Raw genomic sequence first — 72089 nt, 5'->3', positions numbered from 1 at the left:
CGCATCCAATCAGGATTCCTGTGCCTTCAGCCAATCAGGTGATGGGTATTAGATCCACGCTGAGAGGCCGTTCAGTGTTAGAAAAGCAAATATTAATTTGCTTTGCTAACCCACCTGGGTGAACTGCGAGCGCAATGCCAGGAAAAGAATAGGGCCCACCTGGCTTGACAAGGTCTTAATCGTTTGGCTGTTCTGAGGTACTCAAGATTCTTGTGATTGGTAAAGATAAAAATAGGGTGAGCTGGTCCTTCCAGTAAGTAACACCATTCTTATAGGGCTGTCTTTATGGCCAGTAACTCCCGGTCTCCCACATCGTAATTTCTTTCTGCGGGGTCAAAGTGGTCAAGGGATTAAAGGGACCAGAACCCAATTATTGCTGACATGTAGCAGCCATCTAGGACCTATCCTTGGTGTCCTGTACAATAAACTGATATAATTGGCCTGGCTTACCGGCACCAGTTGGTGTACCTGTCAGTTGCTCGGTCGGGGTCTCGGAGGATGTCTCCCGTCAAGAGCCTCAATGGCAAGTGGTGTGTCATGCAGCTGCAGTGGAATCGAGTGCTTTGATACAAAGGCGGCATCAATGAACAGGCCTGCAGCCCCAGAGTCGATTAGAGCCTGTATCTCGATGGACAACTCAGCCCAAGAAAGGGTGACCGAAACCAGGGGCTTTGCCTTCTGGATAACTGGGGACGAAACAATGCCACCTAAGGTCTGTCCGTGACAGGACCTCAAGGTTCGGGCATTCCCTGAATGGGTAGGGCAAGACTTCAAAAAGTGACCTGCCTGGCCACAATAAAGGCACAATCTGTCCCTCCTCCTAAAGGTTCTCTCATCCGCAGAGAAACGCGTGAAGCCCAAGTGCATGGGTCCATCTTCACTGGCATGGGAGGTGAGGCAGGCACGGGTGGGACTGCAAATCTCAGAGGCAAACGTACAGGAGGCTTCCGCAAACGCTCCTTAAAAGAGAGTCTTTCTCTGAGTCTGGAGTCAATGAGGATGGCTTGGGTATATCTCGAGCTGCTATCTCATCCTTGATAGAATCCGAGAGACCATGAGAAAAAGCAGCCACGAGGGCCTCATTGTTCCAAGCAACCTCTGCTGCCAGAGTACGGAATTCAACGGTGTAGTCGGCAACAGTTCTCATTCTCTGTTTGATGGACATGAGGCACTCGGCAGCAGAAGCGGAGCATGTGAGAACGTCAAATACCCTTTTAAAGGAGGCCTCAAACTCAAGGTAACTCAAGACAACAGGTTTTTGCATCTCTCATAGAGGGTTTGCCCAGGCCAAGGCTCTTTCAGAAAGCAAAGATATCACGAAACCTACTTTGCTTCTGTCTGTGGGAAACGCCTGGGGCAGCATCTCAAAGTATATCTCAACCTGGTTGAGAAACCCTCTGCATTGAACTGGATCGCCCCCAAATCACTGGAGAAGTGGAGCGGAACCAGACATACCTCTTATAGAGGTTATACTCGAGGCGGGTGCCTGCACAGAGACTGGAGCAGCAGCAGGGATGGCCTGCAACACAGGTTGTACCAGAGCGGCCACAGTGGGAGATTCCAGGTGAGCCGTGAGACTCAGGAACGTTTGTAACATTGTGGCAAACTGATCCATGTGGTGATCTTGCTCATCCAATCTGTAAAAAATATTACCAACAAGTGGATTGACTGTATCTTCTGAATTCATGGCCTTTGCCTACTGTCAGAATCCATAAAATCAGACTGAGACAGAAGTACAGTTAAATCACATTTGTTTAATAATAAAAGTAAAAAGAACAAACGTAGTCAAAACATAGCCAAAGTTCAGTAACCGGAACGGATAGTCAGCCAAACCAGAAGTCAGGGATCAAAGTAGTGGAACAGCGAGCAGGATCTGGAGCCAGAAGGGATGTCAGCAAAGCCAGTCTTTAAACAGGAACGCAGGAGATAGTTTCTTGTGATGCGACCAATGCGAAGGCAGAGCTCCTCTGGACTGGACGGCTTAAGTAGGCAGGACTGACGAGCAGGATCAGCAACAGCTGAGTAACTGTGGAGAGAGATAGGAGCTGGCAATTAGCCGACAGCTGAGTGGCCAGCTCAGAGAAGGAAGGGCTGAGCCCAGCCTGACACTTTCACACTGGGGCAGTGCGCTTGCCATACGTTAGAAAAAGTCCTGCAAGCAGCATCTTTTGGGCGGTGCGAACCACCCCTGCCATTGAAATAAATGGGCACCGCTGCCGAAGCGCCTGCAAACCCTTTTTTCGGCCTCTAGTGGGGGTTAAAAGTGCCCCGCTAGCGGCCGAAAAGCGCAGCTATTACAGCGGTAGAGCGCCACTAAAATTAGTGGTGCTTTACCGCTAACGCCCCCCTGCCCCAGTGAATAAGGAAAGGAGAAAACCCCTTGGTGGTACAGATGTTTTTACCTTTCGAGAATGGAGAGGAGTAGGTTGAGTGAAATATCTGGAGTGTGTAGAGATTATATTCAAAGCGCATTCAGATCTAATTGTTATTATTAAAGTGGTTCTAAAAGCTGAAGGTTTCTTACCTTCATTCTATGCATGGAGGTAAAAACCTTCTGTGTGCAGCTCCACCCCCAGCCCCCTATTCCCAATCCAGCAATGTGCACGGGAACAACGGCTCTCCTGACTCTCTCTCTCCTCATTGGCTCAGAGACAGCAGCAGCTATTAGCTCCCACTGCTGTCAATTACAGCCAGTGAGGAGGGGGCAGGGCTGAGCCACGCTCTGTGTGTCTATGGACACATAGAGCCAGCTTAGGAGAGAAGCTCCTCAGCTCAGGAGCTCCTCTGGAAGCTGATCCTCACAGTTTCTGCCCTCCCCCTGTAATCTGACAACGGTTCATCACGGCTGCTGAGCCCTGACACCGCGGACAGTTTACGTGCCTCTGTCATCTGCAGCCCTGCTTTGTCCTCTCCCCCCTCCCTCCCTGTCAGCTCCGTGTGTCTGTGTGAGCCGTCTCGGCCTCCCCTCCTGCTGCTATTCGTAGTACATAAAATGTCACTGCTGGCTCCTCTCCTTTATCCAGCGATAATGCACAGTGCAAGTGCTGAAAACGAAGTATCCAAATACGTTTTTAAATTATCTTCATGCCGGTGCCGGCGTGACTCCTGGCCGCTCTGCTATTCCGATCCAGGGCTACAGCAGGAGGGGCTGAGCAGCCAACACAGTGTTCATGTGACCTCCCAGCTGACGTCTGAGGGAGAGCTTGGCCCCTCCCACTGTAGTCTGGGGATCGGAGTAGCAGAGGGCCAGGGAGTCACGGCTGATGTCAGAGGGAGATCTCGGCCACTCCTGCAGAAGCCATGTATTGGAGCTGTAAAGCGGCAGTGAGTCACATGACCGGCCTGAAGATCGCTCTAAATAGGTATTTACAAGCCTCGTTTTTAGAAAAGACATATACAGTGTGGTATGCCTGAGGGGCTGGCAGTGATTTCTACTTTTGCCTTAACAAACACTTTATCAAAATGGGTAATGGGTAATTACTAATGGGTAATAAGCACCAAACAAGTTTTATTTTTCCTGGAAAGAATTCAGCATTGACTATATGCAGAATCACCTTTGTGTTGACTTTATTTGGATATGTAAATTAACTTGAAGGGTGGCAGTTTCTACACTTTAATAATTATTTATATTAAGGGGTCCATATTGATGCACTTTATGAAAGGGGTGTTACATATTATTGATTGTTGATTCATTTCATATTAACAGCTTTTGACACTTTTGTCACCATTTTTGTTTGCACATTATTAAGGAATGTATATGTATTAAGTATAAACATTGTTTGTCCTTTAGATTTGTCCTTTAGATCAAAGGAATACACTTTAGTGTGAAAATTAGGGAAGTTTAACCACCTTTTTCTGACATTTGTTGGTTTCAACAGAGAATAAAATGGTGGTTGTTGCAATATTTTATGTTACACTGTATTTGCGCAGCAGTCGTTCAAATGCTATTTTTTGAGAAAAAAAAATAACCAGTAAAGTTAGCCCAATGTTTTCTGTATAATGTGAAAGATTTTACGCTGCAAAAAATCGTGAGAGAATCGTAATCTGTTTATGCCAAGCAAAAAAAATTGTGATTCTCATTTTGGCCAGAATCGTGCAGCTATAGGCAGCAGTGGTGGCCCATGCATTGTGAGCACACTGGGGACTCTGCCGTAAGGTGTTACTCTGGGAGCTCTGCCATAGGGTGGCACACTGGGGGCTCTGCCGTAGGGTGGCACATGGGGGGCTCTGCAGTAGGATGGCACACTGGGGGCTCTGCGGTAGGGTGGCACACTGGGGGCTCTGCGGTAGGGTGGCACACTGGGGACTCTGCCGTAGAGTGGCACACTGGGGGGCTCTGCACCCTGCCTTTGGCCAATCATGGCTCTCACAGCAGAGTGCGCTGTGATTGGCCAAAGCATGCCGGTCAGGTGCATGCTTTGGCCAATCAGCAGCCGTCAATGCACCGCAATTCGAATTTGCCACGAACGCCCCATATGTTTGGTTTGTTTGCGAGCAAACGGACACCCGATGTTCGAGTCAAACTTATTTTATTCTCGAACATCGGGACCATCCCTAGCAATGAACCATCTTCCAGATATGAGGAGGTAGAGTAGGAGTAGGAGTAGCAGTGCAGTAGGGTAAAGAGGAGTAGTAGAGGAGGAGAGAGGTAGAAGAGGAGTATGGGAGGAGAGCAGTAGAGGTAGAAGAGGAGTAGAAGTAGAAGGGGAGTAGAGAAGGAGAGAGGTAGAAGTAGAAGAGGAATAAGAGAGGAGTAGACGTAAAAGAGGAGCAGGTAGTGGCGGCTGGTGCTCAATGGGTTGGGGGTGTGGCAAACAAAACTGAGACATCTACCTCTACCCCTGTTGCTTCAGCCTGCCACCCCACACCAACCCCCCTAGTCGCCGGCTTGCTCGCTGATCGGCACTTACCCCATCCAGCAGTGGCAGCTGCTCCTTCCCCTTCTGTTTCCCTCATCCAGGTCATGGCTGTGGCTTCTCCCCTCTGACTCCTCCATTCAGGTTGCAGCTCCGGCTTCCCTCCTCCATCCAGGTCACGGCTGCAGCTTCCCCCTTTGTCTCCTCCATTCAGGTCACAGCTGCGGCTTCCCCCTTCCGTCTCCTCCATCCAAGTCATGGCTGGGGCTTCACCCTTCATCTCTCTCCTCCATCCAGGTTGTGCCCGCCTCTGTCTCTCTCCTCCATCCAGGTCACGGCTTCCCCCCTCCATCTCCTCCATCCAGGTTGTGGCATCCAGGACCATCCCTAGCAATAAACCATCTGCCGGATATGAGTATGTGGAGTAGGAGTGCAGTATGGTAGAGAAGAGTAGTAGAGGAGGAGAGAGGTAGAGTATGGAAGGAGAGGAGTACAAGTAGAAGAGGAGTAGGAGAGGAGTAGAAGTAGAAGGGAAGTAGGGGAGAAGAGAGGTAGAAATAGAAGAGGAATAGGAGAGGAGTAGAAGTAAAAGAGGAGCAGGCAGTGGCGACTGGTGTTTCATCGGATGGGGGTGGCAAACAAACCTGAGACCTCTACCCCCCTCGTTGCTCCAGCCCACCACCCCACATCAACCTCCTCAGTCGCCGGCTTGCTTGCCGATCGATTGGAACTTACCCCATCCAGTTTGCGGCTGCGGCTTCCCCCCTCTGTTTCCTCTATCCAGGTCACGGCAGTGGCTTCCCCACTCTGTCTCCTCCATCCAGGTCGCAGCTGCGGCTTCCCCCCTCCATCTCTTTCCTCCATTTATGTTGCCGCGCCCCCCCCTTTGTCTCCTCCAACCAAGTCGCGGCTGCGGCTTCCCGTCTCTGCCTCTCTACTCCATCCAGTTCACGGCTGTTGCTTCCCCCCTCCATCTCTCTCCTCCATCCAGGTCGCGGCTGCGGCTTCCCCCCTGCCTCTAGACTGTGGCTGCGGCTTCCCCCCTCAGTCTCCTCCATCCATGTCGCGGCTTCGGATTCCCCCCTCTGTCTCCTCCATCCACGTCACGGCTTCCCCCCTCCGTCTCTCTCCTCCATCCAGGTAGTGGCTGCGGCTTCCCCCTCTTTCTATCTCCTCTATCCAAGTCGTGGCTGCGGCTTCCCCCCTCCATCTCTCTCCTCCATCCAGGTCGCGGCTGCGGCTTCCCCCCTGCCTCTAGACTGTGGCTGCGGCTTCCCCCCTCAGTCTCCTCCATGTCGCGGCTTCGGATTCCCCCCTCCGTCTCCTCTATCCAGGTCACGGCTTCCCCTCTCCGTCTCTCTCCTCCATCCAGGTAGTGGCTGCAGCTTCCCCCTCTTTCTCTCTCCTCCATCCAGGTCGCGGCTGTGACTTCCCCCCTCCGCCTCTCTCAACCATCCAGATTACATAGTTAGTAAGGTTGAATAAAGACACCAGTCCATCCAGTTCAACCTGAGTGAGTGTGGGTGCATGTCTACAATTATTCCTATTCATTTAAGGTACCCATATAGCGCTGTCAATTTACGCAGCGCTCCACACAATTACATCGCACACTCACATTAGTCCCTACCCTCAAGGAGCCCACAATCCAAGGTCCCCAACTCACATTCATATACTAGGGCCAATTTTGGACAGACGCCAAATAACCTATCAGCATGTCTTTGGCGTGTGGGAGGAAACCGGTGTACCCGGAGGAAACCCATGCAGGCACAGTGAGAACAGGGCTAGGCAAGAGTGCTATCCACTACACCACTGTGCCGCCCACTGTGCGGCTGCGGCTGCCCCCTCCATCTCCTCCATCCAGGTCGCAGCTGTGGCTTCCCCCTCCGTCTTTCTCCTCTATCCAGGTCGTGGCTGTGGTTCCCCCCTCCGCCTCTCTCCTCCTTCCAAGTCGCGGCTGCGGCTGCCCCCTCAGTTTCCTCCATCCATGTCACTGCTGTGGCTTCCCCCCATTGTCTCCTCCATCCAGGTTGCGGCTGCGACTTCCCCCCTCTGTCTCTCTCATCCATCCAGGTGATGGCTGCGGCTTTCCCCCTCCGCCTCTCTCCTCCATCCAGGTTGTGGCTGCAGCTTCCCCCCTCCGTCTCCTCCATCCAGGTCGCAGCTGTGGCTTGCCCTCACCGTCTCCTCCATCCAGGTCGTGACTGTGTCTTCCCCCCTCCATCTCCTACATCCAGATTGCGGCTGCGACTTCCCCCCTCTGTCTCTCTCATCCATCTAGGTCACGGCTGCGGCTTCCCCCCTCTGCCTCTCTCCTCCATCCAGGTTGTGGCTGCGGCTTCCCCCCTCCATCTCCTCCATCCAGGTCACGGCTGTGGCTTCCCCCTCCATCTTCTCCGTCCAGGTTGAGGCTTCCTCCCTCCGTCTCCTCCATCCAGGTCGCGGCTGCGGCTTCCACCCTCCATCTCCACCATCCAGGTCGCGGCTGTGGCTTACGCCCTCCATCTCCTCTATCCAGGTCACGGCTGTGGCTGCGGCCTCCCCCCTCTGTCTCCTCCATCCAGGTCATGGCTGTGGCTTCCCCCCTCCATCTCCTCCATCCAGTTCGCGGCTGCGGCTTCCCCCCTCTGTCTCCTCCATCCAGGTCGCGGCTGCGGCTTCCCCCCTCTGTCTCCTCCATCCAGGTCACGGCTGTGGCTTCTCCCTCTGTCTCCTCCATCCAGGTCGTGTCTGCAGCTTCCCCCAACCGTCTCCTCCATCCAGGTCACGGCTGCGGCTTTTCCCCTCCGTCTCCTCCATCCAGGTCGCGGCTGCGGCTTCTCCCCTCCATCTCCTCCATCCAGGTCACAGCTTCCTCCCTCCGTCTCCTCCATCCACGTTGTGGCTGTGGTTTTCACCCTCCATCTCTTCCATCCAGGTCACGGCTGCGGCTTACGCCCTCCATCTCCTCCACCAGGGTCACGGCTGTGGCTGCGGCCTCCCCTCTCCGTCTCCTCCATCCAGGTCATGGCTGCGGCTTCCCCCCCTCCATCTCCTCCATCCAGGTCGCGGCTGTGGCTTCCCCCTCCATCTCCTCCATCCAGGTCGTGTCTGCAGCTTCCCCCATCTGTCTCCTCCATCCAGGTCACAGCTGCAGCTTCCCCCCTCCATCCCCTCCATCCAGGTTGCGGCTTCCTCCCTCTGTCTCTTCCATCCAGGTTTACCTATCTTAAATCAGTTTATTTCAAAAGCTTTAAAACTCAATAAAATGATTTAAAAAATGCACATTAGTTGATTTGTTATCTTTTTTTAAATTTGTTTTACTGCCCAGCCCTCATATGATGTCCTCCCGAAAAAGGGCCACGCTCCGGCGCGATCTGTCACCAGCTGACAGATCCAGTGGACACAGCAGATGACTGATCACTACACTAGCCTCCAGTGTCATGTGATCGCTGTAACTGATCAAAGCAGATCACATGACAGTTGTAAACAATGAATGGCTCTTATTGATCACAGTGATCACATGGTACAGACCGGGCCAGTCACAGCCTATTTGAACCATGTGATTAGCTGTGAACAATCACAGCTTATTACAACAATAAATAGTGTCTACACACTGTCATTCAGTTAAAATATTTGCTTATAGTAGTGAAATCCACTACTATAAATATAGTAGGTAAAAAATCTGCTGCATGTCACCTTGTGGACTTATTGCTTTTATTTACAACTTACAGTTTTACTGAGTGCCAGGAATACAGCTATCATTATACTCCAGGCGTTCTGATAGCAGTGATGATGCTTTCTCACACAGCCACCACTCTGCCCACCCCTCCCCTCCGCTGTCCAGTCACAGAAGGCATTGTATTTTCTGAATGGTTTAACATAGTACATAGCACTCTGTGACTGGGCAAGCAGAGAAGAGGGGCGGGCAGAGCAGTTGCAGTTGCAGGAGCTGAGACCTGAAGATCCAGCATTGGAAAAACAGAATTATAGCAATAGCTGTACTTGTGGAGCTCAGTATAAATGTAAATTAAAGAGAAAGGTCTGCAAGGTGGCATGCATCTCGATCGACTTTAAACTAGTGATGCACCTAAATTTCACCCGCTGGAGAGTATCGCACAAAAATTAGGGTTATCAGCATTTTGCTTATAAAAAAAAAGATACAGATAAGGACGGTAAGAGTGCCGCACGTGATTTTGTGTGTCTATGGTGTGTTTTTCATGTGACTCAAAAACACAACACGGGTGCATTTTTGATGTGTTCTTGCTGCGTTTTCAATGCATTTAAAAAATGCAGCCAGCAGGATTTTTAACACCGCATTGGAAGTGTTAAGGCAAAGATTTTAAAGGGATTTAAATGTATTTTTCTTGAGCTTTTCTTTTGATAAAGGTGCCAAAAATGGCCGTCAATAAATTCATATTAATTTAAATTCATGATATTAATGAAAAAGCTGAATATAATACAATTACATATAAATATATATATGTTTTTTTTTTTTTTTTTAAAAACAGGACACGGCGTGTCCAAGATCTCGGTAAAGAGCCGATGAAACGGCTCCTTACCCTTATGATCTGCTGTGTCCAATCACAGCTGATCACATGTAAACAAGTAAATGCCGGTTATCATCTTTCCTCTCCTCACACTGACAGCCAATCAGTGGCATTTCCTCACAGGGAAGACCTGCACAGATAATCAGGGCACTGATTATCAGTGCAGCCCCAACAGTGCCCATCAGTGATGCCAATCAGTGACAATCAGTGATGCCAATAAGTGCTGCCTTTCAGTGCCACCCATCAGTACCCATCAGTGCTGCCTATCGATGCTCATCGGTGCTGCATATCCTGAATTGTGAAAACTTTTTTTCATTCTCCATTCTTTATCTGTTTTTGCACTGATGTAAGTGTTATCATTGTGTATAAAGGGCAACTACACTTTTGGCAAAAACTTAAATAAATAATAAACATAACAAATACAATTGTTACATTATCTAAAAACCCATAAGCAAAAGCCAGTGGGTGAAGGAAGAGGAGGTGGGACTTTAAATGAAGCCAATGGTTTGCAAGCCGACACATAACGGTGGGTCAATAAAATTCTTTTATTGCATGTTCATACAAACAATGGTATCAGACAATATCAATTTAACACTTGGTAAAATGTTAACAATGATAACCAGGGATCATACACTACAGGTACACTACAATGCGGTGGTGGTTCCTTCTCCACACCACCCTGTCACACAGGTAATGCCACTTTACTTATTGGTCGATCACATGTTATCTTCCAGCCTCACTCATTCCTCTCTCCCTCACTCCTTTCCTCACTTCATCCACTCACTTACAGACTTCCACACCATGCTCACTCCCCCCCTCCACTACTTCCCCTCTCTCCCTCTTTTCCCCCCCTCCCCCCCCTCCCACTCTCCCCCCTTACTCTTATCCTCCTCACCCCCCCTTTGCACCCATACCCCATGCATCATCACTCATCTATCATTTCTACTCTAGGGTGCCTCGTGGCTCTGCATCGCCTTTGGGGGGGTGCCTGTTTTGGTCGCCGCGGCGGGGGGACCCGCCTCAGCTCCCGGCCCGGCATCAGTCCCGGACGGCTGCCGTATCTGGCCATTCACCATCTACCCATGCCTGCTGTGAGTACTTCTGTTTTTGGGGGATTACTTGGCCCCTTGTACCCACTGTAACTCTGACCCATGATACTATTATTATTATTTTTAATTTTCAGAAACTTGACATGTCTGCTCCTGATGAGTGGTCCTGAACCACGAAACGCGTCGAGCTACCGGTTGCCCTTTATTGTTCCAATCCATGCTACACAGAGTTTTACCCTTTAACAGGAATTTGAGGCCAGTTATCAGGCAGGCATTACCTTGTTTTAACTATCTACGCTTTCTGACACCTGGTGATCCCTTGTCCATCTTCAGTAATATTGCTCATACCCATGTTATTACTCATGTTACCCCTTTTATCTTTGATAACTATACTAATGGTCCTTATGCTAATCCCTGGTTATCATTGTTAACATTTTACCAAGTGTTAAATTGATATTGTCTGATACCATTGTTTGTATGAACATGCAATAAAAGAATTTTATTGACCCACCGTTATGTGTCGGCTTGCAAACCATTGGCTTCATTTAAAGTCCCACCTCCTCTTCCTTCACCCACTGGCTTTTGCTTATATGTTTTTAGATATTGTGTCATAGGGATGGAAACTCGCGTCTTTTACCCGGCGCAGTTTCATATAAAGTCCCAATTTCCCTTCCCCTTTGTTGTTCATATTAATAGGGATGGAAGCCTTTGGTTTGCTCTACTGCTCTACCTTGATGTTATCAACAATTGTTATTAATCTGCCCTTATTGATTTCTTGGTAGCCTCACCTGTGTTTACCTTTGTGTCACTTTACTAGTTCTAAATTGTACATGCCATGTTTCTTATCCTGTGATTAGGTTACAATATTCAACAATCATGGTTAACTTTTAACCTTTCCCAATCATTAGTTTAACCCAATCCTGGGCAGATGGCTCGTGGCTGGCCGGTGGGCCGTCCGGCCCTTGCCTGCCCGGGAGCTGCGATGGGCACTGTCGGCAACACGTTTCCCCCCCCTCCTCCCCTGCCCGCCAGTTCTGGTGGGCGTGTGTGTGGGGGGGCGGGGCTTGCCTCCACTGCCCATCGACGTCACGCCACCCGCGGCGGACGTGTGCTGCGCCTTCCGGCGCCGCCGCGCCCTCTGCGCTGTTGTTGCTATGCTCGCGGGCTTGGTGGGTTGGTCCCAGCGGCCGCCGATCATTGGTCGGCCTCCCGCTGTGGCTCCTCCCACCCTTGGCCGTGCGTGCGTGACGTTGGCGGACCTCCCCGCGGCGGCGCCTATATATGGGCGCTCTTGTTTACCTGGGACGGTGCGGCGCTCGAGGTACACTACAGGTACACTACAATGCGGTGGTGGTTCCTTCTCCACACCACCCTGTCACACAGGTAATGCCACTTTACTTATTGGTCGATCACATGTTATCTTCCAGCCTCACTCATTCCTCTCTCCCTCACTCCTTTCCTCACTTCATCCACTCACTTACAGACTTCCACACCATGCTCACTCCCCCCCCCACTACTTCCCCTCTCTCCCTCTTTTCCCCCCCTCCCACTCTCCCCCCTTACTCTTATCCTCCTCACCCCCCCTTTGCACCCATACCCCATGCATCATCACTCATCTATCACTTTCTACTCTAGGGTGCCTCGTGGCTCTGCATCACCTTTGGGGGGGTGCCTGTTTTGGTCGCCGCGGCGGGGGGACCCGCCTCAGCTCCCGGCCCGGCATCAGTCCCGGACGGCTGCCGTATCTGGCCATTCACCATCTACCCATGCCTGCTGTGAGTACTTCTGTTTTTGGGGGATTACTTGGCCCCTTGTACCCACTGTAACTCTGACCCATGATACTATTATTATTATTTTTAATTTTCAGAAACGCGTCGAGCTACCGGTTGCCCTTTATTGTTCCAATCCATGCTACACAGAGTTTTACCCTTTAACAGGAATTTGAGGCCAGTTATCAGGCAGGCATTACCTTGTTTTAACTATCTACGCTTTCTGACACCTGGTGATCCCTTGTCCATCTTCAGTAATATTGCTCATACCCATGTTATTACTCATGTTACCCCTTTTATCTTTGATAACTATACTAATGGTCCTTATGCTGATCCCTGGTTATCATTGTTAACATTTTACCAAGTGTTAAATTGATATTGTCTGATACCATTGTTTGTATGAACATGCAATAAAAGAATTTTATTGACCCACCGTTATGTGTCGGCTTGCAAACCATTGGCTTCATTTAAAGTCCCACCTCCTCTTCCTTCACCCACTGGCTTTTGCTTATGGGTTTTTAGATATTGTGTCATAGGGATGGAAACTCGCGTCTTTTACCCGGCGCAGTTTCATATAAAGTCCCAATTTCCCTTCCCCTTTGTTGTACAATTGTTACATGTTGGTTTATAATCAAATAAAACAAAATGTCAATTTCAATTTGCAGCTAGCTATGTTTAACTAAATTGGCAAAGTTTTAACTATGGATTCCTTGCAACCATGGGTAGTGTTCTTAACACTGTATATAGAATGCAGCCCTAAATGTTATTTCCTCCAACTCATATAGTTGGCTGACTGCTTATTCAAGCAGTCACAGGCTTAATAAAGCTTTGGGAATGATAATGTGATTGTAGCAGTGTAGCGCTACCCCTGTAAGAGCCGTTGAATAGGATGGATCCTCTGTTCTTGGCCTCAACTTTCTCAAGAACATCAGCCCCTCTGACTCACCAGGTTGAGTGTACAGATATACAATATTACTGGAAATCACTGAAAGTAATACGTAGTGCCCAATAATAGTGCTATGTCAAAGAAAACAGGCACCAAACCAGGTAGTAATGGCAAACTTAATATATTGTCACTCAATATGGTTGATAACTAGGCAAGCAAAAAATTGATTAACAATAGTAATATCACAATTTAGCATACAAAGGGATTAACAGTAAGGACTAGTCATAAAATGACATTTGGTGTCCAGATCAGCATAAACAGTAGCAAGGCCACCTCGAATGCAGCAGTAGTAAAGTTGAATCTACTGAGTGCTGGAACTATACTGCCAGAGCGCATTTATGGCAGTGATGCTAGTCCTAGACCAACTGGGTATGCACTGTACAAAAGAAAATGAGGATTGTAGCAGAGGGGTCAGGGGAACAAAGGAGGGGGGGGGGGTTGCAGAATAATTATAGTCTCAGTACAGGTGCAAGGTAGATGGTTCAGATGTGGTAAAGCTTCGGTATAATGCGGTATAGGATTGGTATAGGTGCAGTCTAGGCTAGCTTCAAAGTACAGTATAGAGTGCAGTATGGATTAGGAACACTTGATGTCTCGCTCTCAGTAGCTCAGTCCCTGCTAGCAGTATCAAAAATAGGGGCAAAGCCCTCTCATTAGTCCCCGAGATGCTGCGGTGACCGCTCATTGTAGAAGAGGGACCCCATCAGTGTCTCCCCAAAAGGCTCTGGTAATCAGTGGTGGAAAGCAGAGGGAGAGTGGATGCTCCAGTCTCCTTGCTGCAGCAATGTAGGTGCTACAATGTGGGCAGTTCTGTGCTGCCCCGGTTATCCTCAGTCTCAATCTCAGGATCATATTCAGATAGCTGTTCTCACTCCCTCAGTGCTAAGAGGAAGAACTTTCCTTGGCAGTTTAGTAAAAATCCTCTCTCCACTCCTCCTACTGCACAGTGCATATTGGGATCTGTAGTGTAACCATTATAGTGTAGCAATTATATGGCTACCATCTCAAATTACAACTTCCAGCATTCTCAGTGTTCTGCATAGAAGTCTATGGGATTTTTTGGCTTTAGCTCTCCCCCTCCTGGCTGGAGGAGGATGTTGCAACATAATATTAATATCACAGTAGTGGGAGAGAGGCAAATGTCTCCTTTTCCATGTTGTTGTAGCCAATCACCTGGCTACAGCAGACAGACCCTCCCACTGAGCATTCCAAAAGCAGAAGATGACTGCAGCAAGTAGTAATTAAGTGGAACCCAAGCGTCATTTTCTTTTAGCAAAAAGAGCAGAAGGTAGAAGACTGTAACATTTTCTAAAATACTTGCACTATATAGCAACCCAGGAAGAATATTGTTCTAAAAAAATGTGGAGTTCCACTTTAACAGCCTAAAGACACTCACCTGCTCAGCAGCTTTGAATATAGTATAAGAAAATATTGGGGCCTAAAGTTTTAGGTGTGCCCATAGGGCATGTTGGGTATCAGAGCCCAAAAGTTATATGTCCTTGGCTACTTTTGATTGTGTCTGCTGTAAGAATGGCACAGTGATAATAAAAAAGAAAACAGAGACATTAAAAGTTTGAAAGTGTCACTAACATACTTTGGCTCCTTAAGTGTGATGACTTCAGAGATTCACAGAGCTGAGTATAAATAGACCAACAATTTGACCTAAGTCATTAAGCTGGCCCTGTATGTCATAAAATGCTTTATGTCTATCTGTAAAAAAAAGATTTTGATTTGTTACCTATGGATGGTTATCCCCAAAGGCAAATATCACTGAACAATATATCTGCACATAAAAATAGCCATCATGGTCGACCTCATCACCAAGTCCGCTAACCATAGGTAAAGTAATCACAGAAAAGGTTCCCCTGTGCTTTTAAATGGCATGGATCATTATGCAGTGGAGAAAATTGCACTGTGCGGTGGCTGTGAGCTGGATAAACAATGCACTTCATTTTCCAATGGCTCATTTCTCAGGCGATAGGTTGGTTACTGGGAATCAGTTCCTCTATGAGTCACAACGTCAGAGAGAAGCATTGTGGACACATTGATGAATCTGCTTAATTTCCACTCTGCAGGCAAGAACTTTAAAAAGACATTTCAGCTGGAACCTTGCCAGTCAACTAATGCAATAACCTCAGTAAATCTTTAGCAGGTCTTTTATAACAAGTAGGGGAAACCAAGACCGCCTGTTGTAGAGAACAAAATAAAATGTTAAAACAGTGTAGGAGGATATTGAATCATCTGTCCACCAGTGATGATATAACACCGGCTTTCTTAACACGCTGATTCCTATTAAACAAAACAGGAATTAGTTTGAATGGAATGGAAATTAGATCCTAGAACACATAGATATACATATATGAATACAATACTTTAAATAGCTTGCTAACCATTTCTATCATATCATGTTTTATCTTGATATCAGATTGAAAGGACTATTATAATGCTTCCATAACTATAAAAATCATAATCTTGGGGCATATAGATTTTAAGCAAATTGGAGTTTGTTGCTTAATTGGCAAAAATGTGTGCCATTTAGAAGCCTGAAATTGTTCTTATAAATGCCAACGACTAAAAGGTTATTTTAGAAGGAGTTAAATCAGACACTTATCCAAGATTCATCATAGAGTCTCAATATGTTTACCGATTAATCATACAGCTAATTTATACTATAACATTTGAATTCATTATGCTACAAAACAATCCTGTCCCAAGAAGAGCTGTCTTCCTGTAATTTCTTTTAATGGCTTTGCTGCTTATAACATTTGCCATATTTGTATTATATACACTGTAGTAACAAACGTTATACAACTGATCAACAGTAAGGACTAGGGATAAGATGACATTTGGCACCCAGGTCACAGTATTAAAGGGGTTGTAAACCCTTGTTTTAAAAAAATAAATAAATAAATAACAAACATATAATACTTACCTCCACTGTGCAGTTCCTTTTGCACAGAGTGGCCCCCGATTGTCGTCTTCTGGGGTCCCTCGGTGGCTCTCGTGGCTCCTCCCCGCATCGGGAAAACCCCTAGGAGAAGTGCTCTCCTTGGGGGGTAACCATGTGGGCGCCCTCCTGAGTCCAGCATTTGTGTCCATAGACACAGAATGCCGGACTCAGCCCCACCCCCAGGCGCCCGCTTCATTGGATTTAATTGACAGCAGCGGGAGCCAGTGGCTGCGCTGCTATCAATCTATCCAATCAAGAGCTGAGACAATGGGCAGAGAGGTAGAGTGCGTCTCCGACGTGGGAATGAACGGTCTCAGGTGAGTAAAACAGGGGGCTGGGGGGGCGAGGGGCCGGTCAGTGTCAGAAGTTTTTTCACCTTATTGCATAGGATGCATTAGGGGAAAAAACATGAGAGTTCACAACCCCTTTAAGACCACCTCAAGTGCAGCAGTAGTAAAGTTTAAAGCGGAGTTCCGCTTAAAAAAAAGCAGATGCTGACTTTTAATAATCAGACACTTACCTGTCCCAGGGTCCAGAGATGCGGGGGATCGAAGCCCCACTCGTCTCCCCCTCCGCTCGGTGGCGCCGGCATTGTAACTGTGGGCGACTGGCTGTGGTCTCACAGCTGGGCACCCACTGCGCGCTGTGACTGGAATCATCTGGGACCTGTGATGTGTCCCAGATGATTGCCTAGAGGGAGGGGGAGAGAGGTGATCTTCCTTCCGGTGCCGAGGGTGCGCCAGAAGGAAGTGGGAGCTGGAACCCTCTGAAAAGAGGGTATCCGCTTCCCTCCAAAAAAATGACATGCCAAATGTGGCATGTCAGGGGGTCACCTTCTCTTAAAGCGGAAGTTCCATTTTTGGGTGGAACTCCGCTTTAATATACCGAGTGCTGGAACTATACAGCGAAAGTGCATTTACGTGTATGGCAGTTTTGCTAGTTCTAATGTGCCTCTCTGAACTGATGTGATCCTGCTCAGGGGGGACGCATCCTGGGCAGGTTTCACTTGCACCAGTCAGCAGTGTTATTCAATTAGGGAAAACAAGCTGTGCAGAGGATCTGCTGAGGACTCTAGCAAAAAGTAGTATTGGTTCTCAGTGTATACTCTGTACTTAGTGACATCACATGACCAGGCACAGGGGAGGATCTTTGAAGACAACCTCTCTACTTAGAGCTCTCTTCCTTAGAAGTGCTACTACTGCAGGACAGTAAAAGGGCAAAGAGAGGGGGAAAAAGCAGATAGACACTGTCAGCCCACAGCTACGCCTTTTAGCACCTGGCTGCAGATATAAAAAGAAAATGTACATTGAAGCGCCACGCCACTGGTAAAAGGTCAAGACACAACTTTACAGCATGTCAGGGGGACAATCCAGAGTATCCTATGTGTTTCATGGGTCCAAAAATGCCCCTTCATCAGGGCTTGCAATTGAAAACAATGTAAATGGTTTAGAAGTAAACTGAACCTTTAAGATAATTTTTCCAGTGTGATTGCAAACACAGGTCATCTCAGCAGCAGGTTTGGCAGACCAGCGAATCAGCCACACATATCATCAGCTATAAATACCATATTTCAAAGCTAGCAGTCACAGAAATAGATTTTCAGTGAGATTCTTGCTCAACATTGTACTAATAACCTCAATTTTTCTGTTATGCCCCGTACACACGGTCAGATTTTACGACGGAAAATGTGTGATAGGACCTTGTGTACACAAATCTGACGGACAAAGTGCCATGCATGCTCAGAATAAATAAAGAGATGAAAGCTATTGGCCACTGCCCCGTTTATAGTCCCGACGTACGTGTTTTACGTCACCGCGTTTAGAACGATCGGATTTTCCGACAACGTTGTGTGACCTTGTGTATGCAAGACAAGTTTGAGCCAACATCCGTCGGAAAAAATCCTAGGATTTTGTTGTCGGAATGTCCGAACAAAGTCCGACCGTGTGTACGGGGCATTACAGCAAGGGCATCTAAATAATACTGCTCATAGGGACCATAGTTTGACCATGCTGACCAGTCCACTCTAAAAATAAACATACCTGTTCTGACCCTCCACCTCTCTTTCTGCACAATATAAAAGTGCATAATGACACATGTAATGAGAGGTGTTTCTATTACTCTAGAGCTGTGGTCTCCAAACTGGGGCCCGGGACTGGATTCGGCACTTTGCTTAACTTTCTCTGGCCCTTGAGGCATTAATGCTGCCACTGACACCAACAATGGGGCCTAATTCCTGCCACTGACACCAACAATGGGGCCTAATTCCTGCCACTGACACCAACAATGGGGCACTATTCTTTCCACTGACACCAACGATGGGGCACTAATACAGTAAACTGGCCCTTTGTTTAAAAAGTTTAGAGACCTCTGCTCTGTTCTAGAGCACTACAGTGGGAGGGAGTTGAAGTATAACTAAATGCAAAACGTTTTTTTTGTATAGGGTGGAGAGGGATTAGAATGCTTGGCAGTTTTTATTGCTGTCTGTGCCTCCAATAAGGAGATTCACCTTTTCCATTTGTCCTTTTTACCATTATCATTGAAAGTGAAAGTAAAAGAAAATCCTACATTTTGGGTTTTTCCCAGAAAAGTAATAGAGGGGAAATCTTCCAATGGGGACACTACTTCTGGTGACCTGAAGGTCCCTAAGGAATTTCCTTTAATTTGAAGGAATTTCCTTTGACTTCCTGTTTGGCTATGGGACAGAAAGTTAAGGGAAATCTCCGCAATGGGACACAGATGACGAAAAAAAATCTGACGGGTTGTAACCCTCCCTTGCTCTATCCAAAATGATAAAAAAGTTTTGCCTATAGTTCTATCAAAGATACGATACAAAGTGCACTGTAACCCCAAAACCAGAAATGTAATATATTGCAGCTTACCAATAATTAGATGTGGTGGCTGCATCAGTTTAATTAGTTTTCCCCTCTTTTCCGCTTTTTTCACCTGGTGATCTGGCCAGTAACACATTTTCTGTGTAATGCTGGATACACACTATAAGAAAATTGGAAGAAAAATTCTATACGAGTGTAGCAGGTGTGTTGTAATGCAATTTCTCCTTTTGGCCACAAAATGGAGACAGAGAGATGCTGACTTGTCCTTCCAGAAAACTCACAAAGCACACTGGGAAAAAGGGGAGTTTCAGGAACTGCTGAGGTGAGAGAGAGACAGGTTTTCACACAGCACTACTGAGAGAGTGTTGACAGAAGACCGAAGAGAGGGAAGTGCTGAGATGATTGAAAGAGAGAGAGACAGGTTTTCCACACAGCACTACAGAGAGAGTGCTGACAGAAGATCTGAGGAGGGCTGTCTGAGGAGAGTGAGGAGAGCGGTCTGAGGTACCAGCATCTGATTAAGGGGAAAGTCATACATTGACACCAGGGACTGTGTGACCCAACACAGGGAGAGAAAGCCACGTTTCTCTTGACATTACCGGGGAGAGTTACTGTGAGGAGAGGGGATAGAGGACAGGAATGATGAGGTGAAGGGACTGTGCGGTGGAACTCCACCTAAGCGAGGGTCACACTGTCTACCAACATCTGAGAGAGAGAGAGACACACACTTTTCCCGAGACTGCTGCCAAGGGACTGAGGATAAAGGAGCCAGGAACAGTGTCACCCACACGGTCCTCCACCAGCCCAGGGACCCTGCTTAGCAACTCAGAGCCATCTAGCCCAGCCGAGACAACCCACACACCACTTCAGGGATCACAAGACCCATCCAGGTGTCCTGTTGGTCGTTGTCCTATCACCCTGCCAGTTCAGCTACCAGACATCGTGATCGTCCGACAGGAGGTGATCCAGTGCCTTACAACATTGCCAGGAGCCTGAACCACCATTTGGGACTTCCGTTGTGTCATCACCCAGAGGATTGGTGAGCGGGTGTAAACCCAACATCTTTCTTAGCACAGTACAGACACTGCGTGCAGACACCTATTTCCCTTACTGTCAGAGGATGCTTGTTTGGAGCTGCCACTTTTAGCCATTCTGTTTTTACAAACCACTACCTAATGAGATTTCTTAGAGGATTACTGTCTCACTTTTGATTAATTAAACCTACTCTCTTTACAAAGGGCCCCAACGTTTGCTAGCAGAAAACACTAGTACCCTTCAACTCAGGACCTGTAACGTTACAGAAATGTGCTTACTGTACCTGTTAACCCATTTCTTCTTTTTGTATTGTTACTTTCAGTGGTGTTTGTGGCCCAGAAGGAGCTGAGAAGTTGATAGATCTTCTCTCCTCCCTCTCAGCGTCTGTGTTATGGGCATATGGATTACTGCCCTTTTCTAAATTTACAGTTGCTAAGTATTGTAGATTGTCTTTTCTGATGTATTAATTTTTTGCAGAAAGGTTTAATAGTGTTGCAAGCTTCCAAATGCTTTAATCTGTGATAATACATTCAATTCGTTTATCACTACCAGGTGTGTGTCTGTTTTTGGTGATAATCCACAGCCAGGATAACAGTATTTTCCACATGTGTCTTTAAATGTGTTTGCAGTAATTTAATTTAACCAGATGTGCCAGAGGGGCTGAGGTCATTCTTGGGGTTGAGGTGGAGATCAGAGAACCCAAATTTACCAAGCGGCTCCTTTGGGGGGTGGCGCTACATGAGGAACAATCGGTCTAATATCTGATTGTTAGTATGGTACTTCCGATTCCAGCTGTTAGGATGAAAAAAAAAACCGAAGGTGCAAGCTAGAACTTTTTTATCATACGTGAACAAGTTTAATTTTCGCTCAATGTGTAAAGTATTGTATTGTACGAAAATATTGAGAAAGATTAAGGCTTCATTCCCATGAGGTGGATCCGCTGCCATGGAGTCCGCCTCTGTCCGCCAGCTCAGCGGGAGATCTCTCCGTTGATCTCCGCTGAGCCGGCAGATGACAGATCCCTCTCTGCTCACTGAGCGGGGAGGGGCTTGTCGAGCGCTGCTAGTTGCTATGGAGAGATCGGATGAAAACGGACAGCATGTCCATTTTCATCAGACCTCACCCGATCCGCCAGGGATGGATGCGAACATAGGGCCATCCATCTGAATTTAGCAGATCTGACCAGGTTGGATGTCAGCTGACATCCGTCGCTCCATAGACTAGCATGGAGCGCCGTTCAGGTTCGCCGACAAAACTGACAGGCGGACCTGAACGGTCCGACAGTGTGAAAGGGGCCTAAGGGTTTAACGTGTATCCTCACAGGGTGACACTGTGGATACACAAAAAATAGCAACGTGGCAACAATGGATATATAAAGACTAGAAGCTAGAAAATTGGACTTTAAAGGCACACGGGTAGACCATATAAAAAATAATTAGGGTTTTATTTATTTGTAGAAAACTATTAAAAAATAATTTTTACACATAGATATATGTTGTATATTTGCAGTTTGCTGGTAAGCAAGGGGTTATGTAAATATATCCAGGGATAGATGGCCAACACACAACTAGAGAAACACGCTTAAGGCTCAAAGTGGGCAGGTACCAGCCCTCTTTGAGCCTTAAGCATGTTTCCCTACAATGTCTGAACAAGCTCTGTAACCTTAATACATAGGCTGTATTACACCATCAGCACTTATGTCTCCCTAGCTGTGTGTTGGCCATCTATCCCTGGTTATATTTATATATCCCCTTGCTTACCAGAAAACTGCAAATACAATATCTCTGTGGCTGATGACTATATGACCCTACATCCTGGATTGGTTGGCTTTTTATTTACCTTCCTAACAGTCCGGCGTCAATTTTGTTTTGTATCCCTACGTACAACATATAGAGCGAATCTCTTATATTTGGATCCACACTCTTACTCAAACTATTCCATGTCTACATCCCCACTTGATTACTGCTATTGGAACTTCAATCATTATACTATTGGGTGTATTATTGTAACTGTTTATTTTGGAAGTGACGTCAGAAGTTTTGTGTGGTTCATATAATACCAGTTTTATGAATTTTATATATATCTATGTGCAAAAATTATTTTTTAATAGTTTTTTACAAATAAATAGAATCCTAATTATTTTTTATATGGTCTACCCGTGTGCCTTTAAAGTCCAGTTTTCTAGCTTCTAGTCTTTATATATCCAGTGTACGAAAATAATCAAATAGAGAAAAACGCACATGATCAGAAACAAAGAACGACCCGGAAGAAGATGGCAACAAACATAAAAATCGTACATAAGAAAGAATTTTTGCTTTTATTCACACACCTCCAAGATGACCACTGCCTTGCTAAAGAAGCTGAGGGTAAAGGTGATGGACTGGCCAAGCATGTCTCCAGACCTAAACCCTATTCTGTGGGGGCATCCTCAAAAGGTGGAGGAGCGCAAGGTCTCTATCATCCACCAGCTCCGTGATGTCATCATGGAGGAGTGGAAGAGGACTCCAGTGGCAAACCATGAAGCTCTGGTGAACTCCATACCCAAGAGGGTTAAGGCAGTGCTGGAAAATAATGGTGACCACACAAAATATTGACACTTTGGGCCCAATTTGGACATTTCACTTAAGCCCAGTGTACACGGTCGGACTTGCCAACGGAATAACCTCCATCAGCATTTCCGACAGAAATATTTAGAACATGTTCTCTATCTAAGTCCTTGGGAAATGCCAACAGAAAATGTCCGATGGGGCATACACACGGTCAGAATATCAGACCAAAAGCTCCCATCTGACTTTTTTTGTCAGAAATTCCGAACGTGTGTATGCGGCATTAGGGATGTACTCACTTTTGTTGCCAGCGGTTTAGACATTAATGGTTGTACGTTGAGTTATTTTGAGGGGACAGCAAATTTACACTGTTATACAAGCTGTACACTCACTACTTCACATTGTAGCAAAGTGTAATTTCTTCAGTGTTTTCACATTAAAAGATATAATAAAATATTTTCAAAGATGTGAGGGGTGTACTCACTTTTGTGAGATACTGTATCCTAACATTTCAGATGCTATAATTTTCATACAAACCAATCAATATATACTCATTGGGATTATTGCTGCTTGTCCGGAGCAAGTGGTACCAGAACCTCGTCTTCCTCCCAAGGAAATTCAAGTGTCTGTCTCAACTGCCTCCCTGGGTGTCGCCATTACAGAGGATTGTAGCCCTCTGATTCTCACTTGTCTGGCTCAGTACGTCCATTCATCTCATAAAAAAAAGTGTGGCCGATCTAGTGTTCAGCCCCGGAGGTGCCCAATACTGGTACGTCAAGAGCGAGTAGAAGATGCGTGGGGTGAGTAGAGTGACTGTTTCATAAGGCTGTTGGGATGTACAGGATAGCAAAATGTCTAAATTGTACCGTAAACCCCCCCCAATGCTAAGATAAGAAAAGTACTGTTGCTGCTGGCAGAGTTGTCAAATGCACTGTCGCCTAAAGTGTTCTTGAAAGGATTATTATTGTTACGTATGGCCCAGTGACCAGGGTCTAAGAACCTGTTACCTGTTCATGAATATGACTGTCAAATTAACTCAGATAATGTTAACCTGGGAGGACATTCAACATTTCATTTCTACGGTAAGTGCCAAAAGAGAGTCCTTGAAGTTACCGAATCCGATGTATTACTGGTAAATGATATCGGACTGTGTTTTCCTGACACTATGTGGATTACAAATGTGTACTTTGTGAAGTTAGGATGCTATGCTGAGAAGCCACTCCACCTTTTGTACAAAAATTGTTGCTAGTGGGGAGCACTCCTGTTGGCTGAATTGCTAGGACTGTGCTGGACTGAATGCTGCCATCAGATACAGGGAGTGCCCACTTGAGTCACGCTGGCTAGTGCTGTGAAGTTGCCGGTGTGCCTCCCTCTGAAAAGTAACCTGTTGATGTGACTTTCAACCTGTTTGTTCTTCAACCAATGAGAAAATCTTTTCTTAGTTCCCGGCTGTTATGCAGACAGACTGAGATTACCATTGCAAGGGGACCTGTGTTCAGAAGTGCGGTACCTTGCCCCATGGCCTGGCTGCTTGTTGTCTGATTTCAGCCATGCCTCCTGTCCCCGGAGTTATCCCTGAGAAGAAGGGAAACTGCTGGGAAATATTGTTCTACCCCGAGTGGAAAAATTGATGGACTGTGAAGCTTTAAGGACACTGGGGGTGATTAGTTAGTTAGGTAGGATATGCTGTGGCAAAAAGGAGCAAATTCTTACCTTACATTTTGAATGATGGACTGTTCAATGTACCAGGATTGTTTCCTATACTGATCACCAGGTGGCGTGAGTATAGTGCCAACCTGAGTGTGCCCTTATTCACAAGAAAATTAGCAGACTCCGAGACTTCTATAGGTAGACAGCTATGCAGGTGAAGGCCTCCAGCCACACACCACTTCTATATAGGTAGGACCTCTGTCTCCTATGGCAACAATCTTGTAGCTGTTACTAGCGGTATTCAACTATCTGCAACACGAACAGTTCTCTTTACCCCACACCTACTCACTGTGGGTCTTTACTCAACAAGCTCCCAGTTTCTCTCACTAGACTTCAGATCCACTAGCCACTGGATCCCCCGAGCTCTTTCACTGTAGCACTCAGTATCTTCCTCAAGCGTCACCCCTATGGCAACAATCTTGTAGCTGTTACTAGCGGTATTCAACTATCTGCAACACGAACAGTTCTCTTTACCCCACACCTACTCACTGTGGGTCTTTACTCAACAAGCTCCCAGTTTCTCTCACTAGACTTCAGATCCACTAGCCACTGGATCCCCCGAGCTCTTTCACTGTAGCACTCAGTATCTTCCTCAAGCGTCACCCCTGCATCCTTGCTGGGTCCCTGGCTTGGCACTCACAGATACTCTTCACGCTTCACCCCTGCTGACATGTTAGGTCCCTGGCTTGGCACTCCACAAGTGTCACCTCTGCTCTCCCGCTGGGTCCCTGACTTGGCACTTGCTGAATTTTTCCCATTTCTTCACCGTCCCTGGTGAAGTCTGCTGTGGTACTGGCCTCAGCTTACTCACAGTGATCTCCGGTAGCAAGGTGGATGGTCCCTTAGTGGCGGCAGCTTCCCCTCTACCTCTTACCACAACTGGTTCTCCGGAATCGTTACTTCTGGTTGGACTACAAGCTGGCAGTTCCAACCCTACCCTGCTTTCCAGCTTCTGGATAGGTCCTCTGACAGCCTAGCAGCCAGATGTCCCCAGGATAGGCCCTAGGTTTCTGACTTAGCAGCCTGGGGCAATACAACACACCTCCACCCAGACAGCTGTCCAGGTGGCACAGAACTCCAATCACCTGACTACAACCAAATAAATAGGTTCTCCCAGCAGGCCAAGAGACCCAAGAAAATCCCTGCCCATTGGCTGAGACACCCCATTCATTCCTATTCTGTCCTTGCAAAGCCCTTGTCTTATCTAATGTCACCAGATACCCGGCCATCTAGTGACAGAAGAGAGAAATGCAGCAATTCCAGAATTAGGGCGAAATCAATTGACCTAACAATTGGCTAAGGCAACTGTCGCTTGGCAAATACATTTAATAACAACCCTGCCTAAACATCAGGGTGTTACAATTGTAATTCCATATAGAGGCTCAGTCTGTGTTAGCTCTTAGAATCACTGCAAAAGAATAGCAAAAAGAGAGAGTGTGGGGGCCTTACTTTGTCATAAATCTGTCAGTACAACACAAGCCCAAGAATGTTTTCAGAAAGGCACTTAGGGATGAGATTTAACAATAGGGTCCATTCTTATTTTGACAGAGGGGGAACTTGCAGCATTATTGTGTATCAGACGATAGGAGGTAGGTAATTCATCTATGCAAAAAATGACTTGCTGCTAGTTTGTTCATGCTGTTTTTCCAAATGATGGATGCTTTGTGATTTCTCAATCCTTTCCTTGAAAGTTAACATTTTTCATGAAAAACACTGGCCATATAGACAGTAAAGAATATACCAAATGGTCTCTGAAGTAAAAGTCAAATTTTTTTTATGAGAATGGTGACCCCAGTTGCCATATGCTTCCTTTTTTTGTTTTTAAATCCAGACATTGGGCAAGTCCCTAAAGAGAACGAGGAGAGTACACTGTTCCTGGAGGGACTTATAAGAGGCCACATGTTGTAAGTTTTTAGATTTTGTGAAAAAAAAACGCACCTATGCCTAAGAAAAAGAAAAACCTCAGATGTTTCTTTTTTATTCTGACTACAGAACTGAGCAATGAAGATGACTATGAAGTTCAATCAGCCATATCGCTACAAGACATTTTGGTTGTTTCAGACACATATAGGATCCCTTAATAAATTGTTTTGAAGTATGCATATTTGAATATCTAGTCATTTGCGGTAGAGATTTACTACTGGTGAGGTCAGCACAACTTTGGGAAACATTGGAGTCATGAGCTGAGTGAATCAGTCACATTTAAGCAAATATGCCAAGTTATAAAAAAAGATTTTATTGAGTTTTACATTTTTTTTTTGGGTGACTGCAGGCTAACGCTGTATGGTGAACAGAAGAACACTTGTATAGAAAACTGGTCTAAGGGCTTGGAACACCCCTACATTTAGCTTTGAAGCAGTCAAAAACCATACAAATTATATTATGGTGATTAAGAAGCCGACAGCTGGGAGGGGTGTGGCGTCCGAGCCCGAAGATGGCCGCTTAGCCTAAGAGCTCCGCCACACAGCCGGGGGAATACGTATACATCAGAGCCCTGACACAGCCTGCCCGCACACACCTGACCCAGCAGAGCTCAGTCCACCGCCTAGGATGCCGAGAAGGAGAAAAGAGCGTCCGCCGCAGCTCTGCAAGCTGCCGGGATACTTCATTGACTCGGTGCGGCTTCAACAAAATGGCGCCCGGATGGAGCTTACGAACGGGAAGGCCGCAGCCGCGGCTTCTCCCCCGGCACATAGCGGGATCAGCCCGGGGGAATCCATCCAGCGGGTCCTCATTAGCAGCATCCACCCCCACCACTAGAAGCCCTGCCAAATCCAGGCAGAGGACGGCTTCTCCTCATGTAAACCTGCCTAATCAGGAAATGGAGGTGAGTGGACAGGGATCCTCACAGTCTCACACACCAGAGACATCAGACCCTATAGCTGGATTTCCCACCTCAGGGCAGCCTGTGTCTGACACGGTACTAAAAGATATGCTGATGTCCCCGCGATCATCATTACATCACGACATGCTTCACACAGTGAACAAGTGTCAAACAGAGGTTCACATAATGGGAGAGAGGGTGAATCAGATAGAACACGCTATGGGAGAACACGGAGCCTCCTTCAACAAGATGGTGGATGCATACACTGCTCATAGTGATGACATCTCCTGGATCAAAGATAAAATAGCAGACCTCGAAGATAGATCCAGGAGGAATAATCTAAAAATAAGAGGCATCCCTGAATCAGTATCTGCAAAACAGCTACCTCAATATGTCCACGATCTATTCTCCACAATATTGCCTGCCATGTCGGCATTAGCTCACAGTGGACAGAGTGCATAGATTACCGAAACCATCCTTCTTAGCAGATGATGTACCCAGGGATGTTTTGCTGAGGTTACACTTCTACAGAGCAAAAGAAAACATACTAGCTGCCTTTCGCAAATCTGACCAGCGCCCAGCTCAATACACCTCCATACAACTACTACCTGACCTCTCTAGACACACTCTCCAACGTCGTCGCAACCTAGCCACCATCACCAAAGCCCTACGCAACCATCACATCTTACACAAGTGGAAATACCCTGCCATGCTATCCGTCACGTACAATGGTAATAACACCAATATTTCCACTCTTGAAGAGGGACTGACAGTCCTCCAACAATGGGGAATTTTGTTAGAAATGCCTCCAGTCCCCATACAAATAGATGGATCCTCGCACATACAGGCTGATTGACAGGTGGTGTCCCGGAAAAAAGAAAAGAAAACTGGACATCCGAAGGAACGCTCCTAAACTACTGAATCAGTTCTCATGTCATATACCCCCCAGCAATGGCATACATGGAAGTACTTCCTATTCCCCTCCCCTGTATTGAACAGTGCATATGGATCAAGAATCCCCCTGCGGATTCTCCTTTTACCCTGTTACCATTCTTTTATCACATATCAGTTTGTTTTGTTTTTACCTTCCCATTTGAATTTATGGATCAACAACCAATACCAGAGGCATCTCTAAGTTCACTTCCCATGATAAGAACCTCAGAACTCTTCAAGCCATTCGTCAACATTAACGTACACTCTTGGGACATCGTCGCCTTGAAACAAAGGAAACTCCTTCTCGATGGAACTGTCACTCTCCAACATAATTGTGAGTACTATCGACACTTCACATCTACCGCACTCCCCAACATGATACATGCCAGTTAAAATTCTTTCCATTAATGCTCATGGCCTGAACCATCCGGCCAAGAGAGCATCCCTCTGGAGGGAAGCAGATTCTTCCCAATGCGATATTATATGCGTCCAAGAGACACACTTTCACCACGCAGCTCCCCTGAGATGCTCTCATAAAAGCTTCCAACACTATTTTTTCTCCAATATGAAGGCGAAAAAAAGAGGAGTTATGGTGGCTATTAAAGAATCTGTATCCTTCCAACTTTATTCAGAAACATCAGATCCGGATGGCCGCTACCTCATTATTGTGTGTGACATGAATGCTACACGTTACACTCTAGTGAATGTTTACGTTCCCAACTTCCACCAAGTTTTCTGAACAAGTTGCTGAAAAAGCTGAATGGTATTCAACAAGGTTTCCTGGTAATATGTGGAGACTTTACCATTACACCCGATCCACGCATAGATTCTACATCAGTAACTTCCAGCAGATCACCCTCTTTGGCTTTCTTCTTACGATCCCATGACCTGTATGACGCATGGTGCTGCACACATGCCAATGAAAGAGACTTTTCGTTTTACTCTCATAGACACTGTACTTATACGAGGATTGATCTGTTTCTAATGGACAAGTGGCTGCTTCAGAAAGTAATACAAATCAAAATCAATAACATAACATGGTCGGACTACGCTTCCGTCCTCCTCACTCTAGGGGATAACTACCCTACCGATAGGGCCTATGTATGGCACTCTAATCCTCAAGTAATACAGAATCCATCAACTAAGACCATACTAGAAGGTCACTTGTCCGATTATTTTCAGATCAATTCCTCTTCTACAAATGACCCATTTGTACTCTGGAACGCTCATAAGGCGTGTATTAGAGGTATGTTTAGCCAACTAGCCACAAGGCTCAAAAGGCAAAGGCAGCAGCGGCTTAATACCTTTCTCTCAGAAATTAGTATCCTAGAAGCCCAAAATAAAACAAATCCAACACATCTCATTAGCGCAAAACTCACAACCCTGAGACATGACCTTAGACTGGAACTACTCCAATCTTACGAACAAAAGGAGAGGAGGCTAAAAATGTCCTTCTATTCGTCCAGCAATAATGCTGGAAAAGCACTAGCCCTTAAACTGCAGGGCCAAAGTTTTAAAACCAAAATACCCTACATCATTGACCCTAAGTCTAAACAAAAAGTATTTGATCCCCAAAATATCACAGATGCCTTTAGTGAATATTATGGGTCCCTTTATAACCTGAATCATGATAATGGCACTGCACAACCATCTCACTCAGCTATAGTCAATTTCTTAAAAGACATTAACCTACCTCAACTCTCCACTTCGCAACTGCGGGAGCTAAATACCCCATTCTCACAGTCTGAAATACAGAAAGTCATAGATACCCTTCCCAATAACAAATCCCCAGAACCGGATGGACTGACAGGGGAATACTACAAAAATTTTAAACAAATTCTGAGTCCACACCTTCTTAGGGTGTTCGAGACCGCTGCTGCCTCGGCTTCTTTTCCATCTGAGATCTTAGAAGCTTTTATAGTTACACTGCCCAAAACAGGCAAGTCACCGGACGTTCCCCAAAATTTTAGGCCAATATCCCTATTGAACAACGACCTAAAGATTTATGCTAAACTGATAGCATTGAGACTAGTGGACATCCTACCCACCCTAATTGACCCAGATCAGTCTGGATTCACTAAAGGTAGACAAACATCTGATGCCACCAGACGGCTAATTGACATAATACATTTGGCTACAAAACACGGGATGCCTTCTCTGCTTCTAGCTTTGGATGCAGAGAAGGCGTTCGATAGAGAACACTGGTTGTACCTAACTACAACACTGGAGAAATTTGGCTTTACAGGCCATCTTCTTTCTGCAATATTAGCTTTATATACTTCTCTGTCAGCTCGGGTGTATACCTTGGGCACGCTATGTAAACCCTTTAAAATGACAAATGGCACTCGACAGGGATGTCCACTATCTCCCCTTATTTTCAATTTATTAATGGAGCCATTAGCAGCCAGCATTAGACAAACATCTAACATACGTGGTTTCATGATCAATAATCACAAACATGTTATAAGCTTATTAGCAGATGATGTAATCTTAATGCTCACTGATCCGGTGTCTTCCCTAGAACTAGTGTCTCAACTATTACATAGATATGTTATGGTGTCATACTACAAAGTGAATGAAGTCAAATCTTATATATTGGATCTAGGTGTAAATCCATGTGATAGAGCAGATCTGTAAACTAGATTCCCATATATGTGGAACTCCCATGAAATTACCTACCTAGGAATTAAACTTACCTCCCAATCTAAACAATTATTCCGTGCTAACTATCTCCCACTAGAACGTAAACTACAAGAAGGACTCCACTCCTTAAACAAACATACATTGTCATGGTCAGGAAGGCTAGCAGCCTTCACAATGCAACTCCTACCACAATTACTTTATATATACCGCACAGTACCCATCCTAGTCCCCCAAAAATTCTTTCAAACCCTTCAAACAATACATTCTAGATACCTCTGGGAAGGCAAGCAAGCCAGAAGTGCCTTTTCAAAACTTTGTAAGACAAGGAAAGCTGGTGGGGTAGGATTACCAGTCCTAGCGGACTACCATTTGGCCGCAATACTGGCGCAACTTAGAGGGTGGTTTCCTAACCAACCTACTCCACTATGGGGGAGCATTGAACAAGCTCTGATCCCAGGAAGTAGTCTATATGAATACGTCCTAGCTTATCCCCACCTTAAATCCAAATCTACTGATCTTCCTCTACCAATTCTAGCAACCCTGAATTCATGGAAAACCTTAGTGACTTCCAAATCTCAGGCATCTCCTACCATCCCTCTATCAATATCCATATCTACCCTAGCTTTGATAATCCCGGAATTAACCCTGCACAAATGGAAAATCAGAGGCTTGAACTGGGTATCGGATATATACTCGGACACTAATGCCCTGTACACAGGGTCGGACATTGATGGGACATTCCGACAACAAAATCCATGGATTTTTTCTGAAGGATGTTGGCTCGAACTTGTCTTGCATACACACGGTCGCACAAAGTTGTCGGAAAATCCGATCTTTCTTAACGTGGGGACGTAAAAAACACATACATCGGGACTATAAATGGGGCAGTAGCCAATAGCTTTAGTTTCTTAATTTATTCTGAGCATGCGTGGCACTTTGTGTGTCGGATTTGTGTACACACGATCGGAATTTCCGACAACGGATTTTGTTGTTGGAAAATTTTATAGCAAGCTCTCAAACTATGTGTGTCGGAAATTCCAATGGAAAATGTGTGATGGAGCCTACACACGGTAGGAATTTCCAACAACCAGGTCCTATCACACATTTTCCATTGGAAAATCCTATCGCGTGTACAGCGCATAATATAAAATCATTCCCTGATTTACAATCGGAATATGGTCTACCTGCCTCAGAACAATTTAATCACTTCCGAATTACATCTTATCTGAAAAGTAAAGGCACCATTAAATACAACCTATTCTGGCAGATTCACACCCACCTCACTGCTGAAACACATCGTAGAGGAGGTATCTCACTGTTCTACAAATCTCTTCATGACAAAACCATACTCACCAAAATGAACTCCATGCTAGCATGGGAAAGAGATCTTAACAATTCCTTTTCTGAAGAGCAATGGCACAAAGCCCTTCAAATTACCCTCTCAGCAACCAAATGCACCAACCTCTGGCAACTCTCCCACAAAATTATACAGAGATGGTACTTAACACCATACCGGATAGCTAAATTTGACCCCTCCACACCTCCTGTTGGAGACATTGTGGGCAGACAGGCACCATCTTTCATGTTTTATGGTGCTGCAAGGGCCTAGCCAGATTTTGGTCCAACATCTTCTCAATCCTATGTCAGGCTACAGGTCTACAGCTTCAAACCTCTCCCTCATTAGCTCTCTTAAATATAGGCATAGAAGATATACCACCACTCCATAGGAAATTTACCACCCACTTATTTCTAGCAGCCAAGTTAGTGATACTACGACGATGGAGATCTCCAGACACCTCAGCAGTAAAAGAGGCTATACGTACTCTTTCCATACACTACACTTACAAAAGGATGCTAGCATCCATTGAGGGGAAACAAGAAAAATTTCTTCTACATTGGCAACAATGGATAAATTGGTACAATGTGAACAACAAATAAGGAAACTCTCCATAGGCGATTAACTTGTAAACTATCTACTGATTAACTATACTCTACTCACGGTTCGAATCCATCTTTTTTTTTACCCTAATGTCTCTAAATCGATCCCAGTTTGTTTGTTTATTTTCTAGTTAGTTATGAGCTATACGCTGTTGGTGAACGAATGCTAACAGTTACAGCCCTGTTGTAGTTATACAAGACGTGTGGGCTAGCAGGGACTGTACCCCCACCGAGCCACAGTGAGCTCCCAAGGGGGTGGCTGGTGGAGGGAAACAGCACCTCCCGCCCTATGCATTTTCCTCAGAAACCATACAAATGTAATTTAATTGTAATACAAATGTACAATGTTGTTAGCTATTATTATCTATATCACAGTCTACGATACCTATTGATATACGACAAATGTTGTTCACCTTTCTGTAATTTGTCAAAATTGAATAAACACTATTGATGAAGAACCTGACAGCTATACTTTCGGACACCCATAAAAAGTTTCTGGTCTGGTAACCTTGGATTGCACATACCCAACCCTCCAGATTTGACAACACGCTTCTCTCGATTTAGTGCTCCTCTGACACACACCCATGGAACTCTTCTTTTCTTTTCCTTTCCTTGTTTTACTTCAAGTTCTTTCTCTCTCTCTTTCCTCACTCTTCTGCCATTTCTGTTTTATTCTACTCATTTAATCTATATGCCTATATGGCCACCAGGTATTGGCCTAGTTGGGATGGTTACGATGAAAGCACCTTTCCTCTTTTTATACTGCATTCTTACCTACATGTATATCTAAAGACAATAAGTTCTTATGTCTAGCTGTATTCAGCTGTATATTTGGATGCCTTTGCTTTAATTCATTATATACTGTAGCAAGAATCTCCAAGTTTCCTCAACTAGTGACTTTAGGATCTTTATTGTTGTGAGGAGCCGAGCATTGAACATGCATATCCTCCTGACTTGTTCTTGAGCAACATACAATGTAAAACATCTAACCGTTGTTATACTGAATATTAATAAAATCCTTTGCAAAAGAAAACTGATCTGTTCGGGCCACTGGTACAATCTATAGTTTCAATAACCCACGGGGTCATTGGTTATCCAGGGAAAAATAACTAAGATGATCCTATTTAGCTACTATAATGAACTGACCCCTTTGCAGCACTGTCACCTAAAAGAAGAGAGTGAGGCACATTCTTCTCCATTCTGATATCAGTGGGGGACTAAAGTAATATGATGCCGGTTAGGGGGGCATGAAAATCTGTTGCTTTGCCCAGTGTGCGCAAAGCAGGTTTACTTAAATGTTACAAAGTGTACAATGAAGCAGTGCATCAGCTAGTGTTGCATCATTCAGCTCTACACACTCTTGTTGTCAAAGAGCATTTTGTCAATGTTACAAGCATGATCTAAGCTCACCATTTTAGTACCCATATGTATGAATCCAAAGGGGGCATGGTTAACGCAATGTACGCTTAGTTTAGCAGCTAATAGATTCCATTTTAAATGGAGAATATATTTCTTAAGAACGTATTTGAATTATGTTACCACATTGGATTGCATTGTGAGGATATATTCCACAGAAGGAGTACATGAATGAATTCTGACTATACCAGCTTTTCATTGCCAAAATGTAATTCTCTCTTGAATGCATTAAAATGGCTTTAGCATCATTATTTTCTATTGATGTCACTCAATATTCCATTCATTATATAATGTAATTGAAATATTTATTCAAAAGGCACACTGTCATGGATCTATTAAAGTTATACATTATGCATTCAGATGTAGATTGCTCTGAAGCTACAAACATCAATATTCTTGCTGTTATGGCTTTAAAAACTGAGATTTTTGTGCATGCATATAATAAATGAAAGATCGCAAATATTTATTGCATGTCTGCATATAATCTCTAACCAATGTTTTTTAAGCTAATGCCAGTCGGAGGTGGGGGATTGCTTTTGACTTAATTAGTAGTTCGGTATTTGAAGTTAGCCTTTCACAGACCTCAGAAATTCAAAGTATATGATGAAAAATACAAATCACAGGTTACCGCCAATGAAAAACAATGTAAAAAAAGCAAAGATATAGCAGAGATATATTCATCTGACATTAAATACAAACATTGGACTTTTCCTGTAAACTTGGGCTTAGCCCTTCCTTATTATCTATCTTCTCTTATCCTTGGCCTGGGGCACAGCCCCATAGAAGCCTAAGCATGAAAAATAAAATAATTCAAATATATTCTACAATAGCCACAAAGGATATAAATACATTTTGTGCACACAAAATGCATTTTCAAACCCAGACATTACCATAAAAAGTAAGGGTGACTTAACCGCTGGCTGATATTATCATGTTCAAAGAGCAGAGCTTGTGGGAGGGATCCAGGAGATCCACCCACTACAGACAGCCTGCAGAAAACTACAGGGGGCGGCTATAAGAACAGTCACCCTATACAAGGAGAGAGAGCAGTAGCGTAGAAAGCTCCGGCATGCCTTTTGTATTCAGGTATTATTTACTTATCCCAAAGTTTGACTTTAAGAACATGGCATGCATAATTTTCACCTATTTGCTCTTCTGCTTTGACATTTCAGCTTCAAACAATATGACAAGACATTGGAGGTTTTCTTAAAATCTCATGCACAATTTTAACCTAGAAGGTACTGTAGTGCTTACTCCCGAAAGAGTCAGTAATGTATGGGTTTCCTGATTCTCCTGATGACACCAACCCCTTTGGCAATGCCACCACCCCTGTACACCCAACAAGGCAAAAGCAAAAAAAAAAAAAATGGCAATAGCAATAAACGGTAACAAAATACAACAAAATTGTACAATACAAAAAATAATGCGAGTAATGTTGGACCCACTCCTCTCCAGGTACCCGAATCCTAAATCTAGGGGGGTTCTAACTAAAGACAATACTTGCCTAGAGGCTGAAAGGTCCTAGAGTCTCTCCAAAATCCCTCTTACTGACCAGTGTACAGTGCCTTGAAAAGTATTCATACCCCTTGAAATTTTCCATATTTTATCATGTTACAACCAAAAACGTTAATGTATTTTATAGGGATTTAATGTGATAGAACAACACAAAGTGGCACATAATTGTGAAGTGGAAGGAAAAGGATAAATGGTTTTCAATTTTTTTTACAAATAAATATCTGAAAAGTTTGGCGTGCATTTGTATTCAACCCCCCTGAGTCAACACTTTGTAGAACCACCTTTCGTTGTAATTACAGCTGCAAGTCTTTTTGGGGATGTCTCTACCAGCTTTGCACATTTAGAGAGAGTCATTTTTTCTCATTCTTCTTTGAAAAATAGCTCAAGCTCTGTCAGATTGGTTTTGGAGCATCTGTGAAAAGCAATTTTCAATTCTTGCCACAGATTCTCAATTGGATTTAGGTCTGGACTTTGATTGGGCCATTCTAACAGATGAATATGCTTTGATCTAAACCATTCCATTGTAGCTCTGGCTGTATGTTTAGGGTCATTGTCCTGCTGGAAGGTGAACCTCCGCCCAGTCTCTAGTCTTTTGCAGACTCTTACAGATTTTCTTCTAAGATTGCCCTGTATTTGGCTCCATCTATCTTCCCATCAACTCTGACCAGCTTCCCTGTCCCTGCTGAAGAGAAGCATCCTCACAACATGATGCTGTCACCACCATGCTTTACGGTGGGGATAGTGTGTTCAGGGTAATAGTGTTAGTTTTCTGCCACACATAGCGTTTTGCTTTTAGGCCTAAAAGTTCAATTTTGGTCTCATCTGACCAGGGCACCTTCTTCCACATATTTGCGGTGTCCCCACATGACTTCTCACAAACTGCAAACTGGACTTCTTATGGCCTTCTTTTAACAATGGCTTTCTTCTTGCCACTCTTCCATAAAGGCCAGATTTGTGGAGTACACGACTAATAGTTGTCCTGTGGACAGATTCTCCCACCTGAGTTACCATGGGCCTCTTGGCTGCTTCTCTGATTAATGCTCTCCTTGCCCGGCCTGTCAGTTTAGGTGGACGGTTATGTCTTGGCAGGTTTGCAGTTGTGCCATACTCTTTCCATTTTTGGATGATGGATTGAACGGTGCTTCGTGAGATGTTCAAAATTTTGGATACTTTTTTATAACCTAGACAAAACAAGGATTCCCCAGGGGGGTTTTTTAGGCAGCAATACATTGAATGTTATTGTAATAATAAAGTAGATAAAGTTCATAAAGTATTTAGAATATGTAACAAATTTATTAAAAAATACAGACTCTGGTTCACATGTAACAAAAATCGACATATAACATCACCCATGGTTAAAAAGCGTATCATCAATAATATCCATATGAATACCCCGATGCATTTCGACCCATTGGTCTTCTTCAGGGGGGTTTTTATTCTAGGGAAATATGTCACAGTTAGAGTTTGAACTTGTAACTTTAGTCAATATGTAAGGCATTTACACAGCATTTAGCGTTAATAAATAATTGTATTACATTGTATCTATGGAGGTATATTTACCATTGAGTGGATGATAAAGTGGAGATACACCACACGAACCAGATTGTTTAAAAACATGAAGGCCCAGAGATCCCAGAGACCACACATATCCCTCCGCGCCCCACAGGCACATCCGCAATCCATTGGACTTACAAGGGGTCACACACTTGGACGGGGGAAAAGACGGGGGCGAGGCACCTGCGATTTGTATATATAAGGACTTGGTTAGGAATCTTAGTAATATTGTTCTAAAAGTATCTAGTGCCGTAGGGCAATAGCTAATTAGCCCTCACTGAGGTGATTGCTTGTATATATGTATATTAATGTTAGTCAAACCTATTACTTGGGAGTATGTATTTGATAGATAATGTAATAATTATGGGATACAATTCAATAAGAAAGTATGTCTAAATGAGACATAATGGGTGATGAAAATATATTAGGAATATTAAATCCAATTTGAGCATGGATGAAAAAAGTGAATGTGCTGGTGGTGCTATGGTGATGGTAATGGATGTGAGGTGATCGTGTGGGAATGCGCAGTGAAGGATAGATTGAAAACAGAAGTGTTAAAAGAAGAAAACTAAACCAAACCAAACTGTGATGAAAACTAAAGTGGTGTATGAGTGCCAGTGAAAAAAGCCAATTGTTGAGAGTGTATGGGGTGAATGTAAAAGTTGGAATGGTGAGATGTGTGTGAGTGGTGATGGCTAAAGGTGAAAAAACAATTGTACTAAGTGAGTATATCCAAAAGATATTAGGTTAGTGATGGTATTATTGATGATGTTAGAATCGATGTCAACTATAGTAAGTATACTAAACATAGCACTTACCTAGTGCTAGATGCTTCTCAGTATAGTGGCAGCTTTACAAGGATGCAACTACTAATCATCCAAGAACTGCCAATTATATAATCACAGGGGGCTAACCTACGACTTGCAGGTGATGAACTCCTCCCCAACACGCCAACCCCCACATGTCCATGGCGCCGATTGGCGGCGTCTGTGTGGCCCCCTCGGCGTTCTGGAAGGCAAAAGCCCCGGCACCCGCCGTCACCTCCGACGCAATTGCGTGATGTCACGACGCCACGCGCGTGTGCAAAGGACCCCGCACGCACGTGACGTCACTGACAGTCCGGCGGTGATCACGGGACGCCGCCGGCACGGAAGAAGCTCCCCACGACTGCCCTTAGACAAGAGTCTTGTCGTGGAGATCACAAGGGGGAGGACCGCAAAAACATAATGCGTCTTCCCCCCCCCTCCCCGTGCCGGGAAGTCAAATGGAGATGGGAATGCTACCCCGGGATATACAGCGGATACAGCAGTCCATGGGCAGTGAGCCCTACATGCCAAAACAAAGTGTTGTGGCCACATGTAATGTAATAGTTCATAAATTTAAAGGTAGTAATGTATATCTAATAATATATGTCTAGATGTTAAACAATTCATTGAGAAAGCCAGGAACATATAAAAAACCAAAAAGGTCAAAAGATGGGGAGGGAAAAAGAAGTGTTTTCCTTCATCCCAGGAGCAATGTTCTCCCATGCTTACATGGTAGATATGTTCTACACCAGGCAACATTCTTAAACCATTGGAACGAAAAGCCAATTGGAGCAAGGATGGGGAGGGGGAAAAATAATTGTTTACCCCCATCCCAGGAGTAATGTTCTCCTATGCCAATTGTTGGTGAGTGCAATCATACCGAGCAACATCTTCAAACCGTTGGAATATGTCCTGGCTCATGTAGGGTCTCTCATGTGCTAGAGGGGGAAACGGGTGTTTAACCACCCAAATAGAAGAAAAACAATGGAAAAAACACATATGCGAGAGCACCCAGGCTGCACAACCCAAATGCTTTCTCAATGAATTGTTTAACATCTAGACATATATTATTAGATATACATTACTACCTTTAAATTTATGAACTATTACATTACATGTGGCCACAACACTTTGTTTTGGCATGTAGGGCTCGCTGCCCATGGACTGCTGTGTCCGCTGTATATCCCGGGGTAGCATTCCCATCTCCATTTGACTTCCCGGCACGGGGGGGGGGAGACGCATTATGTTTTTGCGGTCCTCCCCCTTGTGATCTCCACGACAAGACTCTTGTCTAAGGGCAGTCGCGGGGAGCTTCTCCCGTGCCGGCGGCGTCCCGTGATCACCGCCGGACTGTCAGTGACGTCACGTGCGTGCGGGGTCCTTTGCGCACGCGCGTGGCGTCGTGACGTCACGCAATTGCATCGGAGGTGACGGCGGGTGCCGGGGCTTTTGCCTTCCGGAACGCCGAGGGGGCCACACAGACGCCGCCAATCGGCGCCATGGACATGTGGGAGTTGGCGTGTTGGGGAGGAGTTCAACACCTGCAAGTCGTAGGTTAGCCCCCTGTGATTATATAATTGGCAGTTCTTGGATGATTAGTAGTTGCATCCATGTAAAGCTGCCACTATACTGAGAAGCATCTAGCACTAGGTAAGTGCTATGTTTAGTATACTTACTATAGTTGACATCGATTCTAACATCATCAATAATACCATCACTAACCTAATATCTTTTGGATATACTCACTTAGTACAATTGTTTTTTCACCTTTAGCCATCACCACTCACACACATGCTCACCATTCCAACTTTTACATTCACCCCATACACTCTCAACAATTGGCTTTTTTCACTGGCACTCATACACCACTTTAGTTTTCATCACAGTTTGGTTTGGTTTAGTTTTCTTCTTTTAACACTTCTGTTTTCAACCTATCCTTCACTGCGCATTCCCACACGATCACCTCACATCCATTACCATCACCATAGCACCACCAGCACATTCACTTTTTTCATCCATGCTCAAATTGGATTTAATATTCCTAATATATTTTCATCACCCATTATGTCTCATTTAGACATGCTTTCTTATTGAATTGTATCCCATAATTATTACATTATCTATCAAATACATACTCCCAAGTAATAGGTTTGACTAACATTAATATACATATATACAAGCAATCACCTCAGTGAGGGCTAATTAGCTATTGCCCTACGGCACTAGATACTTTTAGAACAATATTACTAAGATTCCTAACCAAGTCCTTATATATACAAATCGCAGGTGCCTCGCCCCCGTCTTTTCCCCCGTCCAAGTGTGTGATCCCTTGTAAGTCCAATGGATTGCGGATGTGCCTGTGGGGCGCGGAGGGATATGTGTGGTCTCTGGGATCTCTGGGCCTTCATGTTTTTAAACAATCTGGTTCATGTGGTGTATCTCCACTTTATCATCCACTCAATGGTAAATATACCTCCATAGATACAATGTAATACAATTATTTATTAACGCTAAATGTTGTGTAAATGCCTTACATATTGACTAAAGTTACAAGTTCAAACTCTAACTGTGACATATTTCCCTAGAATAAAACCCCCCCTGAAGAAGACCAATAGGTCGAAATGCATCGGGGTATTCATATGGATATTATTGATGATACGCTTTTTAACCATGGGTGATGTTATATGTCGATTTTTGTTACATGTGAACCAGAGTCTGTATTTTTTAATAAATTTGTTACATATTCTAAATACTTTATGAACTTTATCTACTTTATTATTACAATAACATTCAATGTATTGCTGCCTAGAAAACCCCCCTGTGGAATCCTTGTTTTGTCTTTTTTGTATACATTTGGGTTGTGCAGCCTGGGTGCTCTCGCATATGTGTTTTTTCCATTGTTTTTCTTCTATTTGGGTGGTTAAACACCCGTTTCCCCCTCTAGCACATGAGAGACCCTACATGAGCCAGGACATATTCCAACGGTTTGAAGATGTTGCTCGGTATGATTGCACTCACCAACAATTGGCATAGGAGAACATTACTCCTGGGATGGGGGTAAACAATTATTTTTCCCCCTCCCCATCCTTGCTCCAATTGGCTTTTCGTTCCAATGGTTTAAGAATGTTGCCTGGTGTAGAACATATCTACCATGTAAGCATGGGAGAACATTGCTCCTGGGATGAAGGAAAACACTTCTTTTTCCCTCCCCATCTTTTGACCTTTTTGGTTTTTTATATGTTTCTGGCTTTCTCAATGAATTGTTTAACATCTAGACATATATTATTAGATATACATTACTACCTTTAAATTTATGAACTATTACATTACATGTGGCCACAACACTTTGTTTTGGCATGTAGGGCTCACTGCCCATGGACTGCTGTGTCCGCTGTATATCCCGGGGTAGCATTCCCATCTCCATTTGACTTCCCGGCACGGGGGGGGGGGGAGACGCATTATGTTTTTGCGGTCCTCCCCCTTGTGATCTCCACGACAAGACTCTTGTCTAAGGGCAGTCGTGGGGAGCTTCTCCCGTGCCGGCGGCGTCCCGTGATCACCGCCGGACTGTCAGTGACGTCACGTGCGTGCGGGGTCCTTTGCGCACGCGCGTGGCGTCGTGACATCACGCATTTGCGTCGGAGGTGACGGCGGGTGCCGGGGCTTTTGCCTTCTGGAATGCCGAGGGGGCCACACAGACGCCGCCAATCGGCGCCATGGACATGTGGGGGTTGGCGTGTTGGGGAGGAGTTCATCACCTGCAAGTCGTAGGTTAGCCCCCTGTGATTATATAATTGGCAGTTCTTGAATGATTAGTAGTTGCATCCTTGTAAAGCTGCCACTATACTGAGAAGCATCTAGCACTAGGTAAGTGCTATGTTTAGTATACTTACTATAGTTGACATCGATTCTAACATCATCAATAATACCATCACTAACCTAATATCTTTTGGATATACTCACTTAGTACAATTGTTTTTTCACCTTTAGCCATCACCACTCACACACATGCTCAGCATTCCAACTTTTACATTCACCCCATACACTCTCAACAATTGGCTTTTTTCACTGGCACTCATACACCACTTTAGTTTTCATCACAGTTTGGTTTGGTTTAGTTTTCTTCTTTTAACACTTCTGTTTTCAACCTATCCTTCACTGCGCATTCCCACACGATCACCTCACATCCATTACCATCACCATAGCACCACCAGCACATTCACTTTTTTCATCCATGCTCAAATTGGATTTAATATTCCTAATATATTTTCATCACCCATTATGTCTCATTTAGACATACTTTCTTATTGAATTGTATCCCATAATTATTACATTATCTATCAAATACATACTCCAAAGTAATAGGTTTGACTAACATTAATATACATATATACAAGCAATCACCTCAGTGAGGGCTAATTAGCTATTGCCCTACGGCACTAGATACTTTTAGAACAATATTACTAAGATTCCTAACCAAGTCCTTATATATACAAATCGCAGGTGCCTCGCCCCCGTCTTTTCCCCCGTCCAAGTGTGTGACCCCTTCTAAGTCCAATTGATTGCGGATGTGCCTGTGGTTCGCGGAGGGATATGTGTGGTCTCTGGGATCTCTGGGCCTTCATGTTTTTAAACAATCTGGTTCGTGTGGTGTATCTCCACTTTATCATCCACTCAATGGTAAATATACCTCCATAGATACAATGTAATACAATTATTTATTAACGCTAAATGCTGTGTAAATGCCTTACATATTGACTAAAGTTACAAGTTCAAACTCTAACTGTGACATATTTCCCTAGAATAAAACCCCCCTGAAGAAGACCAATGGGTCGAAATGCATTGGGGTATTCATATGGATATTATTGATGATACGCTTTTTAACCATGGGTGATGTTATATGTCGATTTTTGTTACATGTGAACCAGAGTCTGTATTTTTTAATAAATTTGTTACATATTCTAAATACTTTATGAACTTTATCTACTTTATTATTACAATAACATTCAATGTATTGCTGCCTAAAAAACCCCCCTGGGGAATCCTTGTTTTGTCTTTTTTGTATACATTTGGGTTGTGCAGCCTGGGTGCTCTCGCATATGTGTTTTTTCCATTGTTTTACTTTTTTATAACCTAACCCTGCTTTAAACTTCTCCACAACTTCATCCCTAACCTGTCTGGTGTGTACCTTGGCCTTCATGATGCTGTTTGTTCACTAAGGTTCTCTAACAAACCTCTGAGGGCTTCACAGAACAGCTGCATTTATACTGAGATTAAATTACACACAGGTGGACACTATTTACTAATTAGGTGACTTCTGAAGGTATTTGGTTCCACTAGATTCTAGTTAGGAGTATCAGAGTAAAGGGGAGCTGAATACAAATGCACGCCACACTTTTCAGATATTTATTTGTAAAAAATTTTGAAAACCATTTATCATTTTCCTTCCACATCACAAATATGTGCCACTTTGTGTTGGTCTATCACATAAAATCCCAATAAAATACATTTACATTTTTGGTTTAACCACTTCCGGCCCGGCCTATAGCAAAATGACGGCCGGGCAGTGGTTCAGTTATCCTGACTGGACATCTTTCAGGATAACTGCCGGCAGGCGCCCGTAGTGATCGGTGGTGCAGCGTATCAGTCTGACACACCGCTACACCGATCCTGGTAAAGAGCTTCTGATGGAGGCTCTTTACCATGTGATCAGCCGTGTCCAATCATAGCTGATCACAGTGTAAACAGGAAGAGCCATTTATCGAGTAGAGGACAGCTGATTGGCAGCCCTCCTGACAGGGGGGGTCTGCCTTGATTGTTTATCAGCGCAGCCCCCCTGCAGATGCCCACGCTGGACCACCAGGGATGCCGCGAGGACCACCAGGGATGGCCAGCACGTATTGATGACCAGGTATGCCCCCCATGGCCACCAGGGATGCCACACAGTGCCCTAAAAGATGCCAATCAGTGACCAGAAATGGTGCCAATCAGTGCCAACTACAAATGCTTACCAGATGTCTCATCAGTGATGCCCAGCAGTGCCACCCATCATTGTCCATCAGTGCCACCCACAAGTACCCATCAGTGCAGCCTTTCAGTGCCCATCAGTGCCGTCTATGAGTGCTCATCAGTGTTGCATACCAGTGCCACCTATCAGTGCCCATCAGTGCCGTCTATCAGTGCCCATCATCAGTGCCACCTCATCAGTGCCACCTCATTGGTGCCACCTCATCAGTGCCCATCAGTGCTGCCTTATCAGTGCCCATCAGTGTAGCCTCATCAGTGCCCATCAGTGAAGGAGAAAACTTACTTATTTACAAAATTTTATAACAGAAACGAAGAAAAACTTTTTTTTTCAAAATTTTCAGTCTTTTTTTATCTGTTGCACGAAAAATAAAAGCCCAAGCAGTGATCAAATGCCACCAAAAGAAAGCTCTATTTATGGGAACAAAATGATAAAAATGTGTTTGGGTACAGTGTAGCATGACCGCGCAATTGTCATTCAAAATGCAACAGCGTTGAAAGCTGAAAATTGGTCTGGGCAGGAAGGAGAGAAAGTGCCTGGTACTGAAGTGGTTAAACATGACAAAATGTGGAAAATTTCAAGGGGTGTGAATACTTTTGCAAGGCACTGTAACACTAAATGTTGGGGCCCAGCACTGAAGTGCTTGGATAAATGTGTATCCTACAGTAAATATCCTGTTAGGTACCAAATTAGGCTGGCGCTGTTCCTTTAAAGAATAATAATAGGGATGTGGTCAGCGGCCTCTCACGACTATGCAGTGTGTTGTGAAACCTCCTCCCCTTCCCTGGTGTCCAGAACTCTGGATGTTCAAGAGGTGCTTCCTGTGGAATCCGTTGCATTGGCAGCAACTCTGGAGGCTGTAGCAATGATCTCTTTTGAAGCCAGTAACAACCCTTTCCTCCAAATTGCTGGATCTCCCTGACAGGAGTGGTTTCCAAGTGAATGAGGCAGCACAGTCTCACTCTAACATAGTGGTTAACATGGTGACAAGCAGCATCGCCTCTCACTCATCATGAGAGACTGCACCAAGCCCTGGCTTCCCCTTCCCTTTCCTCCTTTCTGCTGCATACTCTTCTCCTCAGACTTATAATCTCATACATTTCTCCACTTAATAAAGGCTGTCTACTATAGGCTACATCCCCACAGTTCTAAGTGGCTCCCAGCAGTCTTTGGATTGGTTCTTTCCCTTAACAGGCTGCCCTGCAACCAATCACAGTGTCCTCTGTATCGTAGGAGGTGTGAGGTGCTCTCCTTGGGCAACTGTGGCTGCAATTGCAGCCCCATCACAGTGCCTGTGTCCTCCTCCTCTCTCTTTCCCCCTAAAAAGCTGCTTCACTCCCAGTCAGGGAGAGGGGAATGACAACTGCATTGTGAGGGCAGCCCAGCCTGTGTAGCTGTAGTCTGGGGAGTGCCATGGACCAGGGCTACATAACAATAGATTTACATTGAATTAAACTGCACTCAAATGTGTTTTACACATGTAGCACTCACCCAAAAGGAGCCGCTGGAGGTATCTGGTTCTCCTGTGCCCCTTCATGAATGGCTTTGATGGACCCAACTTATCAACACACCTGAGTCTGCAGGGGTATTTTAATTAGATAAATGATGCACAGCAAAGCAACATAGAATGAGCAGCAGTCAAATCACAGTAACAACAATTGATGGATAAAGATATCAAAAAGCACAATTTTGGAATACTCTCAGTTCTCAAAGTCTCTGAGCTACAGAAATGCTTTATCTATAGGATTGTAGCACTCTGAGGCCTTACTAGGGCCTCCCTCCCTATTCCACTGGCCAGTCATGACATTGGGGCCCAAAGTCCTAGGTGGGAATGCTTACCCCACAGACTGGAGTAATTGTATTCCTAAGGAGGGCAAAACCAAAAAAAGAAAGTTCAACTATACCTAATGATAGAGTCCCCCCTCAGGCAAGAGGACAGTTTCTCAGGCAGAGGTATACAAACAGGTGGCCAACAGGCCTCTCACTACCCTGAAGTCCCTTCTGGTGGTACCTCTTTTTCCCTTGGGATTAGAACAAACTGGTATGGCACTCTGAAACAGCATCTCTCGAAAAAAGCTGAGGCAGCTAACCTGGAACAGCGTTTGGGAACGGCAAGCCTCTTAGCAGCAGTTTCCCCAGGTCTGCCACATGGCACATGGATCCTAAGGACAGCTCTCTGCAGCTTACTCAAACAGCCAGCAGTAGCAATAGTTTCTTAGCAGATCAGAAAAGAACAGTAATTATAGCTACTGGTACACAGGCTTTCCACAATTTGTCCTGATGAAGTTCCAGGAGGAACAAAACATATGTAGACAGAATCTACACAGGAAATGACCCCCCACCCCCTGATGTACTGCATCTTTAGCTACTTGAAAGGAACCCCATGAGTTATCCAGCACGATCCTTACCGACATCCGATGAGCTGCTATTGCTGGGCTGCTGGTTGTTGATATCTGCTTGGAAGTCACAGACTACCTGCACCTGCTATTGATCGCACAGGTCAATCGGCAAAATGCTCAGTTCAGACCTTACTATGGGAACAACGCATCTTCAGGATTCATTCAGCATTATTATATCTAACCTGCATAACTTGCTCAACCTGCCTCATTCGCCTGACCCATGGGATAGCCGTTTCTATTATCTTCATTCAGTCACTTTGCTGACTGCAACTTTCTGGAGGATTTCCACAATCACAACCAGCCAGTCTTCACTTGAGGGAGCTGATCTGTGAGTACACTTATACACATACCGATCATATCGGCAGTTCTAGCGGAATACCCAGTTTGACGGGATCCATTCACTTACTGGCCAGATCGGATGTATTCATTTTTTTTATTTGTGCTTCCTTGTGACACTGTTCAACAGGTTCTCCATTTGAGGGATCCATATCTGTGTATGACATTGTATGGTACAATAAGCGGTATCACTAATGGATGAGGACCTTTCCTCACTATCCAGCCAGCACTCACGGTCTGATCCCCTGTTATACATTTACCACCAGGACTAGTAGATCTCATGTCACATACCTAGGTGGGAGCAGGATTGGTTGATCAAGGAATCACTTATACAGAGGAGATCACAATCCAGTAAGTTCGGCTCATCTTAGGACTCCCTGCCCTAGTATTTGGTTACTGTATTTACCCAATGTGGTTATAAGGTACAGAGCCCTATACTTATGTTATTGGGCAACTACACAGTCTGGTATCTTCATTGGTTAGGTTTGGATTTATGTGCAGTCATCAGGGGTACCATCTAGCGGGGGTCTCACAGTCTCTTTGTTCCAGATCCGGTTACACATTTTTAGGGGGGCCTTTAGCGGTCCCGCTTATGCACTGAGGGGAAATAGGGTTGGGAATGATTTCCCATATTATTGTCTGATGGGTGGGCGGGGTGTCTGGGGGGGTTTGTACTTTTTGGGGGGACGTGGGACTATATGTGAGGGAGGAGGGATTTTTGCTTGAGAGCTGTATATTGATGCAATTTTTCTTAATACATTTTAAGGCGATAACCCATGGGTGTGCAGGTATATTTTATTTTATTTTTGTGTGGTAGATCTGTTTTCTGTATACACACCCTACCATTATTGATGGAGGTACCCTCATACATGTAATCTGTCAAGCTCCAAGATTTGGTTTTTGTTTTGTTTTGTTTTTTTCATATTTCCACACTTTATGTTCTCCTGCAGTGTGGTCTCAAGCAGCATCAACCTGTGGGTCTAAAGCACAACTGTCCTCCTGCTACTGGCCTTGTGGTGTGTCCCTTATTCAGAAGCACACTCCCAGGCAGCTGCAGCCTGTGGAACCCAGCCTCTATTCCACCCTTAAGCTCCTCTCCCTCCAGTGCAGGCCCTCAACTCACCCACCCAAAAACCTTTTCCTCTAGCAACCTGAAGGATGTAGTTCTTATCAACTACCTGGGCTGGGCTTTCCTATGGACTACATTCCCCAGCTGCCCCTATACCCACTCTGCCCTGACTCTTGGGGTGGGCTCCTCTGGCTGCTGAAGCGGCCCTTCACACGTCTTCTCTGACTTTCCCTACATTCCTACAGTATGTAGGAAAACAAAGTCCAATCTGCAGCACTTCACTTTTTTTTTTAATCTTCATAATGCTAAGCACAGTGTATCATAAACAATTGTCAGCTGGTTTAAATCAGTATGATAATAAGGGCAGAGATAGTCAGCATATAGCACCACATCCCATAATATTTGAAGAAAACAAAAAAGAGAGGGGAGGGGGTTTAAAAACACCCCAGGGACTTTTAAGGTACTCAGATTGTATAATAGATGGGGTAGGAAGACATGTATGATGTACCCATAAAAAATGTTAATTTTATTGAAAATTTAGATTAAAAACAAATGTCGTTATAAACATGGCACCATCATAAAAAGATAATACATGTATCTCAATGTTTACAGCCCCTCAGGGGCATACAATCAAAAAAACCACTTGGTTCAATAACAATCTACCACTCAACATGTTTCGCTCATTACGAGCTTCTTCAGGAATTTTGGCATGGATTGTAGCAAGCTCTAAATAATAATAGAAAGAACATACATGAGACATGATATTGCATAATTTCAAAATGAAATTAACGGTCCATGGTTAGCAACATAGTGTATAAGGGTAAATATAAACACTGGATCATACATGAACTAGAAAAAATAACAATCAGTATGATACAAGATATACACAGAGGAACAATGATAAAGCATTGATATTCACAATCTTACCAGGCTGTCGTAGGTTGAAGATATACTATAATAGATAGAAATTGCTTGCTGCAATAGTATTACCAATGCAGAGGCTCTCATATCATGTGTTTCCGTCTTAGTATGGCCACAGAGGGATATAAAGTTTTGTGTATCCTTGATAGAGGAAAATAATAATAAAAATTGGAGTAATAAATATTAGGCAGGGCATCCAAACTGACCTAAGTTTGTTCATGAAACTGACGTTTTACCTTTAATAGAATCAATGATTCATTGCTAGAGGTAGAAACCCCTCCCAGCAAAAGAAAAGGGCAATAGCAGGTCAGTGAACTATAAGATCCTCATAAGCTGGTTCTATATAATAAGAGTAAAAGAAACAAAGCTAATTAAAAAAAGCTCATAGGTGCAGTTTCTGTCACAATCAGACATGACTGCTCATAGAACACTTACTTGTAAAGGTAGAGAGGAATGGAATTTGGGAGCGGTATACACCCTCCCTCAGAGGGACAGCCTGTGACAGAGGGTTGCAGTGTGTGACCGCCTTTATAGACCCTCCATCCCGGCGGCATCTGACATCACCGCCGGGATGCGGACGTGCATTGAGACTGCCCGAAGGGCGGCTGAATGGGGAACACAGCAGCATCATTGTTCGACGCTAGCTGCATCAGAGGTCGATTGTGCGCATGTGCGGAGCGGTATAATGCAATTCAAGCCACAGAAGCCGAAAGCGCCATCTTGAAAAAGGGGATAATGAGTGAGGCGGATACAATGAGCTAAAAGGATTAGTATCAAGGTGAACATTAAACAAAAAGATAAAGACAGTATATGGGTAAATGCCAAACTTCACATTGATTTAAGATAGGCGCAATATTGAATATATGTAAGAGGTACTACCACCATCCTAAACTGCAATCAGGACTGACATCTCTAGGGCTCCCAATAGAAGGGCGATTGATTGTTCGTCCATCAGGTTGGGTGCCCCTGGCGTCCATGTGGACCAAAATGAAATAGACAGGAATGTCAATGAATGAGAGACCAAGTTAAACTGAATTGTATTAACTGCAATTATAAGTAAATACATTGTTGATAAAGAGGCAGCCTGTGAAGACATAATATCCAATCAATGGGGAAGGAACAGTTTTGTACATATAAAATAAGGATAATGTTTAAAAAATATATATGTTTAAACAATATATAAATAAAGGTATGGAACCGTGATTACCATATATATATATGGAAGAAAAAAGGAAGGAAAAATGTTTGGAATGGAAAAAATATTTACAAAAAAGGTTTAAAGCTGAATGCGTCATTCATGCCCGGATATTCTAAAGCTGACAGCTCATGTATCCAACGTGCCTCCTTTTGCAGGAGTAATTTATCATAGTCTCCTCCCCTGTCCCCAGGGGGGGCTATATTCAAGGGCAAAAAAGTGCATACAGCTACTGTCAAAGTTGTGGTGTAAATTGATATGACGACTAATAGGAGTTTCCATTCTTTTTTTGTGTATCAAAGAAACATGGTCCCTTATACGGCAGAAGAAAGGTCGCTTGGTCTTGCCAATATAGAACATTTGACATTCGCATTGCATAATGTATACAATGCCTATTGATTGGCATGTTACTGAGAAATTGGGTCTAAAGAGGCGGCCATTCAAAAGCAATAAGCTCCGTGCTGCAAGTATGAATCTACAAAAATTGCAACGATGGCAAGGCCTACTGCCTTTTTTGGATTCATTGGCAATCCTTGTATGACTATCGTAATGACTGTGTACCAGGGTATCCCTAAGGGATCGAGATCGCCTGAAGGTAATTCCTGGATATGATTTTAAATGTTTAGCAACCTTTTCATCTTCCATCAACAGGTACTAGTATTTTTTCATAATTTCTCGTACCTGCCGGTGATGGCTTGAGAACCTGGTAATAAGCCGAACACCTGGGTTGACCCTTTTTGGTTTTGGATCATCTATAAGGGAGGCTCTGTTTTGATTTGTTGTCCTAAAGTAGGCTTTCTTGAGGCATTTTTTGCTGTAGCCGCGCTTAAGAAAACGCGATCGCAGCAAACCAGCCTCTCTTTCAAAGTCAGAGTCTGCACAGCAATTACGTTTGATTCTCAAGTACTGCCCGTAGGGCACACTTGTAATGAGAGGAGTGGGGTGGGAACTGGTGGCGTGAAGCAGGGAATTCCCTGCAGATGGCTTACGATACAAAGTTGTTCCTATACTGCCATCTGTGTTGACTAGAATTTGAACGTCCAAAAAAGTAAGGTTCTGTTGACTAAGCTCAAATGTGAATTTGAGGTTATAGTTATTAATCTTAAGACTATCCAAAAATAAAAGAAGTAAATCCTTAGTACCCGTCCAAATGAAAAAAATCTCATCAATAAATCTTCTCCATCCAGGGATTTGTTCAAAGCACTTCTGCATATGGTCTCTAAAAAAGAGTTCACGCTCCCACCCCCCCAGATACAGGTTGGCATAAGAGGGGGCACATTTGGTCCCCATAGCCACCCCCTGTATCTGGAGGTAGTGGGAGCCGCCAAAAAGAAAGATGTTGTTGGAGAGAATAAATAGTAACAGATCCAAAATGAATCTGTAATATTGTTGGGATGTCTCCGGGTTCTCAGAAATAAAGCCCTCCACATCATCCACCCCAAGATGATGGGGGATAGAATTGTAAAGGGCCTCCACATTGAGGGCCACCAACCAAGAGCCCTCAGGGATAGAAATTCCATCGAGGGTATGTAGAAGGTCATTGGTTTCCTGAAGATAGGACACCAATCCCTCGACGTGAGGTCTTTAAAAATCATCAATTAACTGACTGGCAGTTTCAGTGAGGCTACCATTCCCGGAGATGATGGGACGACCCGGGGGTTTGATTGGGTTTTTGTGAATCTTAGGGAGTGCATACAGAGTTGGTGTTCGAGGAGAGGTGACATTTAAAAATTCCCAAGTTGGTTTATTTATGAGGCCTTTGCGATAGGCTGAGCCAATCAGATGCTGATAACGATCAATCGTTAGGGCAAGGTGGTTGGATGACACCTTCCGGTACTATATCCGATTCTGGACAACAGCCAGCACCATAGCTTCGTAGTGGCTATTGTCCATCACTACCAGGTTTCCACCTTTATCTCAAGGTTTAGTGGTAATATTTTTATTAAGTTGTAAAAATTTGAGGGCCTCAAGTTGGGAGGGGGTTAAATTTGATTCCGATAGATTTTTCCACTTTGTCTCCATAATTTCCTTAGTCACTTGACTTGTAAATGCCCATACATTGGGGTTTCCCTGTAAAGCAGGAAAACTAAGAGATTTAGGTTTATAATTCTGGGGTTTGGATATGGTTAAGGGACGACCAGATGGGGGTGGGGGAGGAGAGGAGCCACGACCAAACTCAAGGGTTTGGGCCTCGAGAAGATCTATTTCATCGAGGCCCCCCTCCTCCCACAGCTCCATCAGGTCCTCCATGGCTTTGATATCATTGATGGACATGCCCTTCCATAGGGGACTGTCCAGGGTAGAGCCTTGTGTGGAAGTATCTGGCTTGTCATACAGAATTTTAAACATAGGTTTTCTGGAAAATAAATTGAGATCTTTTATCAGTTCAAACTGGTCCACCCTCTGCGTGGGGCAAAAGGTTAAACCCAGATTCAACACAGATTTTTTCGATTGTATGCCCCTGAGTGGCTGTAAACATTGAGATACATGTATTATCTTTTTATGATGGTGTCATGTTTATAAAGACATTTGTTTTTAATGTACATTTGCAATAAAATTAAATTTTTTTTATGGCTAGATCATACATGTCTTCCTACTCCATCTATTATACAATCTGAGCACCTTAAAAGTCCCTGGCGTGTTTTTAAACCGTCTCCCCTCTCTTTTTTGGTTTAAATCAGTGTTTTTCAACTCCAGTCCTCAATGTGCCCCAAAAGGTCATGTTTTGAGGCTTTCCTTTATTTTGCACAGGTGATTTGATCAGTTTCACTGCCCTAGCAATCCCCACAGCCGTTTCATCTGAGGGAAATCCTGAAAACATGACCTGTTGGGGCGTCTTGAGGACTGGAGTTGAGAAACACTGGTTTAAATAATACTTGTTTTCACCTTTTTTCATCCTTTGTTGCAGCTCAGTGTCACTGACCTCCTGCAGCTTTTCATCCACTTCCTTTCTATGTGCATGTACTCCAGTGATGGCTGCATAGCATTTTTCGGTGCAGGTTCTATTTATGATGACAGTGGACCATGCCTGCGTAAAGTGTATTGGAACAGCCGCATTGGTGGTTATTTACTAAGACTGGCGTGTGCAAAATCTGGTGCGACTCTGCATAGAAGCCAATTAGCTTCCAAATTTTATTGCCAAAGCTTAATTAAAAAGGCCGAAGTTAGAATATGATTGGTTACAATGCTCAGCTGCACCAGATTCTGAGTGCACCAGTTTTAGTAAATCTCATGGTGTCTCATTTGGAAGCCTGCGTGGCAGGGTGACAATCCAGAAGCACAGATGGGAGACATTGAACAGAGTGTTGTCACTTTATAGCAAGGTTCGCCACATGCTATTTTAATGAAAACTGTAAATTGAAAAATTTTGAAAGTTAAGTTTTAAATTACTTTAAAATGTTAAAACTTTATGGGATTTTAGTGTTTGGGTTTACATAAACTCTAACCAGAAAGGGTTTGTGATGAGACAGGACCTAAGGTGTAACTTACTTAATCAGGATCCATAGTCTAAACTCGACAGTGTTCCCCCTTGCAGTTAAATAAATGTATGGTGAGAGCTGATTCGTTCTTCTAGTGGATGAAAGATATGCACATACATTATACAAAGCTGTGGCTTTAAAACATTAAATAAGTGTGCATCAATAACTTGAGCTGAGAAAATGGGATTAAGTTCTGTCTGCTGCTGACCAGGCAGCATTGCTGGATCCTTACATATTATTTTAATTAAATATGCACTCATGGTTTTCTTACCTCTGCCAGCTCTTTCTTTCTTGCACTTACTGTTTCCATGCTGTGTTCTGCCAAGATTTAGGGAAATGTTTATTTTGTGGCTTTGACTGGCCCAGTTGACTCATTCGTTTTATTACATATATCTCAGCTTTGGACAGTAGAGTTTAATAAAGTGTCACATTGCAGACATCCCGGGCTACACCTGCAAGTTTATCTGCAATGCAATCACTCTAATTACATTGATTAGATTATGCTGCGGTGTCTCCACATCTCATAAACTGTTTCTGCTGCAGACGTACAAATGTCAGCGTTCCACCAGCTAGCCAAATACGATGTGGAAGTTCTGAGTCAAAAGGGTCATTTTAATTAATGGAAATGACTGACTTATGTAACTGAGGTGCCACTTAAACCTTAGAGTGATTACTGTAAAAATTCAATGGCAATTACTGAAATATAATGGCATAAAATATAGCATTAGGTAACACTTACAAAATGCTTGCCCACTACCCTTTATCTACATGTTAGGAAAATGCTGCTGGTATTTGAAACGTTTACTTTTAATGTAAACTGTTTATGTTAATGGTATCTTCATTCTCTGCACCTTGAAATCATTTTCTACCCTTTACTAGCTGAGGCATGGTATTTGCAGGAATTTTTCCTCTTGCTAACTCCAGGTATCACACTCATCAGTTGTAGGGAAGAGTACATAGAAACACCAATCGCTGCAATTTGCACAATATTGTCATAGCTAGAAAAAATTGGGAAGAGAATCGGAATGTGCAGGCCCAAAAGAGGAGTTATGCTGGCCATACATGGTTCGAATTTCGAAAGAATTTTCTTTCAAAAAATCGTATCTAAGAATTTTCATACGAATTTTGCACCATTAGTGGGCTGCAGCAACGGCCGATTTTCGTGCGGCAATCAAATTTGAGGAATCGGACATGTTGGAAATTTTAAGAAAAACAAATGATTTTCTAATCAATGATGGGAGAATCGTGCGAGAAATGTAATAAGAAAAGAACATTTACGGAGAGAAAAGAAGATTCCCGGCCACGAAAATTCTTTTCTGTAGCAACATGAGGTGAAATTGAAGGCTTGGTCGGCCGAATTTCGAAAATCAATGGTGGTATCATTGGATCACAAAAAAAATGAACTTTCTGATTTTGAAAAGAAAATTTGTTCGAAATTCGACCATGTATGGCCTGCTTAACACTTCAAGATATGTTAAAACATTGTATATTTATTTCAGTATCAAAATATTAAAAAGAACTTTGATGTCAACATGAACAGCTATAATAAAAGCAGTAGAACACATAAGCCATATTGTGCAGTTTCTTGCATAGGGTATATATATAGCAAGAGAGTGAGCAATGGTAAGTAGGTCCTCACATGCTCACTGTCTCGCTATATAACCCTATGCAGGAAACTGCACAATATGACTTGTGTATTCTACTGCTTTTATTATAACTGTTCATGTTGACATCAATGTTCTTTTTAATATTTTGATATTTTAAAAAATATACAAAGTTTTAACATATCTTGAAGAGTTATGCCGCATACACACGATCGGAAATGCCGCCAGCAAAACTCAGATGAGAGGCTTTTGTCGGAAAATGCAACCGCGTGTATGCTCCATCGGTCTTTTGCTGGCGGAATTCCAGCCAGCAAAAGATTGGGAGCATGTTCTCTATTTTTCAGTCGGGAAAAGTTCCTATCCGAAAGCGATAGTCTGTATGCAATTCGGATGCGCAAAAAAATCACGCATGCTCGGAAACAATTCGATGCATGCTCGGAAGCATTGAACTTCATTTTCTCAGCTCATCGCAGTGTTGTACATCACCGTGTTCTTGACGGTCCAAAGTTCAGAGAACTTTTGTGTGCCCGTGTGTATGCAAGGCAAACTTGAGCGGAATTCCGTCAGAAAAACCATCCAAGTTTTTTCTGACAGAATTTCTGATCGTGTGTACGCGGCATTACTCATCTTTTGAGCCTGCACATTCCATTTCTCTTCCCAATTTTTTCTAGTTATGACAATATTGTGCAAATTGCAGTAATACAATATATAAAAGATACAATGTTTTAACATATCTTGAAGAGTTACTCCTCTTTTGGGCCTGCACAGTCTGATTCTCTTCCCAATTGTTTCTATCGTATACATTATGAATGATGGCCATGAATGTCACTTTATTTAATATTGTCAGAACTAATCTTCATTTCTACAGCACTATTGTATTTCACCATCATTTACAATATGTGAAATAAAAAAAATAAAAAAATCCCAAAAAGATAAACCTGGTGTAATAGGCAATGACACAAATTATGCCAGGCTTTACCAAAAAAAAGAGCTCAAGATCTACAGAAAATGGTGGAAGTTGCTATGTTACAAAAATACATAAAATGTCCAAAAAACATTGATCAAAACGAGAGTTGAGTGAAACAGAAAATGTGAGATTAAAGTGGTTTTGGTGCAATGGGGTTTAAATGTTCAAATGTCTTCTTTTCAACTATTCGTTTTTTTGCGTCAATAATCGATAACCCTAACACAAGTGCTAACCCCAATAATACCTTAACTCTAAGGACCTATTTACTTTGAAGTGCATTAAAATGCATTATGTGCTTTCATTAAGGCAGGGCAGCCCAGTGAAAATGAATGCCAAGGCACCCTAACATGGTAAAATCATACTTTTATTGTAATGCAATGCATTAGCGTGTGTTGAGGTTCTGCAATGCAGGTGTGCTACCTTAGTGCTTTGAGGTGCAATTTAACATAAATGCCACCACAATGTAGGTTATGTATGTTACCATGCATTGTGGAAACATGCTCAAAAATACAAATGTTACCACACCACAGGAGTGTAAATGAACTCTCATGGTAACCTTTGCAATAATTTTACTGTTAACCCTCATCCTTTGTTTATAATCATAGTCATGTGTTTGGTATGTCAGCATATGGAAGTTGAAATTAATGGCTTTGTTTGTAAACAAGGCCACATCACCAGGGTCTTACAACCTGGGACAATGCATACTCCTAACTTTAAAGTGAAACTTTTTGTTTAAAGTGTAACTTCACTTTTGTTGAGAAAAAAATATTCCCCTCTGGGTGATCTATGTACATTGCAAGGATTATAACAAACTTTTTTGCAGATTCCTACCTTTTGTTATTCTGAAAAAATCCCTCTGTATTTGTCTGTGCCTCTGTTCTGAGTGGGTCTAATGGGAGGAGTTTCATAATTAACTGTCAGGTGTGCAGCTGCTCAGCTCTAATGAGAAAATCTGCTGGGCCTGCATCCCTTTAGATGTGCTCTTATTGAAAATATCTCACCAAAAATGACATTTTTGTTGCAGGGGATGCCTGAAATCTGACTTGTATCTTAGGCAGACTTCTAGGAAAATTGGTGAGCCAATCACAAAAGCAGAAAATGATGTTTCTGGGGAGTGGCCAGTACACATTCTGTGTTCAGAACAACTCCATGTAGCCATATTGCAATGCATTCTCAGAAAATTACAGCGGCTGCAGATTGAAAAGGAAAGATAATTTTTAATAACATTCAATTACAATATGATTAGTGTCGTAATTATATGCGCTATATTATATTTTCTTTATTTCCTATTTTTTTACCCACGAAAGTGGAGTTACCCTTTAAGAAAAGACCACTTAGCAGTGCAGCATAGCAAGATTAGAGGCTAATTTTACTTTAGTATCACCATAGGGGAAATCATTGTTTTTTCAGCCTAATCAAGTTTGGCAAAATTGCCTGCTTATCCCAAATCAAAACCACAAGAACATTAGAATGATTCCCAGAAGCAAATTGTTCAAATTGAAAGTATAGATCAATCCACAATTACAGGAAATAATACACATGATTTTCCTATATTTTTCTATGATCTTGGCCATCCAGGGAATGATAAATGGTCAAACCATCATTTCAAATGATTGATGCAACAAGGAGAAAGATTGATTAGATTGAATTGATTAGAGTTTTCTCTAGAACTGATTGTTCAATTTCAACAAAGATGGTAGTTTATTGATTGAACCGCCCATGTAGTGCAGTCAGTTTCTGAAAGATGCAATTCTTTTATCAAAACACTTGTTATATTGAAAATGGTGTCATTACATATACACACAGCATTGGGTTGACCATAGATGAGCAGATATCAATAACCGAAGAGATATATTTTCTCCTAACACAAGTTGTCACCCATCTGTAATATTTCTCTGACACTGACAGCTGTTTATATATGGTACTTCTGATCCTTCACTCTTCTACATAGTATATTGAATGATGGGGACCTGGTTGAAGGGAGATTTTCCAGCTTGGTTCAATAACAAAGAACTTATAATTGTCTGAAGCCCTCAGTGTCACACTGAATAGGAAATTAAATAACCTAAAACTTGGCAACGATGCCTAAAATTGGGAGAAACACCGTCTATAGCATGGGTGTCCAACCTTTGGCCCACGGGCTGAATGCAGCCCAAGACGACTATGAATGCGGCCCAACACAAAATTGTAAACCTAAAAATGTTGATTTTTGTTGGAATTTTTTGTAAAAATGCGTACACTTAGCGAACACATGTGGCCAAACAAATTTGACAGTGTCTCTTTACTTGACTTTGTAAGTTTTATCTTCCGAAAAAAAAATAATAATCCCACTCTTTACAATCACGCCTTATCCATGTCATCAATTTTCGGCAGCAAGGGAAGGATGAAGCACACAAAGGGCAAAATGAGAACCAAAATATTTCACGAGCACCTTTAGAATTCATTGAGAACTGCTATTACATTCATTGGACCAGATACTGATGCGTTAGTTTATCAAAAACAGTGTCAAATATCGCACTAGTTTTATGTTGCATCTTTTTACTATAAAAAATATTACAAAAAAATGAAGTTATATTACTCAGATAGCTACATTATCTGTACCAGTGATCACTAACTTTTTTTCTTTTATTGGTTGAACTAGATGGACTTGTGTATTTTTTCAACCTGACTTACTATGTAACTAGTGATCTGACCAACTTTTTCTGCTCATCAGCTATCCTTATTGTTATTTTTTTTTTTTTTTTGTGTGGCCCAAGGCAATTCCTCTTCTTCCAATGTTACCCATAAAGGCCAAAATGTTGGACAGCCCTGGCCTATAGCCCGTTTAAGAGGAACTGAATTTCCATAACTAAAATTATATTATTCAATGCAGCATAAGTTTGGTGTCGAACTTCCATTATAATACCATACACAAAATTTAGTTCACAAAGGTAAAACATCAGCGTTAGGGCTCTTTCACACGGGGTGGATCAGTGATGATCCGCCCTGTGAACACCCGCTTGCTCAGCGGGGGGTTGCTCCGTCGATCCCCGCTGAGCAGGAAAATGACAGGTCCGTCGCTGCACACTGTGCAGCGACAGACCTGTCAGAGCGCCGCTCTCCCCTATGGGGGATCGGATGATGACGGACCGTAGAGTCCGTCGTCTCCCGATCCGAAAACGGATAGAAAAGTAGGATTTTCCTCCGTTACACTTACACTTTTCGGATCGGAGCGGGTTGGATGTCTGCGGACGTTCATCCGCTGACATCCGCTATTCCATAGGGATACATGTATGTCCGTTTTTCATCCGAAAACGGAAGGATGAAAAACGGACATACGGATCCTCCGTGTGAAAGAGCCATAGGGACCTTTATTTCAAAAAGTGACAGTTTTTTTCAGCTTGATATGCCAAACCAAAATTGTCTTTCACGATGAAGAGCTTGTACCACTATTAGTGATGCTGAATTCAATTACTGAAAATGTTAATTATGTTAATCAACATGTAGCAAATCATAAAAATAGAAGCACAGTTTTACAAGACATGTACATGCAATGCAATAAAAAAACGAATAAAATCAATTACAAACTCCCAAAAACCACAACCCATGCATTATATGTAACAAGCAACAAAAGAGGCTTGGATAATTTGGTTCAGATGGTGTCAAGCCTGTGTGGCAGCAACCAGGTGAGGAGTACAAAGACAAGTGCGTCTTGGCTACAGTCAAACATGATGGTGGGAGTGTCATGGTCTTGGGCTGCATGAGTGCTGCCAGCACTAGGGAGCTACAGTTCATTGAGGGGAACCATGAGTGTACTGTGACATACTAAAGCAGAGCATGATCTTCGGAAGACTGGGTCGCAATGCATTATTCCAACATGATAACAAACCCCAAACACACCTCCAAGATGACCACTGCCTTGCTAAAAAAGCTGAGGGTAAAGGTAATGGACTGGCCAAGCATGTCTCCAGACCTAAACCCTATTAAGCATCTGTGGAGCATCCTCAAATGGAAGGTGGAGGAGTGCGTGTTCTCTAATATCCACCAACTCCGTAATGACGTCATGGAGGAGTGGAAGAGGACTCCAGTGGCAACCTGTGAAGCTCTGGTGAACTCCATGCCCAAGAGGGTTAAGGCAATGCTGGAAAATAATGGTGGCCACACAAAATATTGACACTTTGGGCCCAATTTGGACATTTTCACTTAGGGGTGTACTCACTTTTTTTGCCAGCGGTTTAGACATTAATGGCTGTGTATTGAGTTATTTTGAGGGGGCAGTGAATTTACACTGTTATACAAGCTGCACACTCACTACTTTACATTGTAGCAAAGTGTCATTTCTTCAGTGTTGTCACATGAAAAGATATAATAAAATATTTACAAAAATGTAAGGAGTGTACTCATTTTTGAGGGGTACTGTATGTCCATTCATGACAGATTCATTCCATGTTTCTATGTTTAGATGTCAATATTTTTAATAGATGTGAAATGTTGATATAAAATAATTGAACATCAAATGTGTTTAAATATACATCTCCCAGAAAGTAAATCTCTTCCCATTGTTGTAGTAAATACATTGTATCCCGAAGGTAAGATGCCAGACTCATAACTTGAGGTTGTAAAAAGAAATCGACGATGGTGAAACATTTCTCAAGGCTACCTAATCCAGATATAATAGGTCTCTCTGGAGGTTTAGAACTGTTTTTTTATGTATTTTGGGCAACATATAAAAGGTAGGGATCACTGGGCATTTAATTGACAAATATTCCCATTGCTTATAAGTTACAATGCCTTCACTTTTGACCTCCAGCAGGAGCCAATACAATTTTTTTGAAGGTTTCTGTAGTGTTTGACGGTCTTATAATGTTTGCTGTTGTTCAATTGATGTGTTGCCTCTTCCAAGTATATGTTACTAGGCCAAACCACAATATTGCCACCTTTGTCTGATTCTTAATATTGAATTCTGTTCTGTGGAAGAATTCATGTAATGCATGGTTTGTTGCCATCCCTAGGTGGGAGACATTTCACTTCTGAAGAGAGGTTTGAAAAATAATTTGACAGCTGATCACATAAGGGATGGTAAAGGTATGGATTTCTACAGAGATGACATCTAGTTAAATCTAGTTTATCAATATTTTCTTTTGGTTAACCCATTACATCTTGTAATACTTGCCTGTCAAGAGCATCTAAATCCGAAGGTGTACAGTCTGTTGATGACTTTCAGCAGAGTTCAATTATATTTCAAAATTACAGCCAGGTGGCTGAAAAGCAAGATCCTTTTGTAAAGCTTGTAGGGACCCTGTTTCAGATAAGAATTCAAAAAAAGTAAAAGTAGAAATGGCTTTTATTTTTTTAAGGCAACCTGTTTCAAGACCTTTGATGCCTAAGCGCTACAGTCACTGGCCACCTTCTGAAAATGCTAGTTGACCTGGACTGAAGGAACATGTATTCATAACTGGTATTGCTTAAAAAGTAGAGTTAGAGTTGGCAACAATTAAACTTCCAAGTTCCAGTCCCTGTGATCATCCTATCAGTGATTATGGTAATCACATACTTTTTAATAACTGAGATACTGAGAGCATGCTTTTTTTAAAGGCATTTTGCCTCATTTACCTCAAACTGGCTTGGTTGAGGTAAATGAGGCAAAAGATTTCAACTTTTTGTGTACTTACTTGCAGCGCCCTGGGGTTTAGTCAGGGAGCTCCTCACCATATTCCTTGTCAAGAATAGCTACAGTAGTTAATTACTAGGGATCCATTGACTTCTCCCTAAGTTTGGCCTGGTTGTACTTTCCTCTTCTACCACCAGGTGGCTAGGCACTTGGAGGTATTAGATTGAGAAAGACAACTCAAGGTCAGGTTATGGGTATATGGGGTATCTCAGCAAATGGGCAGGGATTTTGTTGAATCCCTTGGCCTACTAGGAGAGCCTATATATTCGGGTGAGGTCAGATGATCCAGGTTCTTGTGTGCCACCCGGACCGACGTCTGGGTGGACGTGTGTCGTATGCCCTGGGCTGCTAGGCTGGAGATTGGGCCTATCCCGGGGGCATCTTGTTGCCAGGCTGTGTGAGGGCCTATCCAGAAATAAGAGGGCAGCGCAGGGTGAGATCAAATGTGACTGCAGGCCGCAGGTTTGCCTGCCAAAGAACCTATCAGTGGTTGGAGGTAGAAGGGAAGCTGTCACCACAAAGGGACCAATCCCTTTACCAGGGACCACAGTGAGTAACTGAAGCAGGTACCAGAGCAGTAGTCTCAATGAACGGGCACGGTGGAGAATCGGGAAACTTCAAGCGGTGATCAAGTCAGGGACCCAACCAGCAGAGGTGACGCTTGCAGAGCAGCCTTGTGTGTCAAGCTAGGGACCAAGCTGTTCAGCAGGGGTGAAGCTTGAAGGTATCTGAAGTGCCAAGCTAGGAACCCAGGAGGGAAGCATGGGTGACGCTTGAGGGAGATACCAACGCAAAAGCCTTGAGGAGCTCACAGAATTCAGAGTTAGTGAATCAGAGGGTCCAGTGAGAGCCCAGGCGCTCAAGGGGCTGAAGAACTACAAGAAGAAGTTGTAGTACAGCTGAGAGAACTGTTACTTTGAGTTAGGAACTGTTTAAGTACTGTTGTCATAGGAGACAGCAATCCTGCACGTGCAAAAGTGGACCCTTGCTGGGGCCTTTCCCTGTACGGCTGTTCTCCTATTGACGTCTCGGAGTCAACTATTTGAAATTGCAATTACTTAAGGGTGTCCTGGCCCTAACCCTCTTTCCCCTACAAAATATAAAAAGGACTGTCGAAGAACATCTCCTAGTGACCTTTTTTTTTGTAATTCCTTTATTTCTTTCAAATATATTACAGTTTAGTGGACAAAAAAAAAATAAATGACAGCGTATACAAAAATAGTAGAAAAAAAACATGTCACTTAAAGGGTTAGATGCCATATTAGCAGCGTCAAACAACATTTCCCTCGGTTGTGCAATCTGTAAAGTATAAATAGGGATTAAACCATGTGACGAAGCTGTCTGTGTGCTAAACCGGGGAAGCTTCCTGAGTGTCATCCTAATAACCCACCAAACAGTGAGAGAGACATTCTCAGCCGATTGGGAGGAATAACCCCCAGGAGACCAGCTGAGTCCAGTTATGGGATACAACAAATAAGTAATGCAAAACATGATATTCATATTATCTGACTAAACCTTCCCAAAACTGGGGGTAATTTGGAGGGGAACAGAAGGAAGGGGGTGGAAAAGTGAGGAGGAATAGGACTCCCCGCAGATGGGGAAAGAAAGAGAGGGGTGGGCAGAAAGGTAGAGAGCGGAGGAGGTAAAAAGACAGGGGGGAGGAGAAGAAGAGAAAAAGGGGGAACGGCGGTGGAGCCCCCCCGACCAGGAAGCAACCCAAGCCCAGGAGTCATTCAGTCTGTGCCACCTCATGAAGGTACACTTCAGAATAAATGTAATGTTGCCATGGTCGCCAAGTCTCCCGAAAGGCCACCTCCCTGCCATACAAGGTGGCAGTGAGATCTTCCATGTTTCCTAGTTCATTCACCTTGGCAAACCACTGGCATTTCGTTGGTGGGATCTCCGATCTCCAACACAAGGGTATGCATGCCTTGGCAGCATTCAATAACTGAATAGTGAGGGAGGCTTTGTATTTCTTAATTGGTCGTCTAGAGAGGTGCAGCAAACAGGCCCCAGGATCCCCCTCCAGAGTAACATCGGTCAAGTGCTTAATTGTGCGTGCCACCTCCAGCCAATAGGGTTTGATTTTAGGGCAGTCCCAAAAGATGTGGAACATTATTCCCTCTCCCACTCCACATCGCCAGCATAGACTGGGAACTTGCGGAAAAAAACGGTGTAGAGTGGAAGGTACTCTGTACCAACGAGTCACAATTTTATAACATATCTCTTGAACTCTGGTGGCCAAGGATGACTTCTGGGCAAAATGTAAAATCTTCTCCTTCTGCAATTCATCAAAATGAACTCCCAAATCCTCTTCCCACTTAGAAAGGAAGGGGGGAATAAATCCTTCTGCTGGTGAAATCAGGGAGGAGTAGATTAGGGACAGGCAGTGGCGGATTGGTTCTCTGCGGCGGTATATTTGTTCCAGCTCCGTGAGCAGACGCGATATGCCCGGAGCCCGTGCACATCGGCGTAAAAAGTTACATAGTTGGAGACCGCTCAAAAAATCCAAAGGAGGGTCATCCCGTCAGCTGCTGTAAGTTGGCCATTTGGGCCAAGAAAGTCGTGAAGGTGGGGCCAATTCCCCCCCGCTGTCAAGCACCTAAAAACAGGACCCCGACAACCGGGCAAGAAGTCGGGGTTACCCAGAATTGGCACCACAGGGGAGGGTATCGGAGATACCGAGGAATGTCGGAAGGTATCTCTGGCTACCTGAATTGTGCTTCCTTACGTGGGGTGGTCGACGATGGCCTTCGGTAAAGGAGTGGCGATCCATGGTCAGCTCTTGGCCATATCATCGGAGTCCTCCAGCTCCTTTGCCACCCACTGTTTTGCCCCTGCATGGCAGTGCCAATCGACCACTCTAGTAAGATGTGCTGCCCTATAGTAGGCTTTCACGTCAGGGAGGCCAACCCCACCCCTGTGCTTTGCCATATGGAGGAGTTGCAATTTAATGCCCGGATTTCGTTGCGACCAAACAAAGTCGCGAAACATTGAGTCAATTCGCTTAAAGAATGGAGGAGGGAGGTGAATGGGAAGGGCTTGTAACAGGTAGAGCACCCTAGGCAATGCGGTCATCTTGATGGCGTTACATCGTCCAAACCATGTTAAAGTAAGGGAATGCCAGTGGGGAAGATCCGTTTTGAGACGAAGAAGTAATGGGGCAAAATTCGCCTGATACAGATTGGCAGGGTCGGGGGTAATGTCGACCCCTAAATAGGGGATAGTGTTGGTTGCCCAGTGTAATTCATATTCTGAGCGCAACCGGCGTACTATGTCTATGCCCACCGTGATATTAAGTAGGGAGGATTTGGTTAGATTCATTTGGAACAAGGAGAGAACCCCATACTCCTGTAAGGAGTGAAGTAGGATAGGGAGCGAGGCAAGTGGATCCGCTAAGAAAAAGATGAGGTCGTCTGCAAAAGCGGCAACTTTATGGGCCCCAGAATATTTGTGCTAACCGATAATGCCCAAATTTGCCCTTATCCTGCATAGGAAGGGTTCTAGTGTGAGTATGAAGATTAGCAGGGACAGGGGACAACCCCGTCCAGTACCATTACGAATGTTAAAATAGCTCGACCTTGTCTCGTTGACCTTTACCGCGGCCGTGGGATGAGAGTAAAGGTAAGTAAGGTTTACCACCCTGATGGTGTTGTCACGGGGTTCTCGCTGTGGTACGAAGCCTGCTTGGTCTTTATGAATTAGGCTTGGTATATGTAGGAGTAACCTATTGGCCAGTATCTTGGCAAACAATTTTAGATCAGCGTTCAGGAGAGCTATCGGCCGATAGCTCCCACATTGCAGTGGATCCTTCCCCTCCTTTGGCATAAGGGATATGTAGGCTCTAAGGGTGTCTATGGGAAAGGAATTGCCTTCTGTGATCGAGTTAAGAGCAGATACCAAGGACTTGGAAAGCATCTCAAAAAAGGTCTTGTAGTATGTTGGTGTGAAACCGTCGCGGCCTGGGGCTTTCCTTGGCTTCGAGTTTGCCAGTGCTATACCCAACTCCGCTAAGGTAATGGGCTCCTCCAGTTCTTCCTGAACAGCAGTCCGAAGTGAGGTCATGCCTGAAGTGGCTAGATATGAACGCGGGGTAAATCCCTCGGCAGAATTATGGTCCTCAGATGGTGGCCTGTCTAGGTTATAGAGACCTTCATAGAATGACTGGAACTCCGCCGCCATATCTGAGGATGCGGTCACCTTTTGGCCAGAAGATGCCAAAATGTGGGAAATATAGGTTTTGGTACAGGGGCCTCGCAGTGCTCTGGCTAGGAGCGAGCCAGGTTTATTTGAGAACATGCCCATGCCAGTTTTGGTTTCGTTTTATGAAATAGAAGTGAGCGAAGTTCTTTGCGAGCTTTGAGGAGTTCCTGGTGGGTGGAGCGGGCAAGACTAGCCTTATGGGAGCATTCTAGGGACTGGATCTGAGTAAAGAGTTTGTCTATGCGGCGTGTTCTCTCCCGTTTAAGACGGGCTCCTATGCTAATTAAAATGCCCCTTACAACCGTCTTATGGGCCTCCCACACCACTAAGGGATTGGGAACCGAGCCTTTGTTGAAGGAGAAATATACCTGCAACTTGGCCTGTACCTCTGAGCTAATCTCCTTTGACTGCAGCATAGCCTCATTTAGTCTCCACGAGGGTGCGGTTCGGGTCACCGGCCCCAGCTGAAGTGTCAGGTGTATCGGTGCATGGTCTGAAAAAGAAATGACATCTATGGAGGTAGCCACCACCCTAGCTAAGTCCTTATGAGATAAGAGCAAATAGTCCAGTCTCGAATAGGAGTGATGGACTTGGGAGAAATACGAATAATCCCTATCCTGAGGGTGTAACAATCGCCAGGGATCTATCAGGCGCAGGGCATGAAGGTCTGCTTTCATCCGCTTAAGGCACACATAGGAAAGATGAGATGCGCCGCGAGAGGCGTCTAGAGAAGGATCCATCGTAAAGTTAAGGTCCCCCCAAAAATGAGCATCCCCTCCGAGAACTCCAGTAGCTGAGGTAGCAGCTTCCACAAGAACTGTGGATGATCCACATTGGGAAAATACACATTGGCGAAGGTGACCTGCATGTCAAACACCTTCCCTTTTAGAAGGAGAAAGCGGCCCTGCGGGTCCACCCACTGCGCCTCAAACGGCCCCGGTACCGATTTTGCTACAAGGATGCTGACCCCCTTGGACTTGGAGATGGGCGATATGCTGTGGTATGCCGTCGGGAATGCCCCGTTAGTCAATTTAGGAATACGATCGCCATGGAAGTGCGTTTCCTGTAAAAAGGCAATTTGAGTTTTGCCTTTGTGTAAATCAGCTAATAGCTGTGAGCGCTTTTCTGGAACATTGAGGCCACGTACATTGAGGGAGGTGACCTTTAGGAGACCTATAGTGTCGTCTATCACAAAGGCAATCTCTGTTAATAAAGTGAGGAGAGCAATTGTCCCTAGCTCAAGTCCCCACCCAGCCGAGGGGCAAGACCACCGGGGGAAAAAGGGGGCAAAGAAAGGAGTGGATAGGAAGGAAGAGCGGAAAAGGTGGTAGGAGGGGAGGGAGAGGAAGAGGGTTAAAGGGAAGACTGATCTTTCAATACGATTACTCCATTACTCTATGGACCCCCGATTAGCGGAGGAGTCCAATCGGGAGACCGCCCTAAGTGGGGGTGGTCAGAGCAGTGAGGGTCGCTTTTTATCAAGCAGTTATATAACCAAAAGTTAGACAAAAAAGTCATTGTGTTAGGAGATGCACTAGGTGAGGACAATGAGAACCGTAGAAAATATAACATTAGAACCAACTTAATATCAGATAAACTCTAACGAACAACTAGCGTTCATACAGCATATGAAGATATCTGTCTCCTGCAGCCACACAGCGTTGCTGCACCAGGGGGGAGGCCCCGTGGCGAAAGGGTCCCGCACATGCCATAGGTACCAATGGGTAGAGCCTGCACAGAACCCCCGCGCCTCACCCCTCAATGCATCAAGACTGAGGCACCATCCTTCTTGGAAAGCAAACACTCTCAGCAAGTGGAAGGAAAAATAAGGTTAAGGGAGCCGCAAAAAAAAAGATTAATAACATAAATTACATATAGAATGAGGTAACCTGAAATGTATCTCTACCGGTTAGGCACCACCATACCCAGACATAGGTAGTTCAGCACATAACCCCTACTGGGAAAGGAGGGGATGGCCGGGAGGGACGAAGCCCGGCGAACACCCCGATGGGCCCCGATATCAGGACCCTCTGAAATGTAATTAGGCATGGTCCCTATATTAGCAGCCAAAGGATGCCAAGTATGCCCTGGAATTTGGGGTATGAGGCCAGTTCACCGGAACCCATCCTAAGCAGCCAGCCCCCCATCACCCACCAGGGAAAGGGGCCAGCCTGGGGAGACGGGAAGCAGAAACACATGGGCCAACCCTTGTTGCGGCCTGCCAACATACTATGCATAATTCCCCCTCTCCCTGCCAAGTAAACCCCAAAAAGTGAAAATCACTCAGGGTGAAAAAGTCTTCTTCTGCTGGAGGCATATCTGGCCAGTCAGTTGAGGAAAGGAGGAAAGAACAAGAAATCACAAGAACACATCTCCTGAGTTAGCCAAAATCCTGGTAGTTGACGGAGTTGTTCCTGAAGAGGTCACAAAAAAGTGAGGAAAACTGCAGAAAGGGGATACTGCATAGTCTTACCAGTCCGTATAGTATGGAGTGCGGTCAGTCCTCAGATGATGTTGGATTTGGTCTGAAGGCTTCTCGATTCGGTAGACAGGAACGTGGTCGCCTGACCCGTTGTTGCCTGGGCAAAGCTGGACCTGGTGTCTCCTGAGAAAGCAGATAATCAAACCAGTTAGGAACACTGACCGCTGGCTTGGCGATGAAGTGGAACAGGTCAGGGAGTTGGTCTGGTGTGCGGAGATGGGACTTTGAGCCTTGCTTTTTAACAATCAAGTGAAAGGGATGGCCCCAGCGGTATGTTGCATCAGCTTCCCGTATCACCTCCAAAAGTGGCCGCAGCAGACCTCGCATGACACGAGTCTGCCTGGATATATCAGGGAAGATCCGTATGGGGGCCCCGTCAAAGTCAATCCGGCCCTTTTCCCAAGCCAGGCGTAAGATTTCTTCCTTAATTGTGAAAAAGTGCACCCTGCACAAAACATCCCGGGGGAGATCTAGGTCGGCCGATGCCCGCGGAGCGGGAGGAGGGGCCCTGGGACCCAGTATGCGGTGAACTCTATCCAGTTCCAAGTCGGCAGTAGGTGGCTTACCTAGAACCTGGTTCAGGATAGCAACAACGGTGGAGCGGAGACCTGGACCCATGGTGGCCTCTGGGTTGCCTCTGAGGTGTAAGTTGTTCCGCCTGCTCCTGTTCTCGCCGTCATTGAGCCGCAAATGAACATCCACAAGATGGCAGGGAAAAGCCTTATGTTCTGTCTCCAGGGATGTAATGCGGGCATCAGTGGTTGCATGTGAGGACTCTATAACAGTTACCCTCTCCTCCACTGTGTCTACTTGCTGCTTCAAATCATGCAGTTCTCTTGTGAGAGCGTTCACGATCGAGGCTGCCATGGCATTTAAGTCCTGCTTAGTAGGTAGGCCCGAGACAATGTCCCTTAGGGATTCCTCCATGAGGCCACTCATTCCCCCTGTACTCTCAGAGGTCAATGGAGTGTCCACAAATGGGTTGGCAGGGGACTGTATGGGAGAGTGTGCCCTGTGAGGGAGAGGGTGAAAATCCTCCTCCACTGCAGCGGCATCCACCTGCATGCCCTTCTTACTTAAATGTTGCGGCGGTATTCGCCGGAGGAACTTGTGGCGGTGCCATCTTGCTCTGGACGGCCGGCGAGGAGACTTGGTGCTGGCGCAGAAAATAATGCGAGATTTCGGGTCCCCTCCGTTCCTCGATGGCCGGCGGGTGTTTGCGGTCCCCTGGCATGTGAAGCTGGCTCGTCTGAAAGGCTCTACGGGTGATTCTCAGCCTGTTCTCATGCAGAGCTCCCGGCGGTGCGTCCTCACACTTCCATAGCTAAGCCACGCCCCTCTCTTAGTGACCTTGAGGTAAGAAGTCATTCATTTATCAAGTGTCATTTTTTTGGTATGGTCTACTGTGTGTGTGTGTGTGTGTGTATATACACTATCTCACAAAAGTGAGTACACCCCTCACATTTTTGGAAATCTTTTATTATATCTTTTCATGTGACAACACTGAAGAAATGACACTTTGCTACAATGTAAAGTGGTGAGTGTACAGCTTGTATAACAGTGTAAATTTGCTGTCCCCTCAAAATAACTCAACACACAGCCATTAATGTCTAAACCGCTGGCAACAAACGTGGGTACACCCCTTAGTGAATGTGTCCAAACTGGGCACAAAGTGTCAATATTTTGTGTGGCCATCATTATTTCCCAGCAATGCCTTAACCCTCTTAGGCATGGAGTTCATCAGAGCTTCACAGGTTGCCACTGGAGTCCTCTTCCACAGCTTGTGGATGTTAGAGACCTTGCGCTTCTCCACCTTCCATTTGAGGATGCCCCACAGATGCTAAATAGGGTTTAGATCTGGAGATATGCTTGGCCAGTCCATCACCTTTACCCTCAGCTTCTTTAGCAAGGCAGTGGTCGTCTTGGAGGTGTGTTTGGGGTCATTATCATGTTGGAATACTGCCCTGCGGCCCAGTCTCCAAAGGGAGGGGATCATGCTCTGCTTCAGTATGTCACAGTACATGTTGGCATTCATGGTTCCCTCAATGAACTGTAGCTCCCCAGTGCCGGCAGCATTCATGCAGCCCCAGACCATGACACTCCCACCACCATGCTTAAATGTAGGCAAGATACACATGTCTTTGTCCTCCTCACCTGCCGTCACACACGCTTGACACCATCTGAACCAAATAAGATTATCTTGGTCTCATCAGACCACAGGACATGGTTCCAGGAATCCATGTCCTTAGTCCGTTTGTCTTCAGCAAACTGTTTGCGGGCTTTCTTCTGCATCATCTTTAAAAGAGGCTTTCTTCTGGGACGACAGCCATGCAGGCTAATTTGATGCAGTGTGTGTTGTATGGTCTGGGCACTGACAGGCTGACCCCCCCACCCCTTCAAACTCTGCAGCAATGCTGGCAGTACTCATAAGTCTATTTCCGAAAGACAACCTCTGGATATGACGCCGAGCACGTGTACTCAACCTTTTTGGTTGACCATGGCGAGGCCTGTTCTGAGTGGAACCTGTGCTGTTAAACCGCTGTATGGTCTTGGCCACTGTGCTGCAGCTCAGTTTCAGGGTATTGTCAATTTTCTTATAGCCTATGCCATCTTTATGTAGAGCAACAATTCTTTTTTTCAGATCCTCAGAGAGTTCTTTGCCACGATGAACTTCCAGTGACCAGTATGAGAGAGTGAGAGCGATAACACCAAATTTAATACACCTGCTCCCCATTCACACCTGAGACCTTGTAACACGAACAAGTCACATGACACCGGGGAGGGAAAATTGCTAATTGGGCCCAATCTGAACAATTTTCACTTAGGGGTGTACTCACTTTTTTTTGCCAACGGTTTAAACATTAATGGCTGCGTATTGAGTTATTTTGAGGGGACAGCAAATTTACACTGTTATACAAGCTGTACACTCACTACTTTACATTGTAGCAAAGTATAATTGGGACAGTAAAGAATTGGGAAAACTTCAGCAGGTGCCAAGTAGGGATGTGCCCGATGTTCGAGTCGAACGTAAGTTTGACTCGAACATCGGGTGTTCGCCTGTTCGCCGAACAGCGAACATTATGCGGTGTTCGCGGCAAATTCGAAAGCTGCGGAACATCGTTAAAGTCTATGGGACGCTAACATGAAAAACCAAAAGTGCTAATTTTAAAGGCTTATATGCAAGTTATTGTCATAAAAAGTGATTGGGGACCCGGGTCCTGCCCCAAGGGACATGTATCAATGCAAAAAAAGTTTTAAAAACTGACGTTTTTTCGGAAGCAGTGATTTTAATAATGCTTAAAGTGAAACAATAAAATTAATATATTCCTTTAAATATCGTGCCTAAGGGGTGTCTATAGTATGCCTGTAAAGTGACGCAGTTTTCCTGTGTGTAGAACAATACCACAGAAAAAATGACATTTCTGAAGGAAAAAAAGTCATTTAAAACTGATTGCGGCTGTAATGAATTGTCGGGTCTCGGCAATATAGATAAAACTCATTGAAAAAAATGACATGAGTCCCCCCCCCGTCCATTTCCAGGCCCTTTGGGTCTGGTATGAATATAAAGGGGAACCCCGAACCAACATTTTTTAAAAAATTGCGTGGGGTCCCCCCAATATCCATACCAGGCCCTTCAGGTCTGGTATGGATATTAAGGGGAACCCTGCGCCAAATTTAAAAAAAAATGGCGTAGGGGTCCCACCCCAAAATCCATACCAGACCCTTATCTGAGCACGCAACCTGGCAGGCCGCAGAAAAAGAGGGGGAGATGAGACTGTGAGACTGTGAGCCCCCCTCCTGAACCGTACCAGGCCACATGCCCTCAACATGGGGAGGGTGCTTTGGAGTTGCCCCCCAAAGCACCTTGTCCCCATGTTGATGGGGACAAGGGCTTCATCCCCACAACCCTTG

This window comes from Aquarana catesbeiana, linkage group LG06 (assembly GCF_042186555.1).
Source record: "Aquarana catesbeiana isolate 2022-GZ linkage group LG06, ASM4218655v1, whole genome shotgun sequence".
Classification (NCBI taxonomy): Eukaryota; Metazoa; Chordata; class Amphibia; order Anura; family Ranidae; genus Aquarana; species Aquarana catesbeiana.
The sequence above is the reverse complement of the archived record's forward strand: the minus strand, read 5'-3'. Positions refer to the sequence as shown.